The 72,089-nt window shown below is 43.8% G+C and overlaps 3 protein-coding genes across 4 annotated transcripts; all 3 read right to left on the bottom strand.

Moving 5' to 3' along the window:
• Positions 1-12,275: 12,275 nt before the first annotated feature.
• Positions 12,276-23,869, bottom strand: LOC130112713 (tetraspanin-1-like). Of its 2 annotated transcripts, none has more exons than XM_056280184.1 (8): positions 23,824-23,869; positions 18,976-19,057; positions 18,214-18,426; positions 16,624-16,698; positions 16,359-16,466; positions 15,839-15,985; positions 15,643-15,735; positions 12,276-14,601 (listed from the first exon to the last, which is right to left on the bottom strand). In XM_056280184.1, exons 2-8 carry the CDS (start codon positions 19,030-19,032, stop codon positions 14,539-14,541), a joined length of 756 nt encoding a protein of 251 aa, XP_056136159.1. In that variant the 5' UTR covers positions 19,033-19,057; positions 23,824-23,869; the 3' UTR covers positions 12,276-14,538. The 2 variants fall into 2 exon arrangements, with proteins under 2 accessions (XP_056136159.1, XP_056136158.1); XM_056280183.1 differs by having other exon boundaries at positions 23,850-23,869.
• A 730-nt stretch (positions 23,870-24,599) lies between these two features.
• rab3da (RAB3D, member RAS oncogene family, a) lies at positions 24,600-49,426 on the bottom strand. Its single transcript, XM_056279727.1, has 5 exons — positions 49,152-49,426; positions 41,016-41,270; positions 30,778-30,896; positions 26,545-26,669; positions 24,600-25,379 (listed from the first exon to the last, which is right to left on the bottom strand). Exons 2-5 carry the CDS (start codon positions 41,256-41,258, stop codon positions 25,192-25,194), a joined length of 675 nt encoding a protein of 224 aa, XP_056135702.1. The 5' UTR covers positions 41,259-41,270; positions 49,152-49,426; the 3' UTR covers positions 24,600-25,191.
• A 1,458-nt stretch (positions 49,427-50,884) lies between these two features.
• On the bottom strand, positions 50,885-53,222 carry pld6 (phospholipase D family, member 6). The gene is made up of 3 exons (XM_056280542.1): positions 53,053-53,222; positions 52,317-52,546; positions 50,885-51,111 (listed from the first exon to the last, which is right to left on the bottom strand). The coding sequence occupies exons 1-3, from the start codon at positions 53,220-53,222 to the stop codon at positions 50,885-50,887; spliced, it is 627 nt and encodes a 208-aa protein (XP_056136517.1).
• Positions 53,223-72,089: the final 18,867 nt, after the last annotated feature.

Below are 72,089 nucleotides of genomic sequence, written 5' to 3'. Positions count from 1 at the left end.
ACCAAGGCGATTGAGGACCACCCTCCGTTGCAACCTTCATCTCCCTTCACTGCCGTTGTGACCTGGAGACATCTACCACCAGTTCTGCCATTCAGGTCTTTGTTGGATAGCACTTCGTCTGGAACCTCCCCCTTGACCCTATCCACTTTGGGTGACCCTACCAGGAGCCAAGCTCCGGACGGCATAGCTCATGGGATCATTGGTACACGCTAGCTTCTCCACCACGGCAAGGTGGCAATCCAGGGGAAGACACACACACACACACATACATATAAACCAGATCTAAAAAAAATATAAACAACAAAGTAAAAGTACAGTTTTATATACAGATCACAATATTTATGTGTGCATGTGGGATAATGGCTGTCAGTGGGGAGTGGGGGGCTCCTCCTTGACCCTATCCACTTTGGGTGACCCTACCAGGAGCCAAGCTCCAGACGGCATAGCTCATGGGATCATTGGTACACGCTAGCCACACACACACATATACACTCACTGGCCACTTAATTAGGTACACCTTGCTAGTACCGGGTTGGACCCCCTTTTGCCTTCAGAACTGCCTTAATCCTTCGTGGCATAGATTAAACAAGGTACAGGAAACATTCCTCAGAGAGTTTGGTCCATATTGACATGATAGCATCACGCAGTTGCTGCAGATTTGTCGGCTGCACATCCATGATGCGAATCTCCCGGTCCACCACATCCCAAAGGTGCTCTATTGGATTGAGATCTGGTGACTGTGGAGGCCATTTGAGTACAGTGAACTCATTGTCATGTTCAAGAAACCAGTCTGAGATGATTCGAGCTTTATGACATGGCGCGTTACCCTGCTGGAAGTAGCCATCAGAAGATGGGAACACTGTGGTCATAAAGGGATGGACATGGTCAGCAACAATACTCAGGTAGGCTGTGGCGTTGACACGATGCTCAATTGGTACAAAGGGGCCCAAAGTGTGCCAAGAAAATATCCCCCACACCATTACACCACCACCACCAGCCTGAACCGTTGATACAAGGCAGGATGGATCCATGCTTTCATGTTGTTGATGCCAAATTCTGACCCTACCATCCGAATGTCGCAGCAGAAATCGAGACTCATCAGACCAGGCAACGTTTTTCCAATCTTCTATTGTCCAATTTTGGTGAGCCTGTGCAAATTGTAGCCTCAGTTTCCTGTTCTTAGCTGACAGGAGTGGCACCCGGTGTGGTCTTCTGCTGCTGTAGCCCATCTGCCTCAAGGTTTGACGTGTTGTGCGTTCAGAGATGCTCTTCTGCATACCTCGGTTGTAATGAGTGGTTATTTGAGTTACTGTTGCCTTTCTATCAGCTCGAACCAGTCTGGCCATTCTCCTCTGACCTCTGGCATCAACAAGGCATTTTCGCCCACAGAACTGCCGCTCACTGGATATTTTCTATTTTTCGGACCATTCTCTGTAAACCCTAGAGATGGTTGTGCGTGAAAATCCCAGTAGATCAGCAGTTTCTGAAATACTCAGACCAGCCCGTCTGGCACCAACAGCCATGCCACGTTCAAAGTCACTTAAATCACCTTTCTTCCCCATTCTGATGCTCGGTTTGAACTGCAGCAGATCGTCTTGACCATGTCTACATGCCTAAATGCATTGAATGGCTGCCATGTGATTGGCTGATTAGAAATTTGCGTTAACGAGCAGTTGGACAGGTGTGCCTAATAAAGTGGCCGGTGAGTGTATACCAGATCTAGAAAAATATAAACAACAAAGTAAGTAAAGTACAGTTTTATATACAGATCACAATATTTACATGTGCGTGTGGGATAATGGCTGTCAGTGGGGGGCAGGGGGCCCGTTGAATAACAGGGAAGAAACTGTTCTTGTGACGTGAGATTTTGGTCCTGATGGACCTCAGCCTCTTGCCAGAGGGCAGTCTCAAAAAGGTGGTGTCCAGGGTGGGAGGGGTCGGCAACAATCTTCCAGAGACGATCATCCATATGAAGGTCTGTGTTTACGATACAACTGACTGGTGCAACGACATAGCCGGTAACGTCAGTTATAATAAGTGCTAGGTCTAATCGCACTTTTAATTCTAGTTTAAACAAAGTTTTTTTTCTCTCTCTCTCTCTCTCTCTCAACGACCTAGAGTTGTGGTATACCCTTGTACATCCGGTGTCCATCCATCCATCATCCAAACCGCTTACCCTGCTCTCAGGGTTGCTGGAGCCTATCCCAGTAGTCATTGGGTGGCAGGCGGGGAGACACCTCGGGCAGGCCGGCAGGCCATCTCACACACACACCTAGGGACAATTTAGTACGGCCGATTCACCTGACCCACATGTCTTTGGACTGTGGCAAGAAACCAGTGCACCCGGAGAAAAACCACGCAGAGAACACGTACAGTCCACACAGAGGACGACCCCCAAGGCTCGAACACGGAACCTTCTTGCTGTGAGGCGACCGCGCTAACCTCTTCGCCACCACTACATGACCACACGTTGATGTGTTGTTCACATTCAGAGCCCAAGAGAAAACATTAGGCACCCCCAAAGAAGCGCTGCGTTGGCAGTGGCCGTCACAGTGAGCGCAGCTTACCTTAGTTTGCAGAACTAGTTGAATTCTTTTGCGTGTCGCTCCCCAGTGTGTGACTTTCTGCAGTTGGTCAACATATTGGTCGTGTTGCCTTGCTGGGAAATGGCCCTATTTCCTCGTCTTAGTGCGAGGGTCCAGTTCTTTGGTTTCGTTGACATTGTTATCTTTGTACTAGCGAGCATACCAACAACACTCACATATTAACGTCATATTCGCGTCATGTAAAACTGAATGTCGTTATGGTCATTAACATTAGTTCATCGCCACCGTTCCTGACGCTAGTCAAACAGCTGTAGCTAGGTAGCTACTAGCAGGTACCGTAAAAATAAACCCATGCCGTAATTTTTTTTCACCCATGCCGTAAATCAGTTGATCGTGCGCATCCCACGACGTCATCACACGACGGTAAATAAAAACAAACCACACTGCAAAAAGAGCGTCCGAGTAGCGTAGCGGTCTAATCCGTTGCCTACCAACACGGCCCCGCCGGTTCGAATCCGGCTTGGTCGGGCGTCCTTACAGACACAATTGCCGTGTTAGCGGGTGAGAAGTCGGATGTGGGTGTTTGTCCTGGTCGCTGCACTAGCACCTCCTCTGGTCGGTCGGGGCGCCCCCCGGATCGGCAAAGGGGGTAGAGAAGCGACCGGAGCAGGGTAACTGGCCAGATACAACTGGGGAGAAAAGGTGGGAAAGCTGGTGGGCAGGAAGAAAAAAAACGCACTCAAAAGATTACGCCACATTTCAAATGTGATACGTCTTTGTAATCTATTGTAACGTGCATGGATAAGTAGACACGTTGGTCCTTGATTAACGGGTCGGACCCTTTAATCGACTGGTTAACGTTGTCGCTTGCGGAGCGGGAGACACAGGTTCGCGTCCCGGCCATGGCGACGGTCTCCCAGCCTGCCCCCGAATTCGCCACATTGGTGTCAGAAGTGGGATGGAGCGACCGTAAGGCCATCGGATGCGTAGGCGCCCTGAGGCGTGAAGGAGCTGATATGCTTAAGCGCGGGGACGCGCTTCCCGAAGGAGGGGGTAGTGTAACGTGCATGGATAAGTAGACACGTTGGTCCTTGATTAACGGGTCGGACCCTTTAATCGACTGGTTAACGTTGTCGCTTGCGGAGCGGGAGACACAGGTTCGCGTCCCGGCCATGGCGACGGTCTCCCAGACTGCCCCTCGAATTCGCTACACTATATAAAAACTCTGGAGAAAAGAGAGAATACCCCACCCACCATCATTCATGTTTTGTGTTAATGGGTTAACCACAGTTAAGTGCGGTAGCCAATTAGATACAAGGTCAAGGGTTATACAGAAGTATAGAAGTGTTTTTTTTTCAAACAATTCTTTAAAAAAATTATTTCTGATTTCTCCCAATTTAATGGCCAATCGATCCCTATTTTAGTTCAAACACCCGCCCTCGTACTGCATGCGTTCGCCAACTGCATCTCTCCGGCCGGCAGTCTCGAAGGAGACTGCCTCGCCACTTTCGTGACAAGGCGAATCCAGGCCGAAGCACTGCTTTCCCCCACCCCACCTAGAGACGCATTCACGTGGAATACAAGCCGACTCCGCCGCCCTCCCGGAGACGGCGTTGCCAATTATTGCTGCTTCATCGAGCCCGGCCATAGTCGGATCTGACGAGACCGGGGCGCGAACCCCTGGTCCCCCAGTGGGCAACTGCATCGACACAAAGCCGATGCTTAGACCGCTACACCACCGCGGACCCCAAACAATTCTTTATTACCACAACAGATTTAGTGTTTTCTAAATTGTATTGAACACATTACAACACATACAGATAAATGCTCATTTCAACACATTATGCAAAGATACATTACAAGACATTACACAGAGACATACACATTTAAAGAGAAAAAAACAGAAAAATACATCAGCCAACTTAACACGAAGAGAACTGGTCAACTTTAACATCTTGTGTTTATACGTAAGACATCAATATCAAATATATTAAAAGAAAGAAAAAAGAAAGAGAAAGTAAAACAAAAACAATACTGTCAACATCAGAATGTACGAAGGAGATGAAAGCTTAAAAATATATAACGTGCATGGATAAGTAGACACGTTGGCCGCTGGCTGAGGAGTCGGTCCCTTTAGTCGACTGGTTAACGTTGTCGCTTGCGGAGTGGAAGACATAGGTTCGCGTCCTGGCTGCGGCGATGGTCTCCCAGGCTGCCCCCCGAATTCGCTACATTGGTGTCAGAAGTGGGATGGTGAGACCGGAAGCGTATCCGCCCAGAGGCGTGAAAGAGCTGATATTCTTGCGGTGTCACCGAGGCAAGGCACGAAGTTCAGGCACACAGTTCAGGTGGGTGAAGATGTCAGAAATAGATACCCTATGGTGTTCAAAGGGTTGGGGAAGCTGAAGGGCTCATACAAGATTGAACTGGAGCCAGGGGCCACACCATATGCCCTGTCTGCCCAACACCGAGTCCCTCTTCCAATGCGGGATAAAGTCAGAGCAGAACTGAATTGCATGGAAGTGATGGGAGTGATATCTAAGGTCACTCAACCCACTCCATGGTGTGTCGGCCTAGTGGTTGCGCCCAAACCGAGATCAAAGGAGAATATCAGGTTGAGTGTAGATCTGATGCCCCTGAATAAATGGGTCAAGCGGGAGAGATATATCCTACCAGCAGTGGATCACATGCTAGCTAGCTATACTCTCAGGAGCAAAGGTTTCCACCAGACTAGATGCCACGTCAGGATTTTGGCAAATTCCCTTGACTGAAGACAGCGCTCTCCTGACCACCTTTATAACCCTTTTTGGTCTCTACTCTTTCAACAGGCTGCCATTTGGGATATCCTCAGCCCCAGAACATTTCCAGTGAGTGGTCTAAGCATCGGCTTTGTGTCAATGTAGTTGCCCACAGGGGACCGGGGTTCGTGCCTTGGTCTCGCCAGATCCGACTATGGCCGGAGTCAATGAAACAGCAACATTGGCAAATGCTGCTTCGGGAGGGGGGGGGGAGTCGGCTTGTGTTTGTCACATGATATACATCTCTGTGTGTGCCGGGAAAACAGGCGTTGGTTTGGTTCGCCTTGTCACGAAGGTGGCAAGGCAGTTCCTTCAACACTGCCAGTTGGAGAGATGCAGTTGGTGAACGCATACAGTACAAGGGTGGGTGTTTGATCTAGAATAGAGATCAATTGGCCACTAAATTGGGAGGAAAAAGGGAAAAAAACAGAAATAAATGTATATATATAAAAAAATAACATTTCCAGCGACGGATGACACAAATGCTGGAGGGCTGTGAAGGAGTGGTATGCCATGCCAATGACATTTTGGTGTATGGCAAAGATCAGGCTGAACATGATACCAGGCTGCACCAGGTACTCAAGGAGACTGAGAGATGGAGGGTTACCTATGAACAAGGACAAATGTGAGTTTGCCAGGAGAAAATATATGTTTCTTGGACCCTGCATCCCCACTGAGGTAGTCAACCCTGAACCAAGCAAGGTCAAAGCCATTCTGGAAATGCCAGAGCCAACCTGCGTTGCTGACATCAGAAAAGGGATGGGCATGGCTAATTACCTGGGCAAGTTCCTACCCCACCTGGCATCATTCACACAGCCTCTGAAAGACCTTCTGTCTGAGACGACAGAATGGTGTTGGGGAGGACCACAACGAGAGGCTTTTCAGAAGATGAAGTCAGAACTAAGCTCACCCAGAGTCCTCACTCACCCAACACAGAAACGCATGTGTCAGCTGACGCATCGTCCTTCATTCTGGGAGCTGTTCTGTTCCAGAAATACCAAGAGAGTAGTGACTGGAAACCAGTTGTGCTTGTCTCCAGAGGTTTGTCTGATGCTGAAAATCACTATGCAAAGATTGAGAAGGAGGCACTAGCAGTGACCTGGTTATGTGAGCGCCTGCAATCATACCTACTTGGCATGAGCTTCACAATTGAGACAGATCACAAACCTCTGCTTCCGCTACTAAGTACTAAGGTGCTGGATGAGCTTTCTCCTCTAATCCTGAGATTCAAACTGAGACTGTTGAAATTCTCATGTGACATTGTACATGTGCCTGGAAAGCTGCTCATCACTGCAGACACACTGTCATGAGCACCAGTGGAGTACAAAGTCACTCAGACAGAGAAGGAGCAGGAATCAGACATCCAAATATTTGTGGACTCAATCAGACAGTCTCTTCCAGCTACTGAAGCTAGACTGCACCAGCTCGCAGAGAGACAGAAAAAAGACCTAATTTGCAGTACACTAATTCACTACTGTCGCACTGAGTGGCCTGACAAAGCCCACCTGCCACCTGATATAGCACCTTACTGGAAAGAGTAACAGAGCATGTACCTGGCTGGGGATCTTCTCCTGAAAGGACAAAGAATTGTTATCCCCAGCTTGTTAAGAGAAGAAACGCTCGACATCCTCCATCAGGGCCATGAAGGGATAGTGAAGTGTCGAGCCAGGACCCATCAGTCGGTCTGGTGGCCAGGGCTTTCAGCTATCATTAGCCAGAAAGTTGAAAACTGTCCCATATGTACAAAACACAGAACAGCAGAGAGGGAACCCCTGTTGATGACTCCTGTATCTGAGAGACCGGGGCAACGTGTGGGGACAGACATATTCATCTGGGATAAGACCACCTACCTTGTAGTGGTTGACTATTTCTCCTGATACATTGAAGTTGTCCATCTCCATGTTGCATCCGCCAACACAGTCATATCGGCTCTGAAGAACATCTTTGGTCGGCATGGGGTCCCAGAGCTGCTGCTGTCAGACAATGGCCCACAGTATGCCTGTACTCTTTTCAAAGACTTTGCCAGAGAATATGGATTCACTCACATAACCAGCAGCCCAAGATACCCACAAGCCAATGGAGAGGCTGAGCGAGCTGTGGCCACCGTGAATGGCTTGTGGAAAGAGGAAGGAGATTATGCTAAAGCTGTTCTCAGTTATCGAGCCACTCCAATAGAGAATGGTTATTCTCCAGTATAGCTTCTCATGGGGAGACAGCTAAGGACAACTCTGCCTCAAGTGCCCAAAATGTTGTCTTCACACTGGCCCAACATCAAGCAGTTCCGGAGTATGGAGACACAAGACGAGAAAAAACAAGAGCAACTCTACAACAAACATCACAGAGCACACTACTTACCTGACTTGAACCCAGGCCAGAGTATATGGCTCACCATGGAGAACACTCATGGGACTGTCATACAACAGACAGTAGCCCGAGGTCCTTCCTTGTCAAATCAGAGAATGGACTGTTGAGGAGAAACTGCACACATCTGCATGTAACTCATCAGCCAACATCTGATGCAAACGCCCAAGATGATACAGATGCAGGTAGTGTGGACAAAACGGAAGGTGATCCAGACACCACATATGTTACAAGATCTGGCAGACACTCATGTCCGCCCAAGAGACTGGACTTATAAAGGTGCATGTTAGTGAAAAACACAAGTGTTACATGTGTTGCTATTTCAGTTTAAGCAGTTTTAGTTCAAAAGAAATGAATGGAATTATTGATGTGAAAAAAATAAGGCTAAGCATTTTGTTATTGTTCAATGCTAGAGAGAGAGGAAAAAAAAGTTTCTTACTTAAAAGGGGGCGATGTTGTATAACAGGTTAACCACAGTTAAGTACTACTACTACTACTTTCGGCTGCTCCCGTTAGGGGTCGCCACAGCGGATCATTCGTTTCCATTTCTTCCTGTCTTCTGCATCTTCCTCTGTCACACCAGCCATCTGCATGTCTTCCCTCACCACATCCAATAAACCTCCTCTTTGGTCTTCCCCTTTTCCTCTTCCCTGGCAGCTCCATATTCAGTATCCTTCTCCCAATATACCCAGCATCTCTCCTCCACACATGTTCAAGCCACCTCAATCTTGCCTCTTTTGCTTTGTCTCCAAACCTTCCAAGTTGAGCGGTCCCTCTAATATAATCGTTCCTAATCCTGTCCTTCTTTGTCATCCCCAGTGAAAATCTTAGCATCTTCAACTCTGCCACCTCCAGCTCCGCCTCCTGTCTTTACGTCAGTGCCACTGTCTCCAAACTATATAACATAGCTGGTCTCACAACCATCTTGTAAATCTTCCCTTTAACTCTTGCTAGTACCCTTCTGTCACAAATCACTCCTGACACTCTTCTCCACCCACTCCACCCTGCCTGCACTCTCTTCTTCACCTCTCTCCTGCACTCCCCGTTACTTTGGACAGTTGACCCCAAGTATTTAAACTCATATGCCTTCGTCACCTCTACTCCTTGCATCCTGACCATTCCACTGTCCTCTCTCTCATTCACGCATAGTTATTCCGTCTTGCTCCTACTGACTTTCATTCCTCTTCTCTCCAGTGCATACCTCCACCTCTCCAGGCCCCCCTCAACCTGCTCCCTACTCTCGCTACAGATCACAATGTCATCTGCGAACATCTTCGTTCATGGAGACTCCTGCCTGATCTTGTCTGTCAACCTGTTCATCACCATTTTAAACAAAAAGGACTCAGAACCGATCCTTGATGTAGCCAATTAGATACAAGGTCAAGGGTTATACGGAAGTGTGTGGTTTTGTTGGGTGTTAGTCATAGATAGTGATTTGGTGTAAATCTCCCATTGACCATGTCATCTTACATTTTCTGTGCTAGGTAAAATGAATGGGGGGTCAGTAAACCATCACAATTTTACGAAATAACTTTTCCATATTTACTCATTTCTGTAGAGAATGGGAATCGTCATGACCACATTGGATTCTGAGTATTTCTGCCATACGGTTAACCATGGTTGTCTGTTTACATTCATGCTTCATAGAGAACAGCAAGCAAACAAACAACAATAAACCAACTACAAACAGGAAATGCACAGAGTAAGAGCAAAAGATAAGGCCCTGTACTGAGATAAGTTATATGAAAGCTAAATGGTTCGGAGCCATACAGGCCTGGTTCTACGAGGGTACAAAAGCATGCACTGTACTCTCAGTTTAATATTTTGCACCCTCGGGTGAAATGTGAATAATGAATATGTCATCATTTAATTGAGTGGTGAGTGGGAACTCTTGCAGTGCACGGCATGTACAGGCTATCCATTTTATGTCCTGTTATGCTCTTTTATGTCAGTAGGTGGTAGTATTTAGCCATGATTCTGCTGGGGACCGGAATTTGAGGGTACGGGTGCCATTCTGACTCATAAATCGAACTCTTGCTTGCTGAAAAGGAACGACACGCTGTAGTCACCTGCTATTATTTACAACTTTTTCCAGTTGTGTTCCAGCATAATCTGTTCATCGGGGACCACGTTCGACTATATTGCATTGCTGTAGCTTCAGCGCCGGCCCACACTGTAGCTACTAGTGCATCCCCACTAATTTCAGATGCACCCTCTTGTTCTGGAACCAGGCCGTGGCCCTAGTGCTTACTCTTTAGAGCAGTTTAGAAATCATAAATCACTCACGTCCAGTTTTATAAAGTCAACATTGAGAAAACTTGTTTGAACAAAAGGTAGATAACGTTAACATCACCACTCACCAAAGTATTCTTCTTACCTTAAACAAAGCAAACACAATACAAATAAAGCTATTGATTATGTGCTTTTTACGGTGTCCATACAAAATTAAAACACAAAGGCAATTATTGAACTTTCTTTGCAAGGAGCAACTGAGCGCAACGGCCCGCTCTGCAGCTTCACCCATAACTCCCCACATTTCCATGAAGGTTAATGTTCACCATGTGTGCTTGCTTAATACAAAACAAATGCATTGTTATAGCAAGGCAGTCTTGCCCGTGTTTCCTGTAATGTTGTCGTTCTCTTTGCATCTTCTCAGGTCATCACTCTAAGTGCCTTAATGAACCTCGTCAAAGGTGATATAGTTCGAATGGACATGTAGAGGGTGCACGCTGCATCTGCATGGCTGGAATAGCCATGCACTCGTGCCAGGGCTCTGCTATACAAAGTAGAAGCTGCAGTTTGGACATAAGGAACAAAGACCGTGACAGATGTTTCTTCCTGGTGTATGATGCAAAACAATGTGGACAAAGTCCACGCAGAAGTGGGCTACGAGACTGAAATCGACACGGGTGGTGCTAAGAGGGACCTCAACAGGTGCATCAACAGAGATACGCCAAGGTCCTGCTTAAGCAATCGTGTTGGCAGCAACACGACACCGACAGCCAGTCTTTAACACCTGTCGCCACTGCTTCAGACATTGCTATCATTGTCGAGCTGTTAGATTGTCAGGGGTGGTGGATTACTAGAAACGTCGCACAGATCCCGTTCAGCCACGTGCAGAGGCGAAGCTTCTGAACAGGCAAGCCAGGCAACTCTTTGGCGCTCCAGGCAGTGAAAGTGACTCCCAGCGTCTACACCAAGATATGTCAACGAAGGAAAATGAAGAGGAGTTATCCCTCGGGAGCAGAAAAGAAGAGGAGAAAAAAGTTTATATTTCTTATATGTTTTGTTGGTGTCAGATTATTTATAACGTAATGGCGATAAACACTGGTTGGGGGCCCCTCCTGAGAATTTTTGCCTAGGGCCCCAATGGACCCTAGCATCGCCACTGGCCACGTGTAGTACCAAAGTCCATTCAGGGCTCCTGCATGACCCAGGAAAATATTGGCTGTAAACTGTCTTAACGGTGTCATGACCGTATTATACTGAATGTCTAGGCAATGTGACTATGCTAAGTCAAGTCAGCACAGCAGAGAATGAAAACGAGGATGCAATATAGCGTAAAATGAACATCATGTAACGTACACGAATAAGTAGACACGTTAGCCCTTGGCTAACGGGTCGGACCCTTTAGTCGACTAGTTGACGTTGTCGCCCGCGGCGTGGGAGGTACGGGTTCGCGTCCCGGCTGTGGCGACGGTTCCCGGGCTGCCCCCCTAATTCGCTACATTGGTGTCAGAAGTGGGATGGTGAGACCGTGAGGGAGCTGATATGCTGAAGCGTGGGGACGTGCTTCCCCGAAGAGGGGGGGTAGGTGTAACGTACAGGAATAAGTAGACACGCTAGCCCTTGGCTAACGGGTTGGACCCTTTAGTCGACTGGTTAACGCTGTCGCCCGCGGTGCAGAAAATACGGGTTCGCGTCCCGGCTGTGACGGTTCGGGGGGGGCAGCCCATGGGGACGGATGTGACGTATGTATTCTTCTTCTTCAACTTGTATTTAATGGCTGGTGATAACTAGCGTTTAAGGTGCATTACCGCCACCTACTATGCTGGAGTGTAGGCCAGAGCACTAAAAGATGAAAGCCAAGGAAAAAAACCCAAAACAAAACAATAATAATAAATAATAATAATGATAGCAATAGATCCTCTTCATTATGCCAATTTCTTTTAAGAACACAAACAATGGTTTATATCGCTCCCCCTCAATACTGAGTAAATTCTTAAGATTAAACACACCCACCCCAAACGTCTTGAGTTGCTTCTTCCGCTTCCTTTCTACTAGCAGCTGTAAATGTTATCAAATAAGAAAAGGAAGAACCCCAAAACCGGTACACCTCCTAAACAAAGATGCATTTTGCTAACTTTAAGTGGCGTTCACGCATAATATTAATATTAATAACCCAATTAGACTTTTGCCTTAGCTTTATTTGAGTGAGGGAAATAGGACACTTTTTGTAAAGTGCTAGGATTAAATTTTTTTTATGCTGTATTCATGAAGAACCTGTTGAAAGGAAACTAGATGAACAGTCAACGAAAATGAAGGAAACTGCCATTGATCGATGCTGTAAAAATGTTTTTGCTGATTTATTTTTTTATGCGAGTGATACATTTCCAAATAGTACTCCAACTAAAAAAAAAAAAACGAAACAGGAATTTTCCTACCCAAAATTTAGATTTGCATATGAAAATATTTCCACATAACAGATGTACTAAATACTCTTAACCAGGATGGAGGGGTCTGGAAAATACAAAAATATATCGGATACAGCAATATACATCTGGGCCCAGTTTGATTTTCAGGAATCATTTTATATATTTGTCAAGAAAGGTTCACTATCCATACAGTGATAAGATAAACGTTAAGTAGGTTCTGATTCCATAGAGCGAAGACGACAGACTAAATTCACATTTTCAATATATTTTGACCCAGTATTACTCCAAGGATAACACTGAGGAAGATTCCTTTATGGAACCTTTGTTTGTCGTTGGATTGACCCAGTCTCTGCCAGCTAATATTTTTAAAAGTGTATGCCCACTTATGCTATATAAACTAATTTGTTGTCTAAGAAATCCAATTCATTTATTGGAATATTAGCAATGTGAGACAGATTATGTTGACTGTCAGACCCTCCCACCGACAGAAAGTTCAATAAGTCTACATATTTAGATCATTCTGAAATGAGAAGAGGCTGCGAGATAAAAGGTAAAAGAAGGATCATTATCACTCTTTTACCCTCTAATCAACACAAGTCAATATAAGACAGGGGATCATCATTGTCTTTCCAAACAAAGACACAGAACATGGTAAACATAATAGACAGCGGCCATGACAAGGGTAATTAAAACCAATTTTCAAGAATTAGACCGCATGAAGAACAGTTTATAAGGGGTCTGCACCACCTTGCAGCTCATCCTACAGAGATGCCCCCTATTAGTCGCCTCCATCCTCAACAGGGTGCTGGACATTGCTACAGTGGTAGTAGTCATTCAATGCAGCTGGAGCAAAGACATCCCAATGGCAACCTCAAGACATCAGACAAATTAAGTACATACAGACATACAGACAACACCATACAGCCATGTGAAAGACTATGGCCCTCTTTACTTTATGCTTTACCTCCTTTTTAAAAATAGAAATTAGTCATGATAACTTCGATATCATCACCCATGACACTGAAAGTGAGGAGATTTCAGATTTCAGTTGGACATTTGAAGCTATTGTGCCTATCACCAATGTTAGCCCACCAGGCCATAGACAATGTCAAATAAAATGCTACTTTTGTACCTTTGATGTTTGACAAATTTCTCTATTTTCAAGTGCAGTAGACACAGCATCTTCTTTCATAGAAATCCCCCCTCCCCCCCAAAAAATTACATCACTTCTGTCCCCACAGAAGATGACTTCCTGTCCCAAGGTTCGACATGCTGCCAACAATATTCGTATGCAAGTGTTGCTTGAATAATATCATGTCTTGGTGCTCACCTCGAACCTGGATATTATCAGTCAGCTTTCTGTCCAACTCTTTTGCCTCTGTTCTCTTTTTACAAGGAGATATGCACGCACTGAGTATCCACTTCTTCTGTTTCTTTTGTGGTACGCCACTAGGTACGCTTAGACTCAGTGCTGCCTCCACAGAGTGTAATTAAGCACATAAAAGCAAATGCAGTTTCATGAGCTTGAAACTGTATCGATGGATGACAATTTTTTGGAGGGTCATTTACATTGGGGGGGGCGTGTCCCCCGTGGTAGTTATGCTCGTGTCCAGTCCCCAGGAATGAGGTCCCTACATATGAAGGTGTCATGGCCGCTTCCATGACCTGCCGTGTTGTCTGCAGTCAGCAGTCTCTCAACAGTGGCAAAGCAGGCAACAACACACAATCGTTCATTCTCAATAAGCCCAGATTTCACTGTCGTTTTTAAGGTGCAAAAGTTAAGATATGTTTGGTATTATTTCATTTCAATACAATCATACAAAAATATGCACATTTTACATGTATCTAGTTTTCAGCCATTAAGAAATAAGCTGATCAGCCCTCACTAAAACATTAACTGATCGCACAATAAACACACCACGCCTCCATCTGATGAGAACTGTCTGAAAATATAATTACTGAAAACAGTTCATAAAAGGTTCTTATATCCTGGTATACATGAATATGAAAAACTTAACCAATTTCATAAGTTTTGATTTATATTTACAATAAATAGCTGAAAAGTAAACTGAATGTGAATTTTCCCAGTCTAGTACGGGCAGTATTGACTGGTTCCAAAAAGTGTAAGTGCTGCCATGACATGTGACTGTTATCGGGGTTTGTAACAAACCGGACACATCATGCGTAGTTTTTGTCTCCGATGTGCTTGTAGAGCGTCATCGAAACCGCCATGGCTGCGATCTGTAACAAGAAGAAGAAAGCCACTTTATTTTGTCATTGTACAGGTTACAATGAAATTTGTTCTCTGGATTCAACCCATCCTATTGTATAGGAGCAGTGGGCAGCTGCAGCGCCCAGGGACCAACTCCAGTTCTTCTTTCCATTGCCTTGCTCAGGGGCACAGACAGGAGTATTAACCCTAACACGCATGTCTTTTTGATGGTGGGAGGAAACCAGAGGACCTGGAGGAAACCCACGCAGACACGGGGAAAACAGGCAAACTCCACACAGAAAGGACCTGGGACAGCCTGGGGTTGGTTCAAACCCAGGACCCTCTTGCTGTGAGGCAACAGTGCTAACCACTGGGCCATTGTGCTGCCACAATAGCGTATTATGAGCATTATAGATTTTGAACAATATTTTAAGGACAACAAAAGCTAAGACATATAAACAGCAGCTTACACTGATTTAAATAATTCCAGATGACCAGGCCAAGAAAATAGCTTATCATTTATATGATGAATTTATATGAATGATCCGCTGTGGCGACCCCTAACGGGAGCAGCCGAAAGTAGTAGTAGTAGTAGTAGTAGATTTATATGAAGTGTCAAATATTGGACAATGTAATAACTTTACTTATTTTAACTGAACTTAGCTATAACCTCGTGTTAGAGTTAACAAACACCCGTCTTTTGGCATCTTGACTGAGTTAAGGAAGCTTCCGCCTGTTTTCTTAACAGTATAGTTTTAGGCACAAATGTGACTGAGTGGGAGTAAAAAATTTCCAATTGAACTCCTTTTTCCCATAGACTTTGATAGTTATGGCTAAAATGGAGACAGGCTAAAAAAAAAAGCCTATCCTCATCTTTTGGACTGTATTTGTTTTTCCATATGATCATAATGTACTGATGTGAAGTAGAGAGTGGAGAATAAGGTTTAATTTGACATTGGGTATGAAAAGATAGAGCATTAACACTGCACTAATGCTCTTGGCTGCAACATGCAGGCAGTCATTAACAAGGATCCCTAAGTCACATTTGAGTCACCCAGTGTTTTATATACCTCAAGGACTGCAATACCCAGTGCCACGGCGGCAATGATCACAGCGTTGTCCTCTATAAACTGGAGCAGCTTGTCATAGCACCCATCAACCCTCTGAAAGAGAAACAGCAGGCTCTGTCAGGGTTAAGCGAGGGACGAATACTGTGAATACAGTCACAAATAGATACACACAATAAATAGCATTTTGGGTATATACCGGTAAGCTGCTTGCTGCATTTGCATTGCATGTTTTGATGGAACTGCTTGATTTGCAGCATGCGGTAGGGTAAATGTCACCTCCATGTTGCTTATTAAAAGGGGACCCGTCAAAGTCTGTGTAGTTCCTGTATCCACAGCACTCAAACTAGAAGGGGATCAGAAACACAGTGTGTTGACATTAAACCTTGTTATGAAGCAATTCCACGTTCTTTCTCAGCACTCCAACGTTGGGCTGGCCGGGTGGGGTACAGGTATGCAGGTTGCAGGTATGGGGTAGAGGGTGGTGGTTAGGTGTGCCGATCCGTGGGTGTGCTACTGCATTAGAGAGCAGGATGGCTATGTTTTTTTTTTAGATCTATACAATATTTGGGCTAACTGAGATCTACTGTGGAACAATCCATTATCTTACCTCTTAACCTTTTGCCCTTTGCTGAGGTTACAGCAATACAATTATTTCCAATGGTTACAAAATACACAGTGTTGCTATGACGTACCCACTAGCTAGCAGTGTACAGTACCTCCTCCATGGTAGCATTCCAGAGCGACGTCAGGTTTTCATCCTCTCCGTACTTCACTCTGATGTTCTCTCTAACCTCATTTTCCAAACCCAGAAGGAGCTCAGAAGCCTGAGATGGACAAAACAAATATCAAGCTGTTATCAAAATTTATATTTTCAGTGTTCTGTTTCAAGATAATTAGCTTCTTTTTTTCTTTTTCTTTTTTAGCAAGCAAGAGAGGGTTGTCAGCACAGAATTTTTTGCTTGGTTGTTGAGAAGCACATACCAGTGAATCAAAGACTAGTACCACCACGGCTCCAGCAACCTCGACGAGGAAGATGATCAGCACAATGATGAAGAACTAGAGGGGAGATATGATACCAGATGATCAAACAGTGACTTGCAGAATCAAACCTTTCATTGATGAACGTCTTGTATCTATTTCACCAGTGTCCAACAAGTGCTCATGTGAATGATGCACCTTGGTCTGCCCATGATGTACATAACAGCACTTTCCTTTTTCCGGGGTTCTGTTGCATTTGGTTGGTAATGCTGCATGGCAATGATGATGAGGATGCTCTGGCAACGTTTTGGGAGGGAGAGGCTTTTAATGTTTTTTTTTGTTGCAGTCCCCCGCCTTTTTCTCCCCAATTGTATCTGGCCAATTACGATACGAAACATGTGGAGTCACCAGCTGCTTCTTTTCACCTGACAGTGAGGAGTTTCACCAGGGGGATGTAGTGTGTGCGAGGATCACGCTATTCCCCCCAGTTCCCCCTCCCCCCTGAACAGGTGCCTCGACCGACCAGAGGAGGCACTACTGGAGCGACCAGGACACACACCCACATCCGGCTTCCCACCCGCAGTTACGAACAATTGTATCTGTAGGGACACCCAACCAACGCCCGACAGGGATTCGAACCGGCGATCCCTGTGTTGGTAAGCAACGGAATAGGCCACTACGCTACCCAGACGCCCGCTTGTCATGCTTTTTGCAAACAATACTGTCCCAGTGTCAGCTTTCTTTTTTGAATTGTTCTTTATTACTAAGTGTAATAAACATCTCCCCCCCCCCCAAATCTGTTACCCCATGGTCTACTTTGCCTGCTCGGCACCTATTACATGCCAGACTGTACTGGAAAAGGGATCCTTCTTCTAATACTCACTCATCCTGATGTTTCTTCTTTTTTGATTCCTGAAATCTATCTTTTTTTCTTCCGGTAGATTATTTTCCTCACCTTAAATCAAGTGTCCAATGATAGCATGTGATATCCATTGCTGTGTGTTGTATCTACCTGTTTTCCCCTGTGTTAATCTAAAGCCCTCTGAGATTGTAACTGTGATTTAGGGTCATACACATAAACTTGACTCAGCCAGGATGGCCGAACGGCTGAAACTGAATCGGAATCTACACGGGGAAGTATCAAGGGGAGCAGGTAAGATAGTTTGAAAAGGGCAAGAGGCAATACCAACCATACACATGACCAACAAATATCAATAGGGGCTGCTGAGTTGTATACTGCGACAAAGAAAACAACCTGCTCCCCTTCCCCCATTCCTCCCTGCTACGTTCCCAAAGATTTAGCTAGCTCCCATATGCAGTCTTCTGCAAACTATGTAACTATACTAATGCTAGGCATTTTACAAATAACAGACGTTGGCAAACATGCTACCTTTCTATGTGAATCAATTTACCTTGTCTACTTTAATTTCTAGCTGTTATTCACAATTACATACTACCTATTCAGCGGACATGGTGAATTTTCAATTTTTAATCCCATATGGGAACCTGGACCATGAAAAAAAGAAAAAGAAAAAAAGAAGTCCCATAGAAATCCCATAGGACTTTTTGGTTGCAGGACTGAACAAAACGCACCATCAGCAGCATACACCTGCTCTCTCTGATAGCCCCACAGCAGCCCAGGAAGCCCATGATCAGCAGCACGGCACCCACAGCAATGAGCAGGTAGCTCACATTGGCCACCTGAGATAGTCCGCCCACAGAGTCCAGGTTTTCAAGGACCCCCAGCAGAGAACCGCTGTCTACTTTTACCCACACCCCAACACCCAGAATGGCTGCACCTGCCAACTAGATGATGTGTAGGGAGGGAGAGAGAGAGAGAGAGAGAGAGAGAGAGAGAGCGAGAGAGAGAGAGAGAGAGAGAGAGAGAGAGAGAGAGAGAGAGAGAGAGAGAGAGAGAGAGAGAGAGAGAGAGAGAGAGAGAGAGAGAGAGAGAATGGGAGAGATGGTGCAGCAGGGTGGATGAAGAGAGGGACAAGGGCAAAGAGGGAGATTGAGAGACTGTTGCAAATAGACAGAGTTTACCGATACATACATGTTGAGAAAGTTGGATAATTTTTTATTTGAAATGTCCAAACAAAAAAACTCTAGAAAAGGTATTCCTTGTGGAGAAACTGTGGCTTTGTAGACATCAGTGAAAATGGAGCGAATGTAGTATTGTGACTCTCCAAAGGATTTAACCATGAGTAACTAAAACTTAAAATTCACTCAACACATTAGACATGTCCCCATCGGCCCCATCTGCACTGAGGTGCTCTGGTCTGGGGATTGTCATTGGAGGAGAAGGACATGTACAAAAGCTTTGCATAGGCCACTGAAAAAGTTGTTTTGACTCACAAAGATGCAGCCATTGAAGATAAACATCATCATTTTGAGGAAACCGGGGCAACACATCTTGACCTTTGTAGCTGTGGTTTCACTTTACAAAAAAAAGTAAATGTTACTTTACATAATCACTTCTGAACATTTTCATTTACATTTATGCTTTTATTTATGCTTTTGTTCAAAGCAACTTCCAAGACACTAAGCAATTAGCAGAAAAATTCAAGTAATTACGTCACAGTATTACTATATGAAGTACGAGTAGCAGTATATAGTAATCATATCATACCCAACAATGCGTGTCATGTTATGTGCTTTATTTAGCTTAAGTACGCCTTAGGTCATAAATAGGTGGCGAATAGGAAAATCAAAATACAAGGTAGATCCATATTGCTACATATAAGTATAACATCAGTATAACAGACGTATTATTGTCAAAAGTGCATAAGATGTCAAGTGGAAGTAGAAGAAGGGCACAACTGTGGACACCAATAATAACGGTGTCTAAATTAATATGGACACAACAGTAATAGCCAATGCCAGTAATAGCATGAGATGGTTCTTATTAGCTGGAAAGTGCCACGTTTGTTTAGAAATCTTGCTTAGGGGCCAATGATTAAGGTAGGCCTGGGAGAGCAAAGGTTTTAGGCCTTTCTTGAAGGACATAAGTGAGACAGTCGGTTTAATGCAGGCTGGGAGTTTACTCCATCATTTTGGGGCCATGTGAGAGAATAGTCGACCTAGCAGGCACAGACAGAAGTCTATAGGAGGTAAAACAAAAAGGGTGAGCAGGAGTGTGGCTGTTAATATGAACTGCCCCTGGGTGCACCAGCAGTAAAGTTGGTGTTCTGGGTGATGTTAGTAGTAGGCAGTTTTGAGGAAGGTTGCATATGTGTAGAGAAAGGGAATGGGAGTGATCGACTATGTAACAGATCTTTGTTTTCTCTAGACTTGTGTGTGGTGACCCAGTGGTTAGCACTGCAAGAAGGTCCTGGGTTCGAAACCCAGGCTGTCCCAGGTCCTTTCTGTGTGGAGTTTGCATGTTCTCTCCGTGTCTGTGTGGGATTCCTTCCATCAAAAAGACATGCATGTTAGGGCTAATACTCCTGTGTGTGCCCCCGAGCAAGGCAATGGAAATAAAGAACTGGAGTCGGTCCCCGGGCACTGCAGCTGCCTACTGCTGCTATACAATAAGATGGCTTAAGTGCTGAGAACAAATTTCATTGTAACTGTACAACTGTACAATGACAAAATAAAATGGCTTTCTTCTTCTTTCTTCTTGTGGCATTTCCTCTCAGCTGCTGGGATCCTGGCCCTATCCTCCCTCAGAAGATCAATGAGCCACGAGCATAGGGGTGCTGTTTGAGATAGCTGAGTGACAAGAGGGCAAAAATGTCAAGTACTGGGCGCCGATATCAGCTGCAAAGTCAGTATCAAGAGCAGTTAAGTCTTGCATATGAGGAAGGTTCAAGGACGCCGGAGCTGATAGGCTAGAGGGAGATTGGGAGTGAGGTTGCGTCAGAAGGTGAAAAGGGCAGGGGGAGTAAAGGTCCCGGGTGGGAAGAAAATAGAAAACAGGACACAGTGGCGGCCAGATGTGTGCACAGCCATGTGTAACTGTGAGGTATAAGCAACACATCACAGAAGAGGAAGTCAGAGGATATTAAAATCACTGGGGACGAGCAATGATATACCATCCCCGGACAGGGAATGAAGCAACTTGTTAATCTTCTCGATAAAGTCTCAAAGCTGACCAGGGGGTCTTGAAGAGAACAAAGGGTAGGAGCTTCACTGGTTGAGTAATAGAGCCAGTGTGACGCTCTAAAGAGGTTGGAGGGAGAGGGAATGAAGGTGGAGTGTATTTCCAGGAGGGTGGAATGAGTCAGAGCCGAGAGAGAAAGAAAAGCCACAGGAGAGGGCTGCTGGCGTTCGGGTGTGTTCACATCTGGTGGATTTTAATCTCCGTTTCTACATTAAATACTCGCTGAGAACGGCTTAACTTTAACGGAAAAGCGCTGTGACGCAAACTGCCTCTTTTTTTTATTTTATCAGTCGACCAATCACGACGAAGAAGAGGGGGCATTACGTAGCATTACGTAGGAGGTTGTCTGTTTCTCATGACGTCAACAAACATGGCGGTGCCGGCGGGGAAGTTGGTGCTCGCCCGAGCAATCTCCCCCTGTTCGCCACGTCTCTGTTAAACAAGAAGTTGTGTGACAAATATTGACAAAATAACAATCAGGGTGATCGAAACAATGATGTAAATATGCAATGTTGCGCTGCGTTCAACTGGGTGCTACGGAGACGAGATGCACGTCGCACGATCCGCCATTCTTTCTCACTTCAGTGCGAAAGACGCCGCCCAATGTGAACCTGTACCTGTTCAGACCAGACGCTGCTCCACCCCCCTCCGCCGATCCGGGGAGGGCCGCAGACTACCACATGCCTCCTCCTATACATGTGGAGTCGCTGGCCGCTTCTTTTCGCCTGAGAGTGACGTGTTTCGCCGGGGGGACGTAGCGCGTGGGAGAATCTATCTATTTCCCCCAGTTCCTCCTCGAACAGGCGCCCCGACCGACCAGAGGCGGCGCTAGTGCGGCGACCAGGACGCACACCCTCTTTCGGCTGCCCACCCTTCTGTAGGGACGCCCTACCAACTCGGGGATTCGAACCGCCGATCCCCGTGTTGATAGGCAGCGGAATAGACAGCCACGCCACCCAGACGCCCGCCATTGGTCTTTGTAACGGACAGTTTCATCGAAGGACGGAGAAGGAGGTTTCAAGTGTATGTTCCTGCAGTGGGCGCTAACTAGCAGGGCTGTGCGTTGCTGCCATATGGGGTAGTAGGAATAGGTTACGGGCGCTTGATTGACCCCTGGTGTTAATGTAATGAAATGAAATGAAAGCCACTTTATTTGCCATCGTATTCTTGCAATCAAAATTGGTCTTCTGCATTTAACTCATCCTATTGCACAGGAGCAGTGGGCAGCTGCAGCACCCGGGGACCAACTCCAGTTGTCTTCTTTCTATTGCCTTGCTCAGGGGCACAGACAAGAGATTAACCCTAACATGCGTGTCTTTTTGATGGTGGGAGGAAACCAGAGGACCCGGAGGAAACCTACGCAGACACAAGGGAGAACATACAAACTCCACACAGGAAGGACCTGGGACGGCCTGGGGTTCGAACCCAAGACCTTCTTGCTGTGAGGCAACAGCGCTAACCACTGAGCCACCGTGCTGCCAATGGTAAGAGTAGTAGAATAGTTTGACCCCGGTGGTCCTCTGCAGCAACTACCACATACAGTACATACAGTGTGCACCTTATATGCAACACATGTCCACCATTACTATGGGGACCTTACCATCTTATTTGATCTTGTCATTTGAGGAAATTTGGTTTCACTAAGTCACCAAACTTACACTGCATTGAGGCAAAAAAAAAAAAAAAACCTAACTTGCAATGCACACAGTTCAAATGGCGTTTGCTTTGGTGACATATTAACCAGCCACTGGCAAGGGAAGCGGCACTAAATATAGTAATGATACTGAAACAATCAATGGTTTCAGTCGAGGCTTGAAATGAGGAGAGACGTTTAACTGCGTGACGCTGTTTCTAATGCATTTTCGAGGTTTTATTTTGACTTGTCAAAATGTTTTAACTGATTAGCAGACGGCACTGTTAGTTTTCTGATCACATCTGCCAGTGTCACAGGAAATGAAATGTCACACTATGGTCACACTTGAACCTCAAGATGGCAAAGACGTGCATTCATGATGTAAATCTTAGCAGTTACAATACTGGTTAATGGATTTAAAATCAGATTTCACAGCACTCCAAACAGTAAGTAAAATGGTTAGCTCACCACTCTGGCCTAAATATGTGCTAAAGTACACATGTTACATCTTAAATTGTGCTACTGAGAACATGATCAGTTGGTGATGGACTAGTTTCCTCTTACTGACTCGTTTTATGATGTCTTACCGGCAAACACCCAAGTATAATATTAACTAGAACTTAGTGGAAGTTCCCCCACCCCCACCTAGAGCCTATGGTTTATCATACAGCGTTCTTCCTTATTGCTTTGATTTTTGTGCCGTGACATCTGGTGTCCAAGAATAACAAAATAAAAAGTCTACTCTTATTTTAGGAAAAGGCTGACGTGAAGGAGGATAGCCAAACAAGCACTTTTCTTCCAACATAGTTTGTTAGGATGGGACTCAACACACCGAAGACAGAGCGACTCTGAGAAAGCAGGTATCAGATCTGTCATCGGAAATGGGATGAAACCTGACTTTGCAGAATATTCAGTCAAATCATAAATATTCAGTGACGTAATTAACTTTGCTTGATCTTTGGTGAAATATTTCAGAATTGAGTTTCTACTTTTAGAAAAAAAAAAAAGAAAAGGACTGCAGCTGCTCTTACAGTAATGAGTGCTGGTTTAAAAGTAAGCTTCACTGTTATTGCAACATCAATATTATCACATTCAGGAGGTATCTCGATCCCCTTACATAGAAAACAATACGATTTTATAGAATTTATACAAAATACCTTTTTTTTCACACACTAAAAAATCAAAGTAATATAAAATTTTCTAATAGATATATGATAAATTGGAGTCATTAGCACGGTTTCTCAGCTACAAAACAGCTCAGCGTGTACATGTAATTTAGCCACTACTTGGTGTTTTCCGACGGAAATCAGGGAAACTCGGTTCCTTCTGCTTCAGAAATACTTTAGCATATGAATATGATCATGATATTTTTGTCGTCCGTTACTTTTGTGCGTTTAGGATGTAGGCAGACCGAGGCTGACTGGGTTTATAGTGTAACGTAAATGAAACCGAGTGCTGTGGGGCCTACCTGTTGCTATGAAGAGGGTCACGTACCTGCTGTGATGTGCTGTGTGTCTGCTGAGATCTGATCAATGGGAAATGTCTGCACATGCCTCTTAAATTGGCCTTTACACTTCCTGTTCTGCGCCACCTCCCCATCTCTCTCTCTCTCACACACACACACACACACACACACACACACACACACACACACACACACACACACACAGAGCAGAAGATAGGAGAGGCCTGCATGTCACTGATTTGGCTTTTAAAGTGACTGACAATTCCAGGAGAACAAAGTCCAGTCAAACAAGTACAGTTTAAAACTACTTAATGGACGGGGAAAAAAATTGTCTGACGGTTTAAAAACACAGTCAGACAAGAGCATAGCTTTCACAGTTAAACTGACCCTTAAAGAAGTGAGTTTGTGACACGACAAAAACTTCGTATCTGACTGTGCCTTTCAAGATACGGATAATAATCTCCGCTCCGACATGGACCACGTACAGTGGAAAACCAGGAGCTCCGATGCGTTCGTGTCAAGCAAATCATTTACCATCATCAACACTACCTCATTTGGACTACTTTATGACAACCAACCTTGGAATATGACTCTGACGTATTTGGACACACATTTTATAGCGAGTTATTAAGGATTTTGCTGGCATGTGACACGAATGTCCTATTTATAGCACTGATAACGGGGTGATAATTACACTTAAGTTCCTGGTAGTACGCTCAAATATGTCAGAGCAATATATGAAAATGCATTTGGGGAAAATGAAAACCACCAACAAAGGCATGGCTCTGTCTTTATTTTCATCATCTTCACCGGACACAACTAGCAAAAGGAAAAAAAAATCCATCCATTTTGAAAAGCATACATAGCATGTGTAAAAAGGCAAGGGCAATATTAACTGTATCCCACACGGGGGCAGCATGCCACAGCTAAAGCCCCAACGATAGCCACGCCGAAATCGCTTCAGCTGAGCTGCACATTCACATCCAGCTTCCAGCACGTGCCAGTTAGCCTTTTTAACACGGGAATCAATGAAGCGCAGAAGGCGAGAGGTGCAGACACCGTTTTAACTTCTCTGGACTCTCAATGTAGCGGCCGCACTGGAATCACAGACATGCACGAAAGCCTGCATCCACACCCATACAAGGAAAAGACCAACGCGTAGATAATGAAGACGGGTTTGCAGCAGCACTTTTAACTAAAAAGAAGAATACATTCACAATGCTAGATGTTTTTGCCATTCGATTCATCCCTGGATGTGTGTGTGTGTATGTGTGTACCATCACGTGTTATGTGTGTAACGTATTCATATGTGTTGTACGCGTCTAACATTGGTAGGAAACCACTGTTCGCTGAAATGTGAGGCGCTGGGTGTCAGCAGGCACAGCCGCCGCTGTTTGTAGGGGGCGTGTCCTTTAAGCTGGCTCCCTTGTGGTTAGCCGAGGGGCCGGCAACACCATTGACACTCTCGTTCATCTTCTCGCAGATGACATCCACAAGCCTGTCGAAGACTTGCTTCACGTTAATGTTGTCTTTGGCACTGGCTTCGAAGAACTGAAAGCCTGGGGAAAGGGGAGGAGGGAGAGGGGGGGAAAGGGAGGGGTGATAAAGAGAGGGCGAAGCAAGGGACAAAGAGAGTGATGGAAAGCATGGTAGAAAAAGAAATAGAGGGACAGGGAGATGGTTAGCGAGTGGAAGAGGACGGCAGAACAGGTTACTGACAAGAGAGAAAGCAAGACTGAGTTATGAGTAACTGCCTACACGACAAGCGTTTTGTGTATGTTATAATGATCAAATTATGTATGGTGCCTTTAATGTTAACCTGATGAACAGCTTGCTGCTGCACACCAGCCCACAGCACACATGTGGAGGGATTCATACGTTCCTACTACGAGCCAAGAATGGCCCTGCATAGTCCCATTTGTGTCCCATATAGTAACATTATGGCAGAACTACATAGGCCAGGGAAGACCTGGCTTTATAAGGTTAATGGTCAGTGTGCACTGTGGAATTGGAGCATGGACGCCTCATATTGCTTGCCTGCCAGCACTGCACTTCCAAGGCTGTTTTATTGCTCTGCAGAGTTTAAACTGTCTCTCCGCTTCCATAAGCATCACAGTACGCATCTATATAATTCATTCATTCATTCATTATCCAAACCGCTTATCCTGCTCTCAGGGTCGCCGGGATGCTGGAGTCTATCCCAGCAGTAATTGGGCTGCAGGCGGGGAGACACCCTGGACTGGCTGCCAGGCCATCACAGGGCCCACACACACACACACATACACACACACACACACACACACACACACACACACACACACACACACACACACACCTAGGGACAATTTAGTACGATCGATTCACCTGACCTACATGTCTTTGGACTGTGGAAGGAAACCGGAGCATCCGGAGGAAACCCACACATACACAGGGAGAACATGCAAACTCCACACAGAGGATGATCCGGGACAACCCCCAAGGTTGGACTACCGTGGGGCTCGAACCCAGGACCTTCTTGCTGTGAGGCGACTGCGCTAACCACTGCGCCACTGTGCTGCCTACATTTATATTTATACTTTATTTATTTTTAATTATTATTATATTATTTATTATAATATATATATATATATATATATATATATTTACATTTCTATAATTATATTTAAATGCAAACATTGTGTTTATGTGCGTCTGTGTGCATGTCTGTGTTCAGTGAGTGCAGACCTAGTTCTGCAGCCAGCCTTTGGGCGTCCTGAGTTGGGACCTGTCTGTCTTCTTCCAAATCCAGCTTGTTGCCCACCAGGACAACCTGAGCATTATCCCAGGAATAGGTCTTGATCTGGGTTGCCCTGGAAAAAACACATCACAGATGATGACAAATGGGAAAATGTCATGTTATCCCATCTAACTAGTAAAATGTCCCATCTAACTAGTAAAATGTCATGTTGTTATCCCATCTAACTAGTAAAATGTCATGTTGTTATCCTATCCCAACTCTAACTAGTCTTGTTATTGCATCTCTAATAACAGGTTTGACAAAAATATGTGCAACAAGTTATCAACATGTTAGCATGGTCAGGGGATCACGGCATTTAATAGGGAGGACATTTTGCAGCCTGACAGGTATGGTGAAAGAAACAGCAAAATTGAGGTTTCAACAAGACATGTAATTTACAACAATTAACAACAGCTTATTTGTAGTACAAGCATATTTAAATGTCCCACGAAACGACATTTAGAGCACTGCAAACTTCTACAGTTGGACATGTATGTCCAAATGAAACAGCTGCCAGGAGGGAATTTGTAGGTTCGATGTGATTGACAGTGAATCAAGGCCACGTATTTGTAGAATCTACAAATACAAACAAACTACCCAATCATATATCAGCATATCTAAGATACGCTGATATGTTATTGGCTAGTTTCCATTTGGTGGTAAAAGCTCACTTATCGTCTCTCAATCTTCCATTCATTGCACCTTTCTGTTAGTGTGCGCCTGCAAGTGCAGGCTGATGTAGCTAAAACTCCTATTGCATTTGTCAGGAAGAGAAAAACATTATTTTTGTAAACACAAAAATGGTTTCAGCTTGTGAATTTCCTGAATGAAGCGTTACATAATGTAAATTAAGTGCAGACAAAAGAGGCAGCTACTACTGCTACTACTACTACTACTACTACTACTACTACTACTACTTTCGGCTGCTCCCGTTAGAGGTCGCCACAGCAGATCGTCCGTGTCCATTTCTCCCTGTCCTCTGCATCTTCCTCTGTCATACCATCTACCTGCATGTCCTCCCTCACCACATCCATACACCTCTTTAGCCTTCCTCTTATCCTCTTCTCTGGGAGCTCTATATTCAGCATCCTTCTCCCAAAATACCCAGCATCCCTCCTCCACACATGTCCAAACCATCTCAATCTTGCCTGTCTTGCTTTGTCTCCAAACTGTCCAACCTGAGCTGTCCCTCTAATATACTCGTTCCTAAACCTGTCCTTTTTTGTCACTTCCAATGAAAATCGTAGCATCTTCAACTCTGCCACCTCCACTTCGCCTCCTGTCTTTTTGTCAGTGCCACAGTCTCCAAACCATACAACATAGCTGGTCTCACAACCACCTTGTAAACCTTCCCTTTCTCTTGCTCGTACCCTTCTATCACAAATCACTCCTGACACTCAAAGGCTACAAATCTGAAAATACAGATTTCATTTCATGGCCCCTTTAAAGGACCAGTGTGTAGGATATAGTGCCACCTAGCGGCGAGCTTGCAGATTACAACCAACTGAATACCCCTGCAACCCCCCCCCCTTTCCTGAGCGTGTAGGATAATCCTACGGCGGCCTTCAGGTGCCAGCAGCTACTTGCCAAATTTCGTCACTATCTACGACCGCATCAAGTAGCCATAATATGTCAAATGGTGAGGTTCCTTTAGTTAGATAGATTAAGAAATTTTATTTAGTTATATTTCTTCTTCTTCTTCATTTTCCAAGCAATGCATTCGCGCCAGCGCCACCAAATTCAAGCTACCACTTCAACATAAAAATGTGAAAGGTTCTCTGTTTGGTTTGCCCAATCTGGCTACTTTAGAAACATGGTGGTGCACCATGAAGAGGAAGTGGACCTGCTCCCTATGTAGACATGAAGGGCCCATTCTTCTTTTTTTTTTTATAAACTGTAATGTAAATTTTCAGGAAACTTGCAAAAATAATCAGTGAATAACTTCACAATACAGTTTCCAGACAACAACAATACAACAGAAAGAATACAAACAGGGGTATACTGACATAAAAAAGGTCACATAGATAAGGTCAAGGCTTTGTATGTTTACTGTGTCTTTGCAGCTTTTTTACTTTTCCATCCATGCAGAGTATTGAAATAATGTCCCACTTCTATTTTAAATTCTTGTATCCTTGTTTTTTTTTTTCTTTGCCCATTTGCATTTATGTATAAAATGTTTCCTCAATAAAATAACTACTACTACTACTACTACTTTCGGCTGCTCCCATTAGGGGTCGCCACAGAGGATCATCCATTTCCATTTCTTCCAGTCTTCTGCATCTTCCTCTGTCACACCAGCCACCTGCATGTCCTCCCTCACCACATCCATAAACCTCCTCTTTGGCCTTCCTCTTTTCCTCTTCCCTGGCAGCTCCATATTCAGTATCCTTCTCCCAAAATACCCAGCATTCCTCCTCCACACATGGCCAAACCATCTCAATCTTGCCTCTCTTGCTTTGTCTCCAAACCGTCCAACCTGAGCTGTCCCTCTAATATACTCGTTCCTAACCCTGTCCTTCTTTGTCACTCCCAATGAAAATCTTAGCATCTTCAACTCTTCAAAATAAATTTTCTTTCATTTTCAATGTCCCTCTTTTCATAAAAAAATATAACATCCTTTTTTCCTATTTGTAATTTTTTTACTATAAAACATGCTAAATATATGTTCAACTTCCAACCAAAGAAAAAATGTATTTAAATGCAGTCATAAAAAAGACCTGATGGTATAGCTTTAATAACAATTGACATTTCTCTCTCAGTTACTGGAATTCCATACTTCCTTATGAACTCAGTATAAGTGCACAGATTCCCATTTTGATTGAGTAACTGTGACACCAACAAGATATTTTTTTTAACCCAATTACCAAAACAGCCATGCATCCATTATTCAAACCGCTTATCCTGCCCTCAGGGTCACGGGGATGCTGGAGCCTATCCCAGCAGTCATTGGGCGGCAGGCGGGGAGACACCCTGGACAGGCCGCCAGGCCATCACAGGGCCTGAACCAACTTGTTAATGCTGAATAGTTTGGTTTGCACATAATATAGTATATATAAAAAGGTCTTTCCACTAGTCTTTAACTTCTCCATAGAGAACATTGCTCACTAGTACTCGGGCATTGTAACCATTATTATTGTTATATCTAATGTCTTTGTTGTTCCAAATCAAACACCCGTGTGGGGAAAAATTACATTTCTAAGATGATCAACCAAGATAACATTTATTTATGGAAATTAGACAACTTAGCTGGAATTTTCGCTACATCATAATTACCATTACTCCATAAATCAATTGTGACAAACATTTGCTCTTTGATAATAAGACTCGACCCTTAACTGATAAATCCCTTGACAGCCCATCCATTACATTTTCCGAACCACTTATCTTGCTCTCAGGGTCGCGGGGATGCTGGAGCATATCCCAGCAGGCATTGGGCGGCAGGCAGAGACACCCTGGACAGGCTGCCAGACTGTCACACAGGGCCGATATACACACCCACACCCACACACATTCATACCTAGGGACAATTTAGTATGGCCGATTCAACTGACCTACATGTCTTTGGACTGTGGGAGGAAACCGGAGCCCCCGGAGGAAACCCACGCAGACACGGGGAGAACATGCAAACTCCACACAGGATGACCCGGGACGACCCCCAAGGTTGGACTACCCTGGGGCTCGAACCCAGGACCTTCTTACTGTGAGGTGACCGCGCTAACCACTGCGCCACCGTGCCGCCCCACCTGACAGCAATTTTTTAAACCTTTTTTTTAGACTTATTGTAAGTCGCTTTGGATAAAAGCGTCGGCTAAATGACTGTAATGTAATGTAATAACAGATTAAAATTCAGAGCCTCCCTTTATGAAGGGCTCATTCTACTACCACTTCTAATGACGGTCATGCACCAATTCGTTGTTTGCCAACCGGCAATAAACACCAAGTAGAAGAAGAAGAAGAGCTACTTCTAAGCTAACAAAAACACAATTAGTAGTTTCAGGTGATCATACACGAATGAAAATATAGTTATGAATATTATATTCCATTTCTCCCAATGGATCCCCTTAAATCTTACACAGTGGTCCTTTAAATTTGAAAATATGAACAATCTGATCATCATTACTCAGGACAACACACCAAGACATCCCACCACAACACAACTACAATTGTCGAGCTGTACCCACCAGTTCTGCACAGCATAGAAGGACTCCTTACTAGTGATGTCATACATAAGCAGGAAGCCCATGGCTCCTCGGTAGTAGGCAGTAGTGATGGTCCGGTAGCGCTCCTGCCCTGCTGTGTCCTGGACACAAGTAAAAAAAATGGAAAAATCTGCATCATTTTTTGTGAGAAAAAAAAATCACATTAACATCCTGAAACTGTAACTACCCTGAACAAATGAGATACTTAAGACTCTGGCAGGGATGTGGCCCTCTTACACAAGTGACCTACAAGGAAAAAATTATGCAAAGGCCAGCAGGGTAGCTGCTGATATTATCAGAATAAATTTTCATTTCATAAAGTTGTGGGATTAAAAAAAGCAAGGATTTGATCAGGTTAAGCAGATAAATAATGTATGTGTAGCGGGGGGCGGATATGTGTGGCTGCTCACGGGGAAAAAAAAATCACCTTAAGCAAGAATACAACTGTTTACTTGATTTACTTGTTTACTCAAGTCTCATGAACAGCCGAGGTGAATCATTAGCCCGGAGCAGAAGCAAATCCCTCCCACCATGCTCTGGTTGACACCACACCCGTAATGTACACCAGCATAAGGTGACGGCCTTTTGACAACACATTGCGTAGCCTAAAGAGGCACCTTCACGTTTTGAAATTCTGCCTGCTTTTTAGCTCTTCTTCCAGTGCTTGTCCCGTTGTGCCTCGTGTCAACTATTTCAGCACCTCTGATATATTCCCTGCACCATTGCACATTATCGCCTCTTACTTCACCTATATATGGCTAATCTTTGTGTATATATCTGAAGATTACTGTTGTTTATTCTACGTTAAGTACACTGAGAAAGCCACGAAACCGGAGTCAAATTCCAGGTTTGTGCAAACCTACGTGAACAATAAACATGATTCTGATATTGAGTTTTCACCTTCATGAAACAGGCTTTTAGAAATTAATATTCATCATCATTCATTATGACAAAATAAAGGCACTTTATTTTGTCATTGTATTCTTACAATGAATTTTTTTTCTCTGCATTTAACTCAACAAAAAGGAGCAGTGGGCAGCTGTAGCACCCAGGGACCAACTCCAGTTTTCTTCTTTCCATTGCCTTGCTCAGGGGCACAGACAAGAGTATTAACCCTAACATGCATGTGTTTTTAAAAAAAAATTTATTCCTGATTTTTCTCTTTTTCTTCCAATTTAGTGGCCAATCGCTCCCTATTCTAGTTCAAACACCCACCCTCGTACTGCATGCGTTCGCCAGCTGCATCTCTCCGGCCGGCAGTCTCGAAGGAGCCGCTTCGCCGCTTTCGTGACAGGGCGAATCCAGGCCGAACCACTGCTTTTTCCCCACACACACATAGACGCATTCATGTGATGAACACAAGCCGACTCCGTCCTCCTCCCGAAGACAGCGTTGTCAATTATTGCTGCTTCATCGAATCCGGCCATAGTTGGATCTGACGAGACCGAGGCGAACCCCGGTCCCCAGTGGGCAACTGCATCGACATAAAGCTGATGCTTAGACCGCTACACCACTGCGGACCCTACATGCATGTCTTTTTGATGGTGGGAGGAAACTGGAGCACCCGGAGGAAACCCACACAGACATGGGGAGAACATGCAAACACCACACAGAAAGGACCTGGGACAGCCTGGGGTTGGAACCCAGGACCTTCTTGCTGGGAGACAACAGTGCTAACCACTGGGCCACCGTGCCGCCCCTAGCACCCTTTATTATAGGAACCTGGTAAGTAAATTCATGCAAAAAGATGCATGAGAATAATCAATCTATGTCATATTGACTCTAATGTCTGAAACAACTTAAGGTAGTGTCTGGCATGCTTATAAATGATGTCTAAGGGTCTTGAAGCTTGTTATAGCAGGAAATGTCAGCTGTCAATTACAATGTAGAAATTAAAACTGAAGATGGAGATTCAGTTTTACTCCAGGACACGGGTCTCATTACCAGCATTAACACCAAGTGATTCTAAAACATGACGCTGTTTTGCAAAAAAATCTTAGCACCCATTTACATGATAACCGGGGTTGAATCAACCAAAAGGGACGGAGATTATGAGGTTAAGAAACTAGAGATCTCTGGTACGAATCTCAAGTGTAGTGGGTAAAAATCTTTCCAGGGAAGTGGGTATTACACTTCTCTCTGTCAGCAAGAACCACCATAGAGCCCTTGAGCATGGAACCGATTCCCAACATGAGGACTGAAGGCAGTACGTTTACATGGAAACTAATACTTCAGTCCCTCTAAAATCCATGTATACGTGGATTTTTTTATCAATTAGAGAAATAACCGTGGCAGTGACGGTCCACATGCGAGCATGTTGGATCCTTTTCTGTGTCCTCTTTTGAATGTTGTGTTCTTCACACATACACCTTAACACGAGCGCTGCTTCTCACCACCCTGTTGGAGAGTCGGCCTTTAGATCCGGCTGAATGGGATTGTGCAGGTAGCCGCTGCCAACATAACCAATATAAACTTAGTAAATCGGGATTGTAAATCAATCGTGGTGATCGTATGCCGTATCGACACTCATGATTCAAACAGTCCCGAAATGAGAGAGAATGACTTGGTCAATTTTTAGAATTAGAATTGGACATCTTTATTGTCCACCCACGTGGAAATTCGTCCTTGGCCTCACAGACACACAAACACTTAAAAAACACTTTACAGACACATATACAGAAAATGTCCTCTGCCATGGTTGGAGTACACGAGATAAAAGCAATAAATACGTGGGCCTACTAAGTAATAACAATAAATGCATGATAAAAACATCATAAAAACACTGGCAGTCACTAGTATCTAATAAAAAAGTCAATTGTTCAGCAAGATGACAGATGGAATAAAAGATCTCTTAAAGCTGTTCCTCGTTGCCATGGGTACCCTGTATCGTCTTCCTGAAGGGAGTTTTTCAAACTCATCCAACAGACGATGTGAGGGCTCCTGATCTATTAACATTGTTTTCCTCCGGGTTGGTGTTCTGTACAGCTCCGCAAACTGTCTCCGATGGCTCCCTACAATCTCACTGGCTGTGTCGACCATGTTTATGAGCTTGCTTTGGCTCCTAGCCCCTAAATTTCCGTACCAGCATGTGATATGGCAAGAAATTATACTTTCCACTAGACTGGTGTCAACCATCCTCAGGACTTCGTTGCTCACATCAAAGCCATTTAATTTCCTTAAAAGAGACAGTCTTTGCATTGCCTACTTAGAAATGTAGGTAGTGTCTAAAATCGCCCCTGATTATTTAAGACTACCAGCCATCCCTGCAGCTTGACCCTCAATTGTGATTGGCTGACACATTGGTTGCTCCCCCCCCACTGTCGACGCCAACTTCCCTTATCTTGTTAGTGTTTAAGAGCAAGCAGAGCGCTCTCCTGGAACCAGATTAATAGACTGTTGATGTGATTCATGTAGGAACTCTCTAGTTCATCATTACCCTTTATCAACCATGTCACTGGCATACTTAAAAAGACAAAAGTTGCGGTCATAAATCTGCATTTCATTTATATAGATGGGAAAAAGTGCAGCAGATAGAACAACCTCGGGGCAGCCCAGTATTCAAAATGTCATTGGACAAGGAGCCTTGTACAGGGGCTCTTTGCAGACGGTCAGATAAAAAGTCTGATCCGCAGTGCAAGGTTTCCATTGCTATCAAGTTTAAAAAGCCGATTTAATAAAATGTCAGCCCTGATTGTATTAAAAGCTGAGCTAAAATCCATAAATAAAATTCTGGCAGAAGCCTCGGGCTGCTGGATGCGTTTGGCAACCATATGCAGCGGTGTTAATGTAGCGTCCTATCTGTGCTTCATAGGCAAATTGGAGGTTGTCTTGCTGACCATGGGAAGACGTTAGGCGTCCCCGTATAACCCTTTGCATGCACTTGCATCAGATGCTGGTAAGAGCAATGGGTCTAAAGTCATTAGGTGTGGAGACGTGACTCTTTTTAGGCACTGGGATGATTGTGGATGTCTTCCATGAGAATGGCACAACGTGTTTTTCATGCAGACCCTGATACAATCTTGTAAAAACACCTTTTAGTAAAAGAAAACAAGTGTAAAAGAAAACAAGTGGAGAGATGTGCGCTGATTAGATGTTTTAAAAAGCAATGTGACGAGAGATATTTTGTTGTGTGATGTTGTCTATAATTTTTGCACGCTTATGACTTGTATCGTTATGAAAAAAGCTATCAAGGGAAGTTAACATGTCACTCACGTCAAGTCTTAACGCCGTCTGATTCAATAAACACCGGCCTCACTAGTTATGAGCTATTTCCCGTGTTTACCATTTACCGTGTCTGTGGTGGACTTTGGCATGTGCATTTTAAAAAAAAAGAAACCTGAATAATTAGTATATATTTTCTAATATTCCTCATGATATGCTTCATACATTTTATAATTCCATTATAATTCTGTTATCCTCTTTCAATGTTGTATTCTGTAAACCGTGTAAACACAACATCCATTGCACGTTGTCCGTCTTGGGAGAGAGATCCCTCCTCTGTTGCTCTCCCTGAGGTTTCTTCCTATTTTTTCTCCCTGTTAAAGGTTGTTTTTTTTAGGGAGTTGTTCCTTATCCAATGTGAGGGTCTAAGGACAGGATGTTGTGTTGCTGTAAAGCCCACTGAGGCAAATTTGTAATGTGTGATATTGGGCTATACAAATAAAATTGACTTGACTTAATAAATTGAAAAATTCAGCAAAAATGTTGGTGCCTTAATCATGTTACACTTTCCCAGATTTTGACCTTAGCCCACTATATATATATATATATATATATATATATGTTTAGAGAGAAGATGCACTTATGACCTCTGATGACGTAGAGCTCCTGATTTCCTACGTTAAATGCACTTATTGTAAGTCGCTTTGGATAAAAGCGTCGGCAAAATGACTGTAATGTAATGTAATATATATCCTCCCCTCCCCTTTTTCTCCCCAATTGTATCCGTCCAATTAACCCACTCTTCCGAGCCATCACGGTTGCTGCTCCAGCCCTCTCTGCCGATCCAGGGAGGGCTGCGGACTACCACATGCCTCCTCCGATACACGTGGAGTCGCCAGCTGCTTCTTTTCACCTGACAGTGAGGAGTTTCACCAGGCGGACCTAGCGCGTGGGAGGATCATGCTACTCCCCCCAGTCCCCCCCCTCCCCCTCAAACAGGTGCCCCGACCGACCAGAGGAGGGGCTAGTGCAGCGATCCGGCTTCCCACCCGCAGACACGGCCAATTGTGTCTGTGGAGACGCCCGACCAAGCCGGGGGTAACACGGGGATTCGAACCGGCGATCCCCATGTTGGTAGGCAACAGAACAGACCGCCACCCGAATACCCTCCCAATTAAGATATTCAAATAAAAGTGTAATCATGACTTTTATCAGTATATGACTGAGTTATTAGTCTGCAAGTACAACACACTAATTACATTGTTGTCAAAAAGGGAATTGCAAGAAAAAAAAACACTTCCCTCGATCACTGAAGTTGTTTGAAAAGACGGAGAAATGTATGACATTTTATTCTACAAGCACACTGCTGGGTGAATCGTCCGCTCTCCATAACAGACAACAAGAAATCTGTCACGGGTGTCACTTTGCATGGTAAGGATATTCAGGCCACGGAGTGCAGCGCCATGCATGTTTCATGAACCCGGCCGTCTGGGGACGATGTCTAACATCAGCTGTACTTAGCCCCGGAGTGTGAGAAATTAGTTTACACCGCACACATGACAGGCTGCTGAGTGGGGGGATGGTATGAGTGTGTGTGTGTGTGTTATGTGATGTATATCTTGGGGTTTCAATAGCGCAGTTTATTTTGGTGTAGCATTAACTCGATTCTGCACTGTTTCCAGGCTGAAAAGCCTTACGTACACATTTGACACTACCGGGTCTTCTTTTTAACATAGACGTAATTGAGATTTTACTTGCTGCATCCAGTTTTTGTTGCACATCATGTCATCTGAAACTATCGTTGATGACTTGAGCTATACTTTCTGGATGACAATTGCCCGAGCAAAAATATTCTAAAGGCAAAGAAAGTCTATAAGTTAATCACTAAGACTTCAGGGAAAGCCGATGGCTCATATGTATGTCTCTAAATCAGGGGTGCCCACAATTTTTTGACTTGTGAGCTACTTTTAAAATGACCAGGTCAAAATGATCTACTCATATTAAAAATAATAATAAAAATACTCAATACATGTTTTACATATATATGAACATTTATACGCAGGGTGTGTATTTATATACATGTTGTGTTACATATACAGTATTGCAATGGATTTGTATTTATATTGAACCTTACACAGGCAATAATCATCCCAAGCATTTGCTACTACACTATGTTGAAATTGCATCACTGCATGAACCTTTACAGCTGTGGTAAATAGATTTGTGATCTCTACCTCTCTACTCTGAGGATGACCTGCACTGGAGGGAGTCAGACAGGGTTGCATAGTTCGGACAGTAGCTGCTGGTAGCCAGCCTCAAGCAGGCCTCCAAATGATCATCTGTCATGGTGGAACGGTATTTGGACTTGATAATCTTCATGTGAGAAAAGGCTGACTCACACAAATAATAGAGCCGAATAATGCCGTCAAGGAGGTTGTGCATTTCCTCATGTTTGGGTACTTGTCCTCTGTAAGTAAGTTCCAAAACTCTCCATGCGCCCTGGACTTAAGCTGAATGTCAGCCTGTACTGTCAGCATCTCATCCTCCACTGCAGACGAGTTCAGGTGAAACAGTGTTGCCATTTTTGAGGCGAGGGAATCCACCTCTGTATCTTCCCCAAATGGGTAGCACATAAATGTAGCGATTGGCTCAAGCAAAGCAAAGTCTTGAAACCGTTTGTCAAAGTCTGACCGGACATTTTCAATCTGCTCTGTGTAGCGTGCACTGTCAAGCTGCGCACACGCCCTCCCTTGCTTCTCCAGCTCTGCTGCGAGGTTTCGCAAGTTTCCCAAATCACGGCGCTGCAACTTTGAGGACAGAAGGTGCATTTTCCGTTTGAAAGCGTTAACTGAGCTGATCATGTTTACCACGCTTTTGTCTTTTCCTTGCAGCTCTAAGTTAAGCTCGTTCAACATGTTGGTTAAATCAGTTAAAAATGCCAAGTCTAGCAGCCACTGATTGTCATTAAGTTGCTTGTGTTCCGCATGTTTAGTGATAAGGAGAAACTCCTTAATCTCTGGACAGAGCTCTCGAAATCTCTGCAAGAATCTCCCTCTACTAAGCCATCTCACGTCAGTGTGTAGCAAGAGGCCAGAGTAGTTACAGTCGGCCTCTTCCAAATGTGTACCAAACAACCGTCTTTGAAGAGACCTCGCTCGAGTAGAACAGGCGGGTTTGGTTGCCACATCCATGATCTCTTTCATGTTTAGCATTTTTGCGCATAATGCTTGTTGGTGTATTATGCAATGGTAATTAAGGAAGTCCAGGAAAGCATCGTCCCCCCTGCACTTGGCAAAAAATCCATTCGAGCGGCCCACCATAGCAGGCGCAACGTCCGTGGTGATTGACACCAGTTTACACACTGAGAGCTGGATTTTATCCACAAAGTTTTTGAAGATCTGAAAAATGTCCTCTCCCCGCGTGTGTTCCTTCATGGGTAGTATTGTTAACAGCTCCTCTTTTGCGGTCATATCTTGAAACACCATGCGAATGAAAATGCACAATTGGGCTGTATCACTTATGTCCGTAGACTCGTCCAATTGTAGTGAGAAACACTCGCAGTCCACGATGTCCCTCCAAAGCTGCTGTGTCAAATCATCGCCCATCACCTCACAGCGCCTTGTGACGGAATTTCTTGATAACTGGAGAGTTTTGATCGAAGATATTATTTCTGATTTGTTTTTAAAGTCCCGAAACAACGAATCTGCTGCCTCAAGGAAGGCCTCTTTCATCATCTCTCCATCTTGGAAGGCTTTCTTATGCTTAATGATGGAGTGACTCACCCGTAAAGATGCTTCGGTGGCTGCCTTTGCCTTTGAATTCGGCTGCGTGAAAAGTGGCTGCTGGGCGATTAACTGCGATTTTAGTTCTCTCACCTTTCTCTTTCTCAGCTCGCTTTTCGGAGGGAAGTCATTGCCATAGTTTTTATGAACAGTTCGAAAGTGCCTCTCCACATTTCCTTTCTTTGGGATAGCAATGCTAGACTGACAGATGAGACAAACGCATTTGGAATAAGACATGGTGAAAAAAAAGTGCTCCTCCCATTCCACATGGAAATGGTACGTTTTTTGTTTCTTGCTAGGTCCGGCTCCCCCACTCATTTTTGTTTTGTTTCACTTTTTAGTAGAATTTTTTTTAGAGAGTTGAACTAGCTAGCTCGATGCAGTTCTGCGTTAGCTCACATTGTGGGCATGTGAACTTCAAGGTACATTCGAGAAGGGCTCTGGTTGTTATGGTAACCTAATGTAACAAAGTTTTAGGTTCCGCTCTAGAATCTTTGGTTTTAGGCAACAGCAGACTGGCCGTCCTTTACGTCAATCAAAAGGCAAATGCCAAATGGAGGACAGATGATATGCTAATGTCTTGGAAAAAAAAAAGTTTTTTTGGAATGTCATGGAGATCTACCAGCACTGCCTTCGCGATCTACTGGTCGATCGCGATCGACGTAGTGGGCACCCCTGCTCTAAATAGATGCCTCAGCCCTATTATATTAGCCCTTTGCAAAGTTATGTTTAAAATGGCATATAGTCTAATGAGGGCTAAACAAATCTGCAAGTGGTTCTATTTATTTGTTTGTTTATTTATTGTTATTTATCCCCCTTTTTTCTCCCCAACTGTACTTGGCCAATTACCCCACTTGTCTGAGCAGTCCCGGTTGCTGCTCCACCTCCTCTGCTGATCCAGGGAGGGTTGCAGACTACCACATGTCTCCTCTGATACATGTGGAGTCGCCAGCCGCTTCTTTTCACGTGACAGTGAGGAGTTTCGCCAGGGGGATGTAGCGCGTGGGAGGATCACTCTACACCCCCCAGTCCCCCCCCCCCCCGAACAGGTGCCCCGATCGACCAGAGGAGGCGCTAGTGCAGCGGCCAGGACACATACCCACATCCGGCTTCCCACCCACAAACACGGCCAGTTGTGTCTGTAGGACACCCGACCAAGCCGGCGGTAACACGGGGATTCAAACCGGTGATCCCCATGTTGGTAGGCAACGGAATAGACCGCCATACCACCCCGACACCCCCCATAGATACCCTATTCTAACTTGACTCTTAGTCGTTTGCAAAGTTATGTTTAAAATGGCATATGTTCTAATGAGGGCTAAACAAATTCCGCAAGCGGTTTTCATCCATCCATCCATCCATCCACCCATCATTATCCAAGCCGCTTATCCAAATTGGGGCTGTGTGATGCAGGAGCCTATCCCAGCAGTCATTGGGCGGCCGGCGGGGAGATACCCCAGACAGACCGCCAGTCCATCACAGGGCCCACACACACACACGCACACACACACACACACACACACACACACACACACACACACACACACACACACACACACACACACACACACACACACACACACACCTAGGGACAAGTAGTATGGCTTTAGTATGGCTGATTCACCAGACCTGCATGTCTTTGGGCATAACTTGTCATAACTTGGAAAAAAAATGTGTATTTGAAAGACGAAATGACAATTTCTTGGTGTTTTTGACCATACAGTCTTTGAATACTGCTTCTAATATCTTTCAATCCATTTCTATCCTATCACATATATAACCATGTTTCCATCCAACATTTTTAAGCGAATTTGGGAAACATTTCCCGTATAAAATTAAAAAATGAAATGCAAATACATTTTTGATCACATAATCATGCCTTTCTTAATCTTAATGGGTAAGGACATATGGACATGTAAAACTGCATTTGGGGTTTTATTCACTTAAACAGATCTGATGGAGACACTGCTTCATTTGCGTGACTTTTTTGTGACATTTAATTATTCGCTTGACATTTATTTGAAAGTCGGATGGAAACATAGCTTATGTATTGATCTATCACTGGAACTACATGGTGCCAAATCAAACCCAAGGAAAGTCTACTGCTCCTTTGTATTTGGTTTTTGAGATGAACAAACATCCTTTTTAGACCATACACCACCTAGGATTAAGATTACATGGGTGCTGGAGAGAGAAAACGAGCTATACAAAAGACGGGGTGAGATGTGTGTGTATTGGGGGGGGGTGTGAATAAATGAATATGTTTCTTATCTTCACCCAGATCTGCAGTTTGACCCTCTTTTCATTCCTGTAGATGGTCTTGACTTTGAAGTCAATGCCGACGGTGCTGACAAAGGCTGAAGTGAAGGAGTCATCCGCATAACGGAACAAGAAGGAGGTCTTGCCGACGCTGCTGTTGCCGATGATCAGCAGCTTGAACATGTAGTCGAAGTTCTGCTCGGCTGCATCCTTCTGGGTCTGAGCATCCTGACCTGCTCCCAGGTCCCTAGCTAACGCCATCTGGAGCGATTACTAAAACAAGAGAGACAGAGGGAAAGAATGACCAGTGGAGAAGCTGAAGGTCTAATCCTGATATACATCTCATTTAAGACAGCTTTAACAACAACTGCCCCATTTACAGATTGATGCAGAGGTGTTTTTTAATTGTACCAGTGAAGTGAAACGTATCTCATGGACCCCTAGGCAAACAAAGGATGGCAAAAAAACAAACAAACAAATAAATACGAGGTTTTCTTGCAAAAGCAACACAGTGAAGACGTATGGTATACATTTATGTACAGGAACGATACAATAAATCTACATTAAGGACAAACTCAAATGACATTTGGGTTTGTCATACTTCATTCACACGAATTTCAGTCTCATGCCCCATGTTTGTTTGTAAATATGACAAACATGGAAAGAAAAAGACTGAAAAACTAAATTTAAAAAGAAGTGGACATTCTTCCACCTTGCAGTTAAGAGCAACACAATATTTGGTTTCAAAGCAAGAACATGAGACATTTTGAATGACAGAGGGAATGTGGTTAGAGAGACTGAACACAGTACGTTACATTCCCAAGTGTTTTTGGACACATATAGTTAAGCCCGAAACGTGCTTTTACGGGGGCATCAGGGTAGCGTGGCGGTCTATTCCGTTGTCTACCAACACGGGTATCGCTGGATCGAATCTACGTGTTACCTCCGGCTTGGTCGGGCATCCTACAGCAAACAATTGGCCGTGTCCATGGGTGGGAAGCTGGATGTGGGTATGTGTCCTGGTCACTGCACTAACGCCTCCTCTGGTCGGTCAGGGCGCCTGTTCCGGGAGGAGGGGGAACTGGGGGGGAGTAGTGTGATCTTCCCACGCGCTATGTCCCCCTGGCAAAACTTCTCACTGTCAGGTGAAAAGAAGCGGCTGGAGACTCCACATGTATCAGAGGAGGCATGTGGTAGTGTGCAGCCCTCCCCGGATCAGCAGAGGGGGTGGAGCAGTGACCGGGACAGCTCAGAAGAGGGGGGTAATTGGCCGGATACAATTGGGGAGTAAAAGGGGAACCCCCCCCCCAAAAAAAGCCATGCTTTTATTGCAAAATGTAATACCTTGTTGGTATACCTCCAGCCTAATTAACCGTAAATATGTATTGTGACAGGCTCTCCATCAGTTACTGATGGCACGGAAATGGGATAACTATCCCTCCCTTTCCTGCAATGGTGAGTTCATTGATTGAAGACATCCCATTTGAATTGCCATAATTCTATGAGTCAAATAATCTCAGCTATGTTAAATTTGGGTTGGACCTGGACTTAATGCAAGCCAATCATATCCCAGTACGGTTGTCTTGACATCATGCATACACAACAAGTGCTTTGTGAGAAGGGTTATCATCATGTAGAAACACAAAGTTGTCTGTTCAAAAAAACTACCTAAGTGTAAGGTGCTCAAAGTTGTCCTAAACATCAACGATGTGGCATTCAACTAGAAGGGTTGCTCAAACGCACCGGTATTACTGTTAATCTGGAGGCTTTAAGGATAACATTTGTATGTACAGGGATGCTCTAACTGCAGCTAAAACTTGTTACTATTCCAACTTTATCAGAATTGAGCACAGCTTTTACCACTGTGAACAGACTTCTCTAACCGGAGGCCGACTCATCTCTCACCAGAAATTTCACCACCTATGAGAATTTCCTGAAATATTTTCAAAGAAATGAGAATGGCATATATCATCAGCTACAACAGAAAGGTTCTACACCTCCTCCCCTGTTGTTTAGTTATCACTGAGCAGCATTATGGTGACGTCCAAACCCACCAGCTCTCTCAACCCTATGCCTTCCACCTTATTGAAGGCCTGTCCTCTTGCTCTATGCCCTCTTGTAGCCAACATTTTAAACACATCCTTTATCTCTGGTACTGTTCCTTCTGTACTAAAAGTGGCTGCTATCACACCCATCTTAAAAAACAACACATACTTGATCCTGATAATCTTAACAACTACATGCCTGTTTCAAACTTGTTGCTCCTGGCCAAAGTCCTTGACCACGTGGTAACAACTCCAATAGCATATGCACGGCCCATGAGCTCTTTGATTGACCGCAGTCAAGCTTTTAGGGCACTTCATAGCACAGAAAATGGCTCTAGAGAAGGTTGTCAGTGACCTGCAGACTAATAGTGCTGGATCATTTTCAATTTCCCAGTAAATTAGTGGAACAGTCCTGAAGTGGTTCCACTTATACTTCTTTTTTTTTTCTTTTGGATCCCCCCCTTTTTCTCCCCAATTGCACTTGACTGATTACCCCACTCTCTAAGCCATCCCGGTCACTTTTCCACCCCATCTGCCGATCTGGGGAGGGCTGTAGACCACCACATGCATCCTCTGATACATGTGGAGTCGCCAGCCACTTCTTTTTTTCACCTGACAGTGAGGAGTTTTGCCAGGCGGACATAGCACGTTGGAGGATCATCCTATTCCCCCCAGTTCCTCCTGCCCCCTAAAAAGGTGCCCCCGACCAACCAGAGGAGGCGCTAGTGCAGCTACCAGGACACATAACCACATCTGGCTTCCCACCCAAAGACACGTCCAATTGTGTCTGTAGGCATGCCCGACCAAGCCGGAGGTAACACAGAATGTTGGTAGGCAACGGAATAGACCACCATGCTACACGGACACCCTCCACTCATACTTCTGACAGGCATTATTATGTCACACTGGATAATTTCCACTCTGCATCAGCTCTGTTGTCACAAGGTGCCACTCAGGGCTCAGCATTGGGACCTCTCTCTTTACCATATGCATGCTGCCCCTCAGTCAGACATAATGTGTCCACTCCAAGCTAACTACCAACCTCTCCATCAATCGTTGCTTGTCTCCATGAGGTCAAAAAGTGGATGAGCAGTAACCTTCTCAAACTGAACAGTGACAAGACTGATGTTATTTTGCTGGGCTACTCCATCACTTTTAAGAACCTTGGCCCCTTCAGTATGGATATTAATGGCTCCACTGTCCAACATTACCAACCACAGTTAGGAACCTCGAGGTCTTGTTCAACCCCTTCCTAACCTTTCAATCTCACACCTGCAACACATCACTAAGACAGCCTTCTTCCATCTCTGAAACATCGCATACCTCTGTCCTTTACTCATAGACTATGCAGCTGAAAAGCATATTCATGCATTTGTTTTCTTCCATCTCTCCACTGTTTGGCCTCCAAGGTAAATCCATTGATGGACTCCAACGCATCCAAAACTCAGCAGCTCGGGTCTTAACCCCACACCACAGTATATCAAAATAAATTACACCAACCCACACCAAGCCTTGAGCCCACATCACCCCCCTCCCCCAAAAACTCCACTGGCTTCCAGTCAAGCACCGGATAACCTTTTAACAACTTTCAACTCCTCCTCCTCACTTATAAGGCCCTAAATGGACTGGCACCTACCTACGTCTCTGACCTTCTTCACTTATACACACCTGCAGGCGCCAGCCTTCTCCTAAGTCCCAGCACCAATTTGCACACTAACAGTGACTGGGCTTTCAGCAGTGTTGCCCCCAGGATGTGAAAAGCTTTACCTCAAAGCATCAAGGACTCCATGAACCCTTTACTGCTTTCAAATATAAAGTTAAAGATTTATTTAGATAGGCTTTTGGATGATATGTGAGCTGTCTTAGCCTACTACTCAGACTCTTCCAACTGCTGACATTTTAGAGAATTTTACTTTCCTACTTATTTTTTCCTTTTGCTTTGCCATCTGCAGCTTTGGCTTAGTAGTCATCTCATTATTGCAGTTTTGTTTTCTCAGCACTGTTTTTAGCTTACCTCTGCCTTGGGTGTTTTTGAAAGGCACTTTAAATATAGTGCAATATTACTATTCTTGACACCTGGCCCTCTGAGCTGTGAACTGAAGTCATTTCAACTGACACCACCTTAGCATCACACTTCTAACTCCAAACTTCAATGTTGAGACTGTACACGTTGATAGGATATCCTTATTTGCTCCCTCTCCACACCCACATTCGTCCACCCAAATGAGAGTTTGTGTTGTGATTCATTGCTCTGTAGAACAGTTTTCATTTGATTCAGAGTACAATTTCCATCTGCTCTATACCAAAATGATGTTTTACTTGGTTTGATATAAATGAGTCGTGGGCTGCTGCTCGCCTGAGGATGTTCATTTTATACAGTTCCCAGCAGGTCACTGAAGTGCTAATTGGTGTTTTCTGTGGTATTATGCACTTTAAAACAACTATTCAGTCTTTTCAGTTGTTGTCCCTGGTTGGTAAAAAAAATCTTATCCCTATGCAATCTAACCTTCACTGCATTATCAACATCAGTCCTCAGTTTCGTCAAGACATTTTACACTATTGATTTTGGTGTATTCAGCTGCACTGAAACAGCATGTACCCATACCCGTAGTGATGTTCTTTCAAAATGACACCGCCATCTCTCTGAAAGTCTGATAGTGAACTGAGGTTTGTTACTTAGTACCATCCTCCATTGTTCACTCCCCCAATTAACCTACCTGTCTATTTAAAAGTAAAACTAACTTATGATATATATTTTCTAGTAAGTTCATTTTAGGTACTCCAATAATGAAAACCATCGAATGAATCAATGGGAAAGCCCATGGCACAAACAAAGCACAGTTATGTCTCTTTCCTTAAGGGACCAGGTGATAAATCTTTATGCTGATTATATTTTCAAATATAAATAATAAAACAGAATGGATGAGAAAAAAGAAACCATAATAGGCTGATAAATACAGTAAAATGGTCTTGCCATGGCCAGATCTGTTTTTAATAAAAATACTCTCAACTATGTCCCAGCTGACAAATTATCAGTGTTGGCAGTAAAAAGTAAGCAATTAGTGTGACGTTGACATTGAGAAAGCTTTGGCTTTGCTTCATGACTATATTCGCTCTGTTTCTGTCAGTCTATTTATCTGCTGATTTGAAAGGTGCTGGCTGGTCCCTGGCTACTGTAACTTAAGATTATAGAAACAGGAGGCACTGTGAAAGAGTATCAACGTGTTCACCATCAGGAGCCTTATGTAGGGTTAAAAGGACACAAAAAAGAAAGAGTTGTGGGAATGAGGATATGCAGAGGGGCAATGTGGCTCGGAGGTAGAGCAGGTCATCTGGTAACTGGAGGGTTCCTTGGCTCCTCCTTGCAAAAATGTTGAGATGTCCTTGAGCAAGACACCTAACCCTTTTACTTCCCGATGAGCTGGTTGTTACCCTTCTCCTTGATCGCCACCTTGTCGTGACCTTGCCGTGATGGAGAAGCTTGCGTGTACCAATGATCTCAAGAGCTATGCCGTCTGGAGCTTGGCTCCTGGTAGGGTCACCCAAGGCAGATAGGTCAAGGCGGAGGTTCCAAACGAGGCACAATCCAACAAGGACCTCAACGGTGGGACTGGCGGAAGATGTCTCCAGGTCACAACGGCAGTGAAGGCGGATAGAGACTACAACAGAGGGTGGTCCCCAATCGTCTTGGTTCTCCATGCCATTGGACTCTGGCCACCCCCTTCCAAGGACCGTTTGGTGGCTGCAGACACATCAGCGACTCCACGTAAAAAGCTGTCACGCACAGGCATCCTCCCATTATGCAGCTCCAGGATCAGCCTCTACACCCACCCAGAGGGACTCAGAAGGAGGAGTCATACTCAACCCCAAGTGATTGGCGATGAGCTGGTTGTTACCTTACATGGCAGACACAGCCATCGATGTGTGGGTGAATGTGAGGTATTCGTTGATTATAAAGCACTTTGAGTGGCTGTTGCAGCTAGAAAAGCGCTATATAAATGCAATCCATCCATCCATCCATCCATTATCCAAGCTGCTTATCCCAATTGGGGTTGCGGGATACTGAAGCCTATCCCAGCAGTCATTCGGCGGCAGGCGGGGAGACACCCTGGACAGGCTGCCAGGTCGTCACACAGGGCTCACACACACACACACACACACACACACACACACACACACACACACACACACACACATTCATACCTAGGGGCAATTTAGTATGGCCGATTCACCTGACCTACATGTCTATGGACTGTGGGAGGAAACCGGAGCACCCAAAGGCAAGCCACGCAGACACGGGGAGAACATGCAAACTCCACACAAAGGACGACCCAAGACGACCCCCGAGGTTGGACTACCCTGGGGCTTGAACCCAGAACCTTCTTGCTATGAGGCGACCGCGCTAACCACTGCGCTACCGTGCCGCCCAATTATTATATATTAATATAATAATTATATATATAATATATAACTCATGCAAACCATTTAACATTTAATTTGGTATGGTCAACAAAGATTTGAAATTTTTGTTTTAAAAGTCCTCTACATCCATCCATGATCATTACTGAGTAGATGCTAATGAAACTAAAGCGATGTTTGGAGTTTATTTTAGCAGCCTGTTCCCTACCCCTCTTCCCAATCCTACTTTCCTCTCACGTCTGTAATCTGAGTCAAAGAAAGTGCATGTTCCCTACTTACCCACAATGAATAGCAATAGCTTTTGCTTTGCCTGTATATATTTCACACAGATTACAAAATCCATGGGATACCACCTTTTGCTTACTGAATCGTCAGTGAAGGGCAACACATTCATCTCTGTCCCCTGTATGTTTCAACCATCTATCTGTCCATTCATCCACCTATCGACAATCTCTCACATGCAAGCGACTCATCAACTCTGTAATATCTACCCCTCCCCTCTTGCCAACTTTAAATCCATCCCTTTTCCTCTTCACCCCCTCTTCTCTGTCCATCCCTCTCTACATTTGCATCTTGCACCATCAGGAGGCTGATCCATCCATTCCTCTATCTCCCGCTCTCCTCTTTTTCAACCCCCTACAAAAGGAAAAGGGAGGCGGTGATGAATCCTGCTCTCCTCTTATTGCTGAGGTCTCCCTGACAAACAGTTCATGACTGGCTCTTCCAGCATCATGCCGAGTGTATGGCCAGCATACTACACATTTAGCTAAAACACCAAAGTACACACACACACATACACACACAGTTATTAACAAAAAGCACAATCAAACTGCCTCACTCTGTGTCTCATATACACACACAGGTGCTGGAGGGTTGCAATGGCGGCTATTATCAAATAAATGTCTTTATGCATGCCCAATAACCCAGGTAAGAAAAATCCCAGAAAATTGAATCAGTTCATCTGGACACAGCGTTTAGTGGAAGAAACGTTTCATCACTCATCCAAGTGACCCCCTTCAGTCTCAACTGACTGCAGGTATCCCCACCCTTATGCCCCAGTTATCCCCACCCTTATGCCCCAGTATTGTTTAAAAGGGTGGGGATATACTGAGCAGCATCTAGTCAGTATTGCAGTCAGTTGAGACTGAAGGGGGTCACTTAGATGAAGTGATGAAACCTTTCTCTCAATAAACGTTGCATCCAGATGAACGGATTCAACTTTCTGGGATTATGAAATAAAGCTTTTTTTGGGGGACCCCCCCCCCACATAACGCGTTAACTTCAACAAAGTCCGACGAAATACATTTCCAGCACCCGTAAAGTACCCATCCTATCACACAAAGAAACGTACAGCAGCAGACGAGTCCTGAACACTTGTTGAGGTGTCCGGGGGAGGGGGTCGTTTCAGTTTAAACGGGTCGATACTGCGGGCCTAGGAGGCACTCGTACCGCTGACGGTGAGCGGGATCTCAACTCCTCAGCGGCGGCGTAACGCCGTCGAAACACACGGCCGATCAGACCCGATGAAACGCGGAGCGCTAACCAGCCCGTCCACGCACCATACGGCGACTCGCATACTTAGTGAACTCGCGTAAGACGGATCGCGTTTAAACAACGTCAAACATCTCACAGAGTCGGTGGTTCGTTTCCGAGCGGGTTTTTTTGTGTTTTTTGGTTGTTTTCTTTTTACCTTTTGGTAGCGTTGTGTGCCACTCCCGCGTCGACTCTCTCCTCGGATCCTTTTCTTTTTTTTTAATTTTCTTTTGCGCGATGCTGCAGGACGGCGCGTTCCCGGATCTGAAGCGTCTCCGCTCTGCTGGTTTAAAACTGCGGAATTCTGCCAAGTCTCGGCGTGTCGACGGGACCTGGCCGCGAACCACGTGTGGACAGACCACCGTCCGCATCGCACGGAGGCGGATGTCCGCCGCAGACCGTACCGCGAGCGTGCGGCGCAATCAGCTGGCTTCGCATCTCGACTCCTTGCTGACCTGCGACAGACGGGGCGCCGACGTGTTGCGTCAATGGCGCCCGGAGTTTTTAACATACAACACTCATTTAGCGCACCCTCATACAGACGGTGCACATGTTGTGTCAGTTCGCATGTCGAGTCTCTAAGGACGGGGTTATTATTAAAGCAGAAGGCACTGCGGCCTCATAACAGCACAGTGCAGTACAGTACGGTACAGTACAGTACAGAACAGTACGGTGCAGGACGGTACAGTACAGTGCAGTGCAGTACGGTGCAGTACAGTACGGTACAGTGCAGTACAGTACAATACAGTACAGTACAGTGCAGTACAGTACTCATTCCAGTTGGGGCGAAGGGAAAGTACAGATGGACATGAAGCAGGCCTGGCATACCAAGGAGGGTTTTATTGATTTTTGGGGTAATGCAGAGAAAACACGTTTTTCCACAGTATGGAGGAGGAAACTAATGTCACAACAACTCTTAAAAAGAAAGAAAAGTGAGAAAAAGTAAAAATTGCATACCATTTAAAACAAACCCCTGCCTTAAAAAAACTATTTAAACTATCCTATTTCAAGGTTCAACAACTTTATGTATTTCTGATTAGATTTAGAAAATTATCATAAAATTGCAGTACAAAAACCTTTTATGATAAAATGTCAACGGCACAATACGATAGCGGAAATGTCAAAACTGAACGTGAATTTTTAACTCCCAAGAAATACCGTCTCTTAGATGATGAGTTAACATCATGCCTTCAACCACCTGCTACTGTTTCTATTCCCCCTACATCAACATCAACAATCTTTAATATGGATTGAACATCCAAAACATAAAGTCACAAATTCTCTAATCTAAGGGATGTTTTTAGAATAGGATTTAAGAGACCTTTTTTTTGTTTTGTTTTTTTGCAATAATCAGAACAAATAAAAAAAATCAAAAACAAAAGCAGAGCATTATCTAACTGCATCGTATCCAAAGTCGAACAAAGTGTGAAACCAAAATCGGTGCAGCTTTCTGACAGTGATATGAAAAAGAGGTAGCACTGGTGCCCCAAACGCTCCCTGTACCCATGGGCTCCTGGCTGTACTGAAACATGACGTTTCTCCCAAAGCTAGTGGCCAAAAAGACTGATGATTAAATCTACAATGGTAGAAACACTGACAAAACAAATGGTAACTGTCAACAGCAAATTCATATACTTGCAAACAACATCCAAGTTCCAAGTGGATGAAAAAAATACCCTTCTGAAATTATTTCTGCAACAAAACTGCACACAAAGCAATGTAACAATACAACATATAATGTCCCTGCCCTCCTCTACATGTAAACAGACTGGTTCTGTTTTACATGACTCATCCTGCACCCACGGGTCAAGATTTTGACATCTGACCCTCTTAATCAGAAGGTTTTGCGCACTAAACTAGCAGGTCTAGCGGCTTGTGGCTGAATCGATTTTAGGCAATTGCCAACTGGGCTGGGTCATTGGCCTCCCATAGCCTCTGAAACTCCTGAATGAAGGGTCGAACCAGGTCTGGCTCCTCGGTGATCAGTACGTTCTCCTTGTTGTTCTGCACAGCAGTCAGTGTCCAGTTCATGGAGCCAGTTATGAGGCGCCGGCCATCTGCCACCGCAAACTTGTGGTGCATGTGAACAGCAACAGAGTCGTACCGAACACAAATCCCTGAGGAAGGCAGAGATGTGGTAGAACATAAAGAGCCTTTACAAAGAGATCTGTTCTACAAGTAAATTCAAAGTTTTGCGGGATACATTAGTGGTTTCTACAATAGTTAAAATTTGTCTACGCTTGTTACCAGAATAAAGTCATTTGCAGAGTGTTCTAACTTCACATTATATGTACCAACCAAACTGTCAGTATTCTATTGTTGAAAGTACATGAACTCCCCTATCACTTCAGCTAGTTTATTTTATTAAACAAGTGTGATTGTAAAATCAACAGCAACACAAATTTCACTGTTTTGAGGAGGTGGTTTGTGTTGAATGGACAGGTGTACCTGATAAAGTAGCCACGGTGTGCATGTACTTAATACTACTTTCCATAGTAGTGTCCCCCCCCTCTGTCTCTTACTCTTAACTTTCATGGGGTATTTATTACTGTTGAGATTTGTGTCAAGGACCACCTCATACTGCAATTGTACGTTGACAGTTGTCCAAATTAGAGCTCTGAGAATCAAGCCTGTTTAAACACGGTATCATTTTCACTATCTTAGAGTTGTGTAGTGGTCTAATCCTGATCAATATATCGTTACATTCCAAAAATTAATTTCAGTCTCAGTGGGGGAGCAACCTGTTATTCCTTGATTAAGGAATATTTGACATACTGGAGAATATCAGCTTTCTGCAGAACAAAATGCCAAAAAGGGTTAAACAGAAGAGTTGACTGTCTCATGCCAAACGGGGTCTTAGTCATCTAAATGCTGTGCCTAATGGTATTTGCCATCTTGTTGCCAATTGCTTAAGTAACAATAGGGGCTACATAATTAAGTTAAAAGCAAAAGGATGCAGCATGAGAGAGAAAGAGAGAAAAACAAGCATCAGCAAAGCACCATTCAAATTCTCTGAGCACGATTGCTATGACTCATACAGGGGCTTGTAGGGGCAACGCACCCTACCTTCCCTCATCAGTTCCCATCATCTCTCCATTTATCAATGAAAAACCCAGAGTACCTATTAATGATTCTGTTGTTAGTCTGAACACAGAGAGAGCACCATTGGCCGAGGCAGGCCAAAGTCATCCTTCCTGTGTTTTATTTGAAAAAAAGGTACGTGACAATTTAGACACGGGAGGCGGCTGTAACATTTCCAAACAAACGGAAGTACTGAGTCACTGTTACTGATCAGATGACATGACATGACCGGCTCTGCTACCTGCTTTGCGGAGGAACCCAATCTGGGAGCCTGTGATGAGTGAGTAATCCTTGTCTGTCAGGACACGGACGGCGATGCCCCTACTGTGCAGAACAAGCACTGCTCTGCTCAGTAGCGTGTTTGAAAAGGAAAACACGCACAGGTCCAGAGAGGAGGACACAGACATGATGTGGCGGATGAGGCGAGAGAAGGAGTTCTCGATTCCATGGCGCAACGGACAGGAACAGGGGCTGAAGTGAGAATACAACATGTCTACTTAAATAGCATTATTCACATGGCGTTCAATTGTCTGCATTCAGTTTTCACAATGCTATGGCTCTCTGCCTTTTACATTTCAGTCTCTCACATTCTTGTCAATCAAGTGGTGCAGAGCATGGAAAATAATTCTGTGGCTGACTATTTTTTTTTAATATGCCACAAATAGTTTTTTCCCCCCCATTACACTGCAGTTGCTAAATCATGACTGCAAAAATGGGACTGTACTTGCACAAAATGGCACCAGTCCTTTCATTTATGCAGTCATCTAGTCATTCCCTATAAAATCTCAGTAAAGCATATTGGTACATTAGTATTAAAAGCAATAGCTAAAAGACTGTGATTTTGCCATTACTGAAACTCACTCTGAGATGGCATAATGCATAAAGCTGATGGCCAAAACAATTCACTTTTTTATGATACAGAAAATGCTATGTAAATTGCCATGATATACACACAAAAAAGAACCTGGCAAACTCACGACAGGGAAGTTGGAGTGATGATGTGCTCCACACAGGCTACCTCTGTGGGGAAGAACAGCACCTCTTTGACCGGCGTGTCAGGCCTGCGGCGGAGCCAGCAAACCAACTCAACAATGAGAGTGAGAGCCACTGCCCCCAGGCCCACCACCTTCAATGCCCACACTGACATCTGAGGGCAAGCACAGGCAAATAACAGCACATATTGGCAAAGAACAACATACATACAGAGGAACCGACACACAAAGATGCACAAATTCAGGATGGAGAAGCTATACAATGCATTCACTTTTAGTGGGACTTCTTTAAATGTGGCCTAGTTATCTGGGAAAGAGACTTCAACGCATTGGCCGACATTTCAAGAGAAATATGATCTTGACACCCCATCAGTTAAGGCAGCGTTATTGATTTTTGATAGATGACGTAAAAATTGCAACAACCGAAGTGCATTTTGGGTTTAACCATCATCTTCAAGAAGAGAAATGTGGAAGGACAGATGGTGGTCGATTTTGCGAAAAGAATGGAAATGGCTGTGGTGAATACATATTTCAAGAAGAGGGAGGAGCACAGGGTGACGTACAAGAGTGGAGGAAAGTGCACACAGGTGGACTATATCTTATGTAGAAGGCGCGATCTAAAAGGGATTGGAGACTGCAAGGTGGTGACAGGGGAGAACGTAGCTAGGCAGCATCAGATGGTGGTCTGTAGGATGACTTTGGAAACCAAGAAGAGGAAGCGAGTGAAGACACAGCCAAAGATCAAATGGTGGAAGTTGAAGAAGGAAGACTGTTGTGTGGAGTTCAGGCAGGAGTTAAGACAGGCACTGGGTGGTAGTGAAGAGTTGCCAGATGGCTGGGCAACCACTGCAGAAATAGTGAGGGAGACAGCTAGGAAGGTACTTGGTGTGTCATCAGGACAGAGGAAGGAAGACAAGGAGACTTGGTGGTGGAATGAGGAAGTACAGCAAATTATACAGAGGAAAAGGTTGGCAAAGAAGAAGTGGGATAGTAAGAGAGATGAAGAAAGTAGACAGGAGTACAAGGAAACGCAGCGTAAAGTGAAGAGAGGTGGCAAAGGCAAAGGAAAAGGCGTACGGTGAGTTGTATGACAGGTTAGACACTAACGAAGGAGAAAAGGACTTGTACCGATTGGCTAGACAGAGGGACCGAGCTGGGAAGGATGTGCAGCAAGTTAGGGCGATCAAGGATAGAGATGGAAATGTGCTGACAAGCGAGGAGGGTGCTAAGAAGGTGGAAGGAATACTTTGAGGGGCTGATGAATGAAGAAAATGAGAGAGAGAGAAGGTTGGATGATGTAGGGATAGTGAATCAGGAAGTTCAGTGGATTAGCAAGGAGGAAGTGAGGGCAGCTATGAAGAGAATGAAGAGTGGAAAGGCAGTTGGTCCTGATGACATACCTGTGGAGGCATGGAGATGTTTAGGAGAGATGGCAGTGGAGTTTTTAACTAGATTGTTTAACACAATCCTGGAAAGTGAGAGGATGCCTGAGGAGTGGAGAAGACGCATACTGGTACTGATTTTCAAGAACAAGGGCGATGTGCAGAACTGTAACAACTAAAGAGGTATAAAGTTGATCAGCCACAGCATGAAGATTTGGGAAAGAGTAATAGAAGCTAGGTTAAGAGGAGAGGTGACGATCAGCAAGCAGCAATATGGTTTCATGCCACGAAAGAGCACCACAGATGCGATGTTTGCTTTGAGAATGTTGATTGAGAAGTATAGAGAAGGCCAGAAAGAGTTGCATTGTGTCTTTGTAGATTTAGAGAAAGCATATGACAGGGTGCCGAGAGAAGAGGTGTGGTATTGTATGAGGAAGTCAGGAGTTGCAGAGAAGTATGTAGGAGTGGTGCAGGATATGTATGAGGGAAGTGTGACGATGGTGAGGTGTATGGTTGGAATGACAGATGAGTTCAAGGTGGAGGTGGGATTACATCAAGGATCGGCTCTGAGCCCTTTCTTGTTTGCAATGGTGATGGACAGGTTGACGACAAGATCAGGCAGGAGTCTCCATGGACGATGATGTTCGCGGATGACATTGTGATCTGTAGCGAGAGTAGGGGGCAGGTTGAGGAGAGCCTGGAAAGGTGGAGGTATGCACTGGAGAGAAGAGGAATGAAAGTCAGTAGGAGCAAGACGGAATACCTACGCGTGAATGAGAGGGAGGACAGTGGCATGGTCAGGATGTAAGGAGTGGAGGTGACAAAGGCATTTGAGTTTAAATACTTGGGGTCAACTGTCCAAAGTAACGGTGAGTGCAGTAGAGAGGTGAAGAAGAGAGTGCAGGCAGGGTGGAGTGGGTGGAGAAGTGTGTCAGGAGTGATTTGCGATAGAAGGGTACCAGCAAGAGTTAAAGGGAAATTTTACAAGATGGTTGTGAGACCAGCTATGTTATATGGTTTGGAGACAGTGGCACTGACGAAAAGACAGGAGGCGCAGCTGGAGGTGGCAGAGTTGAAGATGCTAAGATTTTCACTGGGAGTAACGAAGAAGGACAGGATTAGTAACGATTATATTAGAGGGACCGCTCAGGTTGGACGGTTTGGAGACAAAGCAAGAGAGGCAAGATTGAGATGGCTTGGACATGTGCGGAGGAGAGATCCTGGTTATATTGGGAGAAGGATGCTGAATATGGAGCTGCCAGGGAAGAGGAGAAGAGGAAGGCCAAAGAGGAGGTTTATGGATGTGGTGAGGGAAGACATGCAGGTGGCTGGTGTGACAGAGGAAGACACAGAAGACAGGAAGAAATGGAAACGGATGATCCGCTGTGGCGACCCCTAACGGGAGCAGCCGAAAGTAGTAGTAGTTTTATCATTAAAATTAGATTCCCAATCCACACTCCATTGCAGTTAGTGGAGGTAATGCACCATAACGTTGTTTGCAAACAGCCATAGAAGAAAAATAAGAAAAAAAGAAAATGAAAAAATAGAAAAATAAAGAGATGAATAACTTTATTTATATAGCACTTTTCTAAAACAATGTTACAAATTGCCTCACAAAAAAATAAAACCAGACAAGGCAAAAATAAGAGTAAGACCAAATAAGTAAGAGTAAAAATAAAAATAGTAAACATAAAAACAGATTTCAACAGGAAGAGTTCCATAGTGTGGGGGCTCTAACACCAAAAGCCCGATCACCCTTTGTAACAAACCGAGACCTGGGAATAACCAGCAGGGCTCCATCTGCAGATCTTAATGGTTGAGAGGACATATACCAGGTATATAAATCACAAATCCATGTAGGAGCAAGTCAAGTCAATTTTATTTGTATAGCCCAATATCACAAATTACAAATTAGCCTCAGTGGGCTTAACAGCAACACACCCTCCTGTCCTTAGACCCTCTCATCTGCTAAGGAACAACTCCCTAAAAAAATCCCTTTAACAGGGAGAAAAAATAGGAAGAAACCTCAGGGAGAGCAACAGAGGAGGGATCTCTCTCCCAAGACGGACAACGTGTAATGGATGTTGTGTGTACACAATTTATATACTACAACACTGAGAGGATAAACAGAATTATAATGGACTTATAACATTTATGAAGAATATGATGCGCAGGATGCCAAGTAGTGCCCAGACGCCACCAGAACAGTCCAGGACCCAAGCCATGCGACCAGCATCATCATGTAAAAAAAAAAAAAAACGGATTTATAAGAAATATAAAAAGAAAATGTGATGAGGGGAATGCCAGGCAGCATCCAAGTGGTGACCACCATCACCACAGAGACCTGGGAGGAGAACAGACTGCACGTGCACGCAAGGGAGACTCACATGACACCATTCACACACAGAAAAAGAGAAAGGAGAAGACATCATTCAGAGAGAGAGAAAAGACGTGAGAGAAGAGAACAGTTTGCAATAGTCATTAGTCATAATCAATTAAGTCATCAATTAGTCATAATCTATACACTATAATGTCGTTGGCAGAACAGTGGTTGGTAAATTCATTGAGACACAAAACCGACCCGCCATGCAGTACAGGTTGTGAAGCACACAACTTAAAGGCAACTAATTAATTGTAAGCTAAGGCAAAATGATAAGTTTTAAGTTTGGATTTAAAGGACTCAACAGACCCTGACTGTCTGATGTCAGCAGGCAAGTTATTCCACAAGAATGGGGCCCAATAGGAAAAGGTCCTGCCACCAGCTGACTTCTTTTTAACTTTGGGTACACACAGGAGCCCTCTATTTGAGAGCAGAGAGCTTGATATGGAATATACGGTTTAAGGAGATCAGACAGGTATGATGGGACAAGCTCATTTAGGATTTTGTAAGTAGCAGAAGCACCATAAAGTCTGAGCTAACATGGATAAGAAGCCAATGAAGGGAGGTAAGAACTGGTGTAATATGGTGACTTTTTTTTTTTAGTTTTATTTAGGATTTTAGCCGCAGCATTCTGAACCATCTGAAGACTTTTAGTACTAGCATGTGGTAGACCTGAAAACAGAACATTACAGTAATCGAGTCTGGATGAAACAAATGCATGTATTAGAATCTCTGTGTCAACCATGGACAGGAAAGAAAGAATTTTAGCTAAGTTGCATAAGGGGAAAATTGCAATCTTGGTGATTTCTTTAATACGCTTATCAAAGGAAAGGCTGGGCTCAAACGTAATACCAAGATTTCTGGCTGCCACACTTTGTGATATCAGAGTTGTCGATTGTTATTCTTAATTGATCAAATTGATATCTATGTCTAGCAGGGCCAACAACAAGCATCTCAGTTTTATCTGAATTTAAAAGCAGGAAAATTAGTGCCATCCAATTTTTCACTGCAGCCAAGCAGGCCTCTAAATTTGTTATTTGAGAAGGAGAAGGAGAAAGAAGAAAAAGAAGCAGCAGCAGCATTTTCTTTGCGTTTGCTTCCTTTTTTTGGTGAAATGTTACGCTCATGTTCTGTGAAAAGCTGCCATAATAAGTCCCACAATGGGGGCATCCGGGTCGCGTAGTGGTCTATTCTGTTGCATACTAACACAGGGCTCTCCATTCGAATCTCCGTGTTACCTCTGGCTTGGTCGGGCGTCCCTACAGAGACAATTGGCCGTGTCTGCAGGTGGGAAGCTGGTTGTGGGTGTGTGTCCTAGTTGTTTCACTAGCGCCTCCTCTGGTCGGTTGGGGCGCCTGTTCGGGAAGGAGGGGGAACTAGCGTGATCCTCCCAAGCGCTACGTCCCCCTGGTGAAACTCCTCACTGTCAGGTGAAAAGAAGCAGCTGGCGACTCCACACGGAGGAGACGTGGTAGTCTGCAGCCCTCCTCGGATCAGCAGAGGGGGTGGAGCAGCGACCGGGACGGCTTGGAAGAGTGGGGTAATTGGCTGCATACAATTGGGGAGAAAAATGGGAGGGGGGAGGAAGAATAAAAAAACGAACAAAACAAAAAGCCCTACAATGGAAAAGGTAGAAAAGTTGACCACGAGGCAAGTTTTATTTTAGGTTTCCCACCTGGAAAAGAGGCTATGGACAGCAGGTAGAAAAGAAAAAAGGCATTGGATGGCATGCGCCACCTCCCCTGCTGTGCGGGTGAGATGGGCTGAGATCCCACCTCAGCCAGCATGCACTGGCCCTGACTTTCACTGCAGAGATTTCGCGCCTCTGGTGGATTTGAGCTTGCTTTCTTTGAACAAGTCTCTGTGCTGTGTAGTGAGATCAAAACTTTAATTTATAATTTCCACCGCAGCCTCCATAATTCTCGAGTGGAAAAGAGGCAGAAAAAAGGCATGGCGAAAACTAAAAATTTGCTAAAAAAATATGACCCCAAATTACTGAGATGCCGACTAATATCAGATGACCTCTGTGTTTGCGGAAATATGGGAGGTAATTTGGGCTGGAATTTTTACTTTACGAATTACGGATATGGCCAATCCACACAAGATTAAGATCACATATGACCTCTGTAATTACTACTAGAATTCCCCAGGTAATACTAGTCCCGTGTGAATAGGAGACTGTAAAATGTCATGGAATCGTCCGATGTTATGTAGCTAGCTACAAAAAAAATGTCAGGTCATTGCAGGTTAACCTGATGGAAACTGTTTCAGACTGGGCACCATCCCCACATCTGGGCCACACAGACATTAAACACACACACACAGCACACTCTGCAAGATATAGTAAGCGGGAGCAGCTAAGCAAAAACATACAGCTGAGATGAGGACCCACCAGGCTGGAAGAAGTGGACAGTGGTTGAACAAGGTTTCTGGTTTACTTTAGGACTAAGGTTTGTGTGATGATGATGACGACATGCTCTTGTTTATTTATTTTTTATTTTTTTTGGTTAAACAGGCTGAATGGATATTGAATGGATAATGAAAGTATACAGAGGAAAAGGCTGGCAAAGAAGACGTGGGATAGTCAGAGAGATGAAGAAAGTAGACAGGAGTACAAGACGACACAGCGGAAAGCAAAGAGAGAGGTGGCAAAGGCAAAGGAAAAGGCGTATGGTGAGTTGTATGAGAGGTTCGACACTATGGAAGGAGAAATGGACTTGTACCGACTGGCTAGACAGAGGGACCGAGCTGGGAAGGATGTGCAGCAGGTTAAGGCGATCAAGGATAGAGATGGAAATGTGCTGACAAGCAAGGAGAGTGTGCTGAGAAAGTGGGAGAAGTACTTTGAGGGGCTAATAAATGAAGAAAATGAGAGAGAGAAGGTTGGTTGATGTGGGGATAGCGAATCAGGAAGTGTGGTGGATTAGCAAGGAGGAAGTGAGGGTAGCTATGAAGAGGATGAAGAGTGGAAAGGCAGTTGGTCCTGATGACATATACCTGTGGAGGCATGGAGATGTTTAACAGAAATGGCAGTGGAGTTTTTAACTAGAGTGTTTAACACAATCTTGGGAAGTGAGCAGATGCCTGAGGAGTGGAGAAGAAGCATACTAGTACCGGTTTTCAAGAACAAGGGCGATGTGCAGAACTGCAGCAACTACAGAGGTATAAAGTTGATCAGCCATAGCATGAAGATATGGGGAAGAGTAATAAAAGCTAGGTTAAGAGGACAGGTGACGGTAAGAAAGCAGCAGTATGGTTTCACGCCACAAAAGAGTACTACAGATGTGATGTTTGCTTTGAGAATGTTGATTGAGAAGTATAGAGAAGTATAGAGAAGGCCAGAAGGAGTTACATTGTGTCTTTGTAGATTTAGAGAAAGCATATGACAGGGTGCCGAGAGAGGAGGTGTGGTATTGTATGAGGAAGTCGGGAGTTGCAGAGAAGTATGTATGAGTGGTGCAGGATATGTATGAGGAAAGTGTGACAATGGAGAGGTGTACGGTTGGAATGACAGATGAGTTCAAGGTGGAGGTGGGATTACATCAAGGATCGGCTCTGAGCCCTTTCTTGTTTGCAATGGTGATGGACAGGTTGACGGATGAGATCAGGCAGGAGTCTCTGTGGACTATGATATTTGCGGATGACATTGTGATCTGTAGCGAGAGTAGTGTGCAGGTTGAGGAGAGCCTGGAGAGGTGGAGGTATGCACTGGAGAAAAGAGGAATGAAAGTCAGTAGGAGCAAGACGGAATACCTATGCGTGAATGAGAGGGAGGACAGTGGAATGGTGAGGATGAAAGGAGCAGAGGTGAAGAAGGCGTATGAGTTTAAATACTTGGGGTCAACTGTCCAAAGTAACGGGGAGTGCAGGAGAGAGGTGAAGAAGAGAGTGCAGGCAGGGTGGAGTGGGTGGAGAAGAGTGTAAGGAATGATTTGCGACATGAAGTTACCAGCAAGAGTTAAAGGGAAGGTTTACAAGATGGTTGTGAGACCAGCTATGTTATATGGTTTGGAGACACTGGCACTGACGAAAAGACAGGAGGCGCAGCTGGAGGTGGCAGAGTTGAAGATGCTAAGATTTTCATTGGGAGTGATGAAGAGGGACAGGATTAGGAACGATTATATTAAAGGGACCGCTCAGGTTGGATGGTTTGGAAACAAAGCAAGAGACTCAAGATTGAGATGGGTTGGACATGTGTGGAGGAGAGATGCTGGGTATATTGGGAGAAGGATACTGAATATGGAACTGCCTGAGAAGAGGAAAAGAGGAAGACCAAAGACGAGATTTATGGATGTGGTGAGGGAGGACATGCAGGTGGTTGGTGTGACAGAGGAAGATGAAGAGGACAGGAAGAAATGGAAATGGACGATCTGCCGTGGCAACCGCAGATCATCAAAGTAGTAGTAGTAGATACTGAATGGCTATATTAAATCATATAGTGATAAATAACTTCAGGATGCTTCAGTAATTATGCTGTATGAAAAAGGGGTAGGATTAGATCATTTGTACTTCTTCCTCCTCCTTTTTGAACATGTAATTTCTTTATCATAATAATGTACTATTCATAACTCTTGTGTTCATGTTCAAAATAAACAAAACAAACAAACCATAATCATGGCATGGGCTTGATGTTATGGGCCGAAGCATAGCCCTGATGATATACAGTTTAACATGACTTCATCATCATTACAGCTCAAATTTGAAATATATTTGTAATATTTTGCTTTAATTGGGGGAAACTGAATGCAAGTAATGGCTCAAGGCTGCTATGCTGAGCACAAGTTTCCTTGATTACAGCCAACTTTGCTTGCTGTTGCGGTTTGGTGGAAATGTAAACAAATCCTGCGCCCAACTGTTGGGTGTTGTCTTCTTCTTCTATGAGGTTTTACGGCGGTTGACATCCATAAATGTTGCATTACCACCACCGACTGATACATAAGAACTTCGAAGTACTAATTATTTACATGGTACACCCAAAATGATCCCATTGACGACATTGTCCATCCATTCTATAACCCAGAACCAGTCTGAGTTGATGTAAATCCTTCCTGCAGTCTAACATCTAGATCTTCTCCAGATATGTCCAAAATATTCTAATATACAAGTGTCCAACACAGTCTTGAGTCTTCCCGACTTCCCCTTTATTTCAGCACTGCAATTTATAACTATGGCAATGAATGCCAAAAGTCTTTTCTTGTCCATGCTGATATTCTGGTCAGCTCTATTCCTTTTCTGCTCCAGTTCTTTTTGCACTTCCACCACCTCGTCATTCCTTCCCATTCTCTTAGCAGCTTCAGCATAAAACAATCCCATCTCTTCTCTCATCTTATTCACTTTCTTTTCCTTAATTCTTTTTGGACACTGAGCTGACCCTGTATCATGATTTCCCTTGCAATGCAGGCACTTTGCTTGCTCTTTCCCAACTTTACACTCCACATTGCAGTTGTCCTTCACACATCTTCTGACTCCCCTAAAGACTGCTGCAACATGTCCCTAGTCTTAACAAAAACATCTGAGAGCTCTCTCATACGACTTCACCCTGTAACACACATACTCATGGTACACTCTGGCAATTCCCCTTCAAAAACCAAACCATGGAATTACTGTCCTCCTTCTCCCCTTCATGGAATCTAGTCATTCTTCTTGCCCCACACACACCTGCAACATCCTGAAATGACTCAGCCTCTACTGAGTGGCACACCACTTATCACTCCCTTCATCCTTAATTTTGATCCAAGTGGGAAACAAGTCACACAATCATTTTTAAATACATCAATCTTAATAGCGCTTTCTGATGTTTTCAGATACGACCAGTGATAACCATCCCTCTTCTAGTTATCCCAATCGATCGTGCATCTCCCAAGTTTTCTGCCAACAAACTTTCTGACCACATGCACGTCCTTGAAAATCCCATCTTCTCTTGTCAGGCTATCATCCAAACAAGATGTGTTTCCTCTGTTCTCAATGACTGACTGAAATTGCTCGAGTAATTTCATGTATTCTTTCTTTTCTTTTTTTCCCCTTCAAATCCTCTCATATCCCTATTTTCATTTTCGCTCTCTAACTCCGATGCAATTTCCCCCATCTCTTGGTGAAATGTCCATGGGCTTCAAGGGATTTATAGTTCCTTACCTGTATGCACTTATACCGTAAACAAGATACTTGGTGATATCCAAGTACGAGGTTGGATGCAGCAATGCAGGGTTAACGCTTCAACTTTTTGCATTCAGGTCATACGGATCAATGTTGTTAAATGGACACTTCGCCGGTTTTTATATGGATGTCCAATCAGTGTTGATGGCAAATGTAGTCAATAGAAGCAATAAATTCCTCAGTGCATGCTATATTGGCTGACAAATGTGAGTTCTCCTGGTCGCGGAGCCATACCTACGTGTATCAGGATGCATTTGTGCGCAAGCTTCTGACATCTAAACCTCAAATCCTTCCCAAACCTGCCCACCTCCATAAACTAGGCGTTTCTTGCAGCTGTTTACAAAAAACGGCATCTTAAAATCTTCACTCTTTGATCACAGAATTGAAAAACGGCAAATTGAATTGAATGAATTGAATTAGTTTTATCAACAACAAACATGCCTTCTCATTGTATCGTGCCTGGATGCGACAACTACAGACCACTGACAGATGTTGAATGGTGCAAAGAATGGCTCCAAGCAATAACCCGTCCCCCCCTCCAAAAAAGACGAGAACGCACCGACATCAGTACTGGGAAATCTTTGGGTATGCTATTTGCATTTTGCAGCAGATGACTACAACAGGGAGAGATATTTCAATTGTGTAATACTCGAGTGTGTATTTAGAATGCATTATTAATGCATTCATATTTTGCATATATTTTCACACATTTATATTCACTGTTATATATTGTAGTAAAATGCACATATTTTTACATATGTATTATTTATAGAATTTTCTTATAATTTCACTTTATGCTTATATATATATATATATATTCTCTTCTAGAATATGACCAGCTGTAAATTGACCCAATTTCCCTTCGGGGACCAACAAAGTATTTCTGATTCTGATTATGTTGATAGTTTTTCTTAGTCATGCAAAACCTGGAATAGCCACGGAGTTTGAAATGGGTGTTCTTCAAAATGTCTTTTCAAGCAGTATGCCAGGCTGCAGATAGATCTTGTTATCTTTAAAATAACACATATTTGGCTATGTAGAGAACACTGGCATTTACTGAAACTTTGTTTTTCCAAAAATATAAAAAACATCTTGTATTATGCAATGATATTTCATCCTTTTTTGGTCTTTATAATTTTTTTTTACTAAATGCCTAGGATATAAAAAAGTGCATAACAGGTTCTGTTCAATTGCCTTGTTTCCATAACAAGGTGAAATAGGTTTTTAATGCACTTATTCCACCCCCCCCCCCCCCCAAGGCAACAGCTTTCCCACTCTGCAACAAATGGTTTATTTTTAACCATATGTCACCCTCTCTCAAAAAAGCCTACTTTGCCCTGTTCTGGAAGAAAATACAACACATCTTGCCTCTCAAGGAAAATGTGCATGACCTCTGCATAAGCCAGCGGGTATGATTTTGTGTGCATCTGACATAGGTGTACCTGCAGCCAACTTAAAGTCATTAGTGTGAAAATAAACAAGTCAAGTTTGTGTGTGTGTGTGTATATATATATATATATATAATCCAGTGATTCAAGTAAACCTTTATGAGACAGTACAAGCCTGTTTCATGCCATAAGCAATCATCAGCTGCCAATAAAGTTACACAAGGAAGAACATATTAACTGCCTCATCATGCACATCACGTGCACAACGTCCAATGGGGAATGGAGAGGTGCCTACATTCAAGAATTCAAAAACACGTGATCGATAATGGTCCAGTGGGGGTGGGGGTGTTGGTCTTTGTCTATTGGCATGATTTATTTATAATTACAAAATAGGTGCTTATATCTATGTCTGCAACTGCTGGCCAATTCATTCCTGTTATTCAATGTGGACATTTCTGGTTTGCAAATGATAAAATATTTTTCAGTTAGACATAGATTGCACATTTTACTACTAGTTGAACATGCTTTGTTTTTTGAGAGGATTTTTCAGGTGGTTGAATAATTGTTTCTGTCCGCCAATGACAAAATATAACGGCTTGAAGATGTTACATTCTTTAAACGGTTGTTTCTAAAGCTACACGTGTGCATTAAACCTCTTTCTGAATGTTCCCTCTGTTAGACCGATGTATGTCTCTATTTTGCCATTGAAATTTCTCGTCACCGTAGCTTGGTAGATAACTCCTTTCGTCTGGCATTTTCTTTTTGGCTATTGGCGGACAGAAACAATTATTCAACCACCTGGAAAATCCTCTCAAAAAACAAAGCATATTCAACCAGTAGTAAAATGTGAAATCTATGAAAAATATTTTATCATTTGCAAACCAGAAATGTCCACATTGAATAATAGGAATGAATTGGCCAGCAGTTGCAGACATAGATATAAACTCCTATTTTCCAGTTATAACTAAATCATGCCAATAGACAAATACCATCCCCCCACCCCCCACTGGACCGTTCGCGATCGTCTGTTTTTGAATTTTTGAATGTAGGCACCTCTCCCTTCCAAAATGAAGTTGTGCACGTGACGTGCATGACGAGGCAGTTAATGATGTGTTCTTTCCCGTGTAACTTTACTGACAGCTGATGATTGCTTATGGTAAGAAAAAGGCTTGTACTATCTCATAAAGAATTTACTTGACTCACTGGATTATTTTGCTCCTTATTTGCTGAGCACTTTTCCCATCGTTGAGTGTTTCTTTTAACAAAGTTTTATATATATATATATATATATATATACACACACACACACACACACACATATATAAAAAGTTTTCTATACGTTTTATATATATATATATATATATAAATAAAAGTATAGAAAACAACTTTATTCAAACCAACAAGTTACATGATATTCAACTTTCAAATAAATATTTAGCATATTGCACATCATAATTTCACAAGACAGTCTAGATCAGTCCCAACAAGCTTCAAGGTAAAAGTGTCCATTGTTAGCTGCAATGAAGCTTAGCAGCATTATTACACAATGGCTAGCATATCACATGGTCAAAGCTCATCCATTGCTTCGTCCACTTCAGCATGCCCTCTGTACTGACCATTGGGGGAAGGATTTTTGGCTCTGATGTGATGTACAACACAGGCAGGCAAGACGATGTGGTTCCCTTTGCCAAGTTTTCCCCCTTTATATCATCCATCCACAAAAAAAAAAAAAAAGATAAGCGGCTAGACGATATTGTCTGCAGAGAGCAAAAGACAGGAAAGAAGGGGGTTATTCATCAGGAAGCTACAAGTACTGATCATATACTGTAATGTTAGCAGCTATTGTAAACACAAACACAGTGGCCATTGTAATTGAAAGTTACATTGCAATTGCAAGGGTAATGATGCAATGGGCAACAAAATATGATAGGGCAATGTGCTTGCCAACAGGAAATTAAGACAGATGTGGAAAAATATACTATGGAATTTATTTGGGTAACAAGAGGTTGCCATGCAGTCAGTACAAACATGTTGAGAAAACCGCTTGTCCAACGTTGCCATGTATCACCACACTAGCCTATAGCTATTACTTTGTTGGTCAAAACATAGCATACTCACAGAATGGTTATATGCCAGCCCTGCTGGTCTTGGTTGACTTTTCCAGTTTATCTTCGGGATTCTGAAGAAAGTATCAGTGTTGGCATCTGCAACAGCATCCAACAAAAATTGCCCACGCTGAAATTCATTGCAGTAAAATGATTCAGCTTCTGTTGGCATCAGAGGGGAAATCTGAGCAAAGGCACCACCAGCCGCCGTTTGCTCTCGGCAGCTCAGGTTCTGGATGGCCGCCGCCAGCCACATCCTCTTGCTCGGCTAATGCAGCAGCAACCTCGGCCTCCACTTTATTTCTTTGGTCATATAAACTGGCTCGAATAAAAACAGCTGAATATCTGAGTCAGCCAAAATACCGTAAAATGTATCCTTGTCCATAAGATCTTCTTCACTCATATTTTGGTATGCCAGTTTTGCAGTTGGAAATGTGCCTAGTTTGCAATACAAGGCGAAGATAACAAGGAAGTTTTGTTTTTGAGTGGCATCTAGAGCAGGCTCCCTGGCTAAGACGCAGGCAGAGACTAGGGCTAAAACCAAATGTCCACCCTCCGCACTTGCCAACTGCGCCCTCATGGACTTCAGTTGTACGTGCTGTGACGTGTTCACCATCATCACGTCAAGTCTGTGAGGGCACGAGACTGCAAGGCTATAAAAGCTGCTGATAGACAGGCCTCAAGTCTGTTTCACTGCTTGCTGTGGAAACGTTCGAGCCACAACTACAATTATGTACATGGTGATCGCTGCAGCGCTTGCCTATGAAATTAATTGTACTCCTTACATGATACCAGAGGCCGAGGGTTGCTTTACCCTGCATCTCCTTTTAAGGTTCTCCCATTGCTCACTCGACACAAGACCACTTAGCTTCATTTCATTGCGAATTTTTCTGGGAAGAATCCACAATCATCATCTTCTTTAGGCTTGTTCCCCATTTCCCAGAGGTCCCCAGTGGTTGCCACAGTGGATTTGATAGTTTCCATCGGTACCCTGTGAGGGCACAGGTAAAGTGCTGGATGCCATCCCATATTCATGTGGAAGAATCCACAATAAAACAAGATGTAATACAGAAATGGCTCTAATTTTCTTGTGATATGCATAATGAAACATGTGCCACTAAGTAATGCACAGCTTATATTTACAATAATAAGGGGAGCAATAATAGGCTGCAATAATAAAATGCATTTTAATTACCTGTATAGCCTATTCTTCCACATATTTATGTATCATGATGTGGTTGAATATTATCTCTGGCCTACGTGATTCAAGTAACGTTTTAATGGAGTAATTATTTTACAGATTCATAATAACTTTGTTTTGTTAATCAGCAATGGTCATAACCCACATTATATTGCAATGAATTCTGAGTAATTAAATCAGTCAAGTCCAGTGAAGTCTGCACCCCAAGCAGACTCTCTGGAAGTCTGCTTGAGGCCCCCTGTGGACTGGGTGAATTGTGGCTTTGGAAAGCCCTAAGCACTCGCACGCTTCATGGCAACGTGCCCACAAAGTCCACGAATCTGCAAGTGCAGTGAAGTCTGGAGATTTGGATTCAGCCTAGAATTCCAAGCTGAACTTACTCATAGTTATTCCTTGTCACCAATTACGTTACTGACATGTCAAATGACAGTGCTGGTGCTGGAAGAAGAACAGATTTTGCAACTACATCCCAGAGACACATAGAATATTGGCAACAACTGCAGGCATTTTTCACACTATTGCTGTGTCCAAATTCAGCAGCCGCATCCCTTGAAAGCTGCATTTGAAGACCGATTGGGATGGGAGGTGGCGAGTATTGGGCCAGATGTCCTACTTACCAAAAGGAATGTGAAGCGGTGCAGTGGCCTCTCGCTTCCTGGTGTAGCGATCACCACGGGTCTATCAGGATCTTAGCATATGGCTGCTCCTACGCAAATGTGTCCACAGCAGCACTTTTTCATGGTACCTCCTGTTTTTACAAAGTCTGCTGTGGGGGCGACTGGGTTCCCGGCAGTATAACCGGGTGGGTCAATTGGACTCGTTAGCCTTGGTTGGCAGCCAATCTACGAGAAGGACAACTCTGATTTCAAACCCAGGTAGATGAAGCTTGTTAGCCTTGTCAGGCAGTTCATCTAGAAGGAAAACTCTGATTTAAAACCTCCGCTGCCTTGCGGGTATACTCGTCTATGGGAAAGGCCTCAAGAAGAAACCCTGAGCAAAAATCTGCATCTGTCTCCATTGCCAGTCATCTCGCTAGTCTTGCCACTGACAGTAGGTGGTCTCAGACGAGATAGTGGTGTTGATGATGCACAACTCTTCCTCACTTTAATCATCACGAAAGTCATCTGTCATCCATCACAGGATAACTAGATGGTCCTCGTCGCTGCGACAGACGAATAACATGAATAACAACATGTCACAGCAGTGCTTCAAGGCTGTCCCATTCCAAAGGCTCCTTCAAATAGGGCCGAGAAATGCAGCCTTCGTTTGTCAGAATTTTAAGGACACAACGGATGGACCCTTCGTGGCCTAACCTATCACAAGATTCATTGCACGCCGGTGATTGGATTTTTTTCCTGCAAGAAAATGGCATCTCCAAGTCAAGTAGTGGCCGACAATTGCACTTTTAAATGTAAGTATTGGGTTTCAACTCACTCAAATAGCTAACTAAACAAATATTAAAAATGAGTCTTAAAATCTCAAATGTTCATGAAAATAACAAAGTTACTAAACTGCCGCATTTAACTGATTTGTTAATGCAGTTCGCTGCCCGCATCCGACCTGAGTTACAGCCTTTGGAAGTAAAGCCTTTAAGGCCTTCACTTTCAAACTTCAGAGATTCAAATGGTGACTTATATGTTACAGAGATTGTGTTGATTTTATAGATAATTTATACTTCATATTAGATACATAAATAGACCAAGGTGAACAAATTAAATAGGTTGTGAACCTTGCTTGGTTTTCAGACAGTTGAATATCACTTTCAAAGTCCAGTACAAATGTAGGGTTTGATTACACGGCTAACCTTAAGTTGGTTATTTTGCTACTTAAGCTGCTTTTGTTTGATGGTGTGAAGCAAAACTTAACTCTGTAACATTTCGTTTTGTTTTAGGGAGCAAGGAGCATACTGCTCAGTTTATTAAACTAATGGGGGGTGGGGTGGGGTGATCCCCTCTTCACAGGGGCCAAAAATTCCTGAGTATAAAATCTCCATTTTATCATCTTGTACTTAAGGTTAGTTAAATTAGTCATCATTCTATACAAAGCCCATAATAATAAGACAACCAGTAGATGGGGCAATACCTTTTCTTTGTTGTGTTCCCTTGTAGCGCTGTCACAGGGATGAAAGCTGTGACTGTCACCTCTTTTCCTTTTTGTTTTTAACCTACAACAGGGCATCCAAGCAAATGATTTCTGGAGGATTTTGTGTCTGTCTGCTGTGTCACTTTTTTCAATCTTTTTCTTTTAAATACATATACATTTCTTTAAAAACAGCAATGAAATGTTTGACAGGGTTTTTTTTAAAAATAAGGCTAATTGCAACAGTTTTCCTTTCAAGAGTCTAAATTCAACATAGCTGACCGAAGGAATTCTATCCGTTTCTTCACAACTGGTGCTGCAAACTAAATTCTTCACCTTTTTTTTAAACAGACATTGTAACACTTTCTTAAATATTGTGTTATTAAAAAAAAGAACACTCCAGGGCAAAATCAAAATGAAAACTCAAACTTGATAGCACTGAAACAGGGCTATGCAGTATTGCCAACAGACCCACCACCAAATTAAAGAATCCAAGCAAAAATACTCAGACATCATTCCCACTACATCCCACTCCACACACCACACAAACAAAATCCAACATCACCCTCCCTCCCTGATTACAATAAAAGTGCTCCCCTCCACAAATCCACTAATAAAATCTTATTCACTAACATAACTACATAACATATTAACATCTCTTTCCATCATACTTTAAAAAAAATATCCCACACCTCAAGCTTTCCACTTGTCATAGTAGGCTATATTCCTTAGCTTGACAGCAAATCTTGCATGGCTTAAAACATAATTTAATACATTAACATTCATCCTTTCACTTTGCCAGTCACCCCATACAACCACAATTTTCTCCATTCCATTCTCAACAAACCCACCTCTCCAACATCTACTTATTAATTCCTTCAATATCAACATGTATCCCTCCAGCTCACAACATCCAACAAACTCATGCATAAATGTTTCCACTCCTACACCACACACATCACATTTTCTTCACATTCACATCAAACTTAATTAAATTATTGAACACCCTATTCTGCCTTAATAAAAAGTCAAAAATTTTACATTCAACACTGTTCCACTTCACTCTCATTCCTCTATATCCTTCCTACAGCCATCTCATTCATAACTGTTCTGTCCCCATTTCAAGCCCGTTCGCTCAACTAGACAGGCAGCTAACATATCCAATGAACTTCAGAGGCAAGATGTAGTTTCCAGGCTTTTACTTGTCTTCAGTTCAGCAATGGAGTGTTATTCTTTTTTTTGTAAAACTGCAAACAAACACAAAATGTACATTATAAATGTCTTGTCATTACTCATAATCCATACAAACAGCTATGCACTAGCCTAGCCTATCAATCAGGTTACACAGAATAGCTTTTGAAGCTAACGCGGCTAACGCGATTTAATGAGCATTCAAAACATTCTATCGATATATTCTTAAATACATTTCAAAGTCAATACTTACAAGCAAAGCCTTCCCAAGGCATGAACGCTTTCAGGAGTTAGTAGTAAGTTTGAAAGATTTCCTAGAGAACAGCGTAATCACACAACTTCCGTCAATCAGCTTCCGGAATTGGAACGAACTTTGACCGGCGACGTCGCGGCCCTTTGACTACTACGTATTTAAGAAATCATTTCTATTTTAAGGGAAACCGCAAGATGGCGCAAAATCACCACAAATAACACTAGATTACCACTAAAATAAGAATGCCGTGACACTCCCCACCTGGTATTGTGAGATACTGTGGCGATACACAATTGAGGGTAGATTCACCAGGGGCTGCGGCTCATTTAAGGCAGACGTTCAGAGTGCTGACGTAGGCACTGCTTAGAGTTTCCGAGGTGGAGCCATGTTTTTCAGCAGTGCAGCGGTTAGAGATTGTGAGAGAGAGCTTGTGCTGTATCGGTGTTGTTTTGTGTGGCGAGTAAACGGAATTGACTCGACCTCTCCGTCTCCTCATTCATACCCTGCACTCCCACATTGGTGACCCCGCACGTTGACAACGAACATGTCGACCCAAAGCGATGACGACACCGCTCCAGCTCCGAGTGATGCTAACGGTCTGGCTCATGTTAGCGCTAGCATCTCAGCAGCAACGGTGAAGTTGCCCGACTTTCGGCAGCACAGTCCCCGGCCATGGTTTCAGCACATTGAAGCCCAGTTCGAGCTGAGAGGAATAACACGGGACGTTACGAAGTATTTCCATGTGGTGGCGGCGTTAGATGCCCAGACGACGGCCCGAGCTATGGGGCTACTGGAAGCCCCCCCCCCCCGGCTGTGGGAAAATACGGCGCACTCAAGGCCTTCCTTTTGCAGCTCTTCGAGCTGTCGGAGATGGAGAAGGCGGATTGCCT

The sequence above is a fragment of the Lampris incognitus genome, chromosome 5 (assembly GCF_029633865.1).
Source record: "Lampris incognitus isolate fLamInc1 chromosome 5, fLamInc1.hap2, whole genome shotgun sequence".
NCBI lineage: Eukaryota > Metazoa > Chordata > Actinopteri > Lampriformes > Lampridae > Lampris > Lampris incognitus.
This window is presented reverse-complemented; position numbering and strand designations above follow the sequence as displayed.

Bases quoted from the DNA above. Each gene is read 5' to 3' on its own strand.
- LOC130112713 (XM_056280184.1), bottom strand. From the start codon at position 19,032: ATGTGTTGCCCCGGTTTCCTCAAAATGATGATGTTTATCTTCAATGGC. The intron at 15,986-16,358 runs GTACTGTACACT...ATCCCCTTCTAG, and splicing joins GGAATGCTACCATGGAGGAG to TTTGAGTGCTGTGGATACAG. The intron at 14,602-15,642 runs GTATATAAAACA...TTCTTGTTACAG, and splicing joins TGGGTATTGCAGTCCTTGAG to ATCGCAGCCATGGCGGTTTC.
- rab3da (XM_056279727.1), bottom strand. From the start codon at position 41,258: ATGGCGTTAGCTAGGGACCTGGGAGCAGGTCAGGATGCTCAGACCCAG. The intron at 30,897-41,015 runs GTGAAGATAAGA...ACTTGTGTCCAG, and splicing joins GGGTCAAACTGCAGATCTGG to GACACAGCAGGGCAGGAGCG. The intron at 26,670-30,777 runs GTGGGTACAGCT...TGTTTTTTCCAG, and splicing joins TTCTATGCTGTGCAGAACTG to GGCAACCCAGATCAAGACCT.
- pld6 (XM_056280542.1), bottom strand. From the start codon at position 53,222: ATGTCAGTGTGGGCATTGAAGGTGGTGGGCCTGGGGGCAGTGGCTCTC. The intron at 52,547-53,052 runs GTGAGTTTGCCA...TTCTCACTTCAG, and splicing joins ATCACTCCAACTTCCCTGTC to CCCCTGTTCCTGTCCGTTGC. The intron at 51,112-52,316 runs GTAGCAGAGCCG...TGCCTTCCTCAG, and splicing joins TGGGTTCCTCCGCAAAGCAG to GGATTTGTGTTCGGTACGAC.